Here is a 60948-nt window from a genome sequence, read left to right on the forward strand (position 1 = left end):
ACAGATTACAAAACATTTAGCTGATTTCAGGTCTCGATCACGCTAGCTATTTAGTGTTTCAGCCTCATTTTCATTGAATTTTATTTTATAACAAAATCTGTAAGAAAACTTTGAGTTATGATCTCTCTAACTATTACTAGGCGACGATAGAAATACAGCAAATAGGATCAGATATACGGCATTCATTCATGACGTATGTTCTTATCATAATATATATTATTAATGGCATAGTTTCTATTGCCATTAAAGTAGGTTATTGAAGAGTTTACATTTTGTACAAGAAAATTTTAACCGTGCACTTCGTATAAGCAATGTGTAACCGATTTATTTCTACAAGGGATGGTGTACAAGTGCTGCCAGTGCGCATATAATTGACCACAGGAAAGAAGATAAGCTGTTTAATTAAGCGAGTGCATAAACTAGTTCATGCCAGAATGATTTAGTGATATTTGGACCTGTTTTCATACACTGGGTACCTCATAAAGTAGTAGCGCATACAATTTTGACGGTACTACCTTTCTTTCCATCAATAACGGAGGAAAGCTCGGCATAGAGATTTGGTTAATACAGTGAAGAAGTCTGTATGCTGTAGAACATTGCTAAACAATTTAAGTTAGCTTATAGCTAAAGTATGATACGATTCGTAAAAAGAATGTAATTTAATTCTTATTACATTTGCTTATTACCTGAATAATCAGTCTAAAAACTAAAGATCTTTGAGTTAAGATAACTAGCACTAATACATATGCTTACAAAGGTTAAATTTGATTTCAAATTATGAATGTACGCATTATTGATTAAATAGTTCTATTGATTGAAAAAATCTTGTTTTGGTACACTCCAAGCCAGAGATAACTAAAAGAGAGAGAGACAATATTAACTGATTTCATGATATTATGAGAGCTCTACATCGATCGCTCTCTGAATAGTATACACACGGTCCTATGACTTATGAGCATGGCTCCTGAAAATTTTAGTTCATTTTCCTAGTATCGAATTAAAATGAATATGTATGTACATGATTTGACAGATATTAATATTGAAATTCTAGTGAATTATATGCTGTTAAAAACTATTTAGCACCAGGATTTTTGCTATGTATCCAACATCGATATGTAAGTGCTTTTAGCTGAGAGCTGGAAATGAGAATATGTTGCCACTGTTATCGCTGCTAATCTTGAATGAAAATCGAAAAAAATGGCTGTTTATAAGCTTTTTTCATATGTTTTTAATGCTATAGGAACGAGAGAAATCTATATTAGTTGATTTACAGCCAAGTTACAATGTACTCTGTACCTAAATTGGTTATCTAATGAATAAGAAAGCTATTTTTATCTATTAATAATCACGATAAACATATTTTTATTCTCGTTAAAAATTGTTGCGATATTATATTGCATGGTTAAATACCGTAATTGAATGTGTACTGGTACTTCTCTATTGCTTTATCATTATTATGTAATCAAATGGGAGAATTTCAAGATATTACAATGTAAAGATGAGGATAATGTTATCTTCTATCTTAGAAAGTAGTTATGAAATTGATTTAGGGCTAAGGTATGCACGCTGTACACACGTAATAGACATAGTTATGATTTCATATCAATCTAGATATCTACATTTAATCTGTGTTGTAGTGTAGTAGAATGTTTTCGTTTTAGTCTTCTCATTATATTAAGACTAGTTGCCATTCAGAAAACGTTAACTAATTAGTAATTAATGAAAATCTATAAATATGATAATGTATAGATGAGTAAAGCGTAGCTAATTAATAACGCTTGGGTGAGTGATGTATAATAAGAAGTACTGATCAAGTATTTGTCGAGGATAATTTATAAACATCGATGACCTTTGAACGAGAGAACACAAATCTAGTGGTTTCTATTTATGAAATAGAATCAGTAAAGCTTTCATTTTTAAATAATTTTAAGATGATCAGTATATAAGATAAGTATTAATTGCAACATGTAAAGTAACGATGATGATCTAATCGATATATCATTTATTCTGGTAAATTTTGATCAATATTACTAATAACAGCAGTGCGTATGATATGAAAAAAGACGCTATAAATACATGTTATGTTAGTGCTCGTATATCTTCACGATTGTAATGCCAATAAAATTATTCTTACGAAGCTGAATATTTTCTTAAGCATAATGTATATTCTTGTATTTTAAAGTTATCACAACGCGAATAGGACAGCAATTTCTCTCGGCTATTAGCTATTTCATCTGTTTTTACATCCAATTTAATTTATAGCTGGGTGTTGATAACAGGAATTGGAACAAGAATTTTATATTGCAAGCTATATTGAAGGAAGGATAACTAGATCATTGTAATGTGACTATTTTATCAATCTTCCTAACTCTTTGACATGCGATAAAATAATAATTACCATCTCTTGTTGGTATGGTTACTATCAAAGAAATTGATATTATTAATTAGTAATTGCCTATTTAGATAGTTTAAAGAAGTAATTATTAACAGTTATACATTAATATGAAATCAATTTAATATATTTTAAAACGAACTTCCGATCCTGATCATTGATAAAGTCAAGAGAAAAACATTCTATTCTTAGTCAAAGCCAGATATTAAAGTAAGCATTTGTTTAAACTGAACATTATAAGGAAATTAATTAATCATAAATATGCGAATATTGTTTGAATTGAATAGCTAGACAGAAAAATTGCAAATTGTAGAGAATATAAAATTGAGTAGAAAATGTTGACAATTGCAATTATGTGAATATCATCCTACTCGTTTTGTGCGATGAAATTAATTTTTTAAATTGATGCCAAGATTTAGTCATCATATTATATTATAGTAGGAGCACAAGTTAGGATGACGTCGGCAAAGTTTATAAAGTTGATAGATTCAAGAATTAGTTAAAATTGCAAAATAAGCAGTATATGAATATTTTCTCTGGCATATTATTTAATGAAGATATCCACGAGTATACAAGTAAACATAGAGTGAACATAGAATCAAGTATTCTTTAGTATATGACTTGTTAAAAGGCAGCGAGTTGAAATATGCATTTAAAGCTGAATTATGTTTAATCTAAATATTAACGTTTTATGTGTTAGTGTCAAAGTGAAATCTTAAATGCACATCACTGGATATTTATTGTACCAAACTATTTGGATATTGTCTACCAAAGGAGAAAAATAAAATTGATTCCTACTACCTCCTGATCGTGAATCAGTATTGAGTAGACCTTGCACGATGGTCAAATCTTTCCATTTTGCAGGATGAATCATTATTTTACTCCTATTTGATATTCTTTTAATTTGATTCTCATCTTTTACCTTTAATTTAATTTACTCTTCGTATCGCCTTATTTGATTTCAAATATGCAGTTAGTATTATATTATTATGGTCTGTAGTTATATATCGGAATATATAGTGGGATAATGTGCAGACACAGCAGTCGGCGGTATCCATTGCGCTCCTTGTTAGTCCGTGTGCACCAAACACTAGTAGCCCAATTTAGCAACAGTCCTAGCTTATCCGATCGTACAGTAATAGAACGATTGTCTGGCATTTTATTTTCGTCTTTTGAATGCTCCATTTAGTTTCAACTCTGATCAAGCCTTTGATAATAGGCAATCCCCTTCATCTCCACTTGAAAATTCTGTACTGATGGTTTGGTTGAGCAAACGTTTAGTATACGATTGTGTCGTAATTTGTAGAAATCGATATGCTATCCTTTCAGCTTGAGAGTTTTTATTGCAGTATAAAGCATGGCATACTAAAACTTCCGTATTATTAGTGTCGGTACTTTTATTACGGTCTGGCTGCCTTTGATTAGCTTGTCTTCTAACAGTAGGCGTTAAAGATTTCTTACAAATGAAGGCAAATACTTTGTTGTGCTTGCCACTAGCAGCTTTGTAATGTAATAGTGTGTTAACTGGTACAGTGATATTGCGGCTGCCTCGATCTAAAGACATGACAACCCTATTTGAATTAACAGTTAATCGGCAACGACTTAAATTACTAAAATCTGCTTTACTAAATGATGCCAATAATTCTTCAACGGTGCGATCAATATCAATACAATGATCACGTACCGAGTTTTGAACTTGGCAACAACCAATATAGCGTAGATTAAAATCGTTCGATGGTTCAGGTAAGTCTACTGATTTGGATTTGGATCGTGATAAATTGAAAGAGTAATTGCCGTTCATTGTTAGAATTTGAAAAAAAACTTTTACAAGAGATTATTTCACTTATCGAGGCGGAAAATTTATGGTTTAATTTGAGCAATAAGTTGGTAAGATCAATACCATATAACAAAGTATAATTATGCGGAGATAAGAAATCCACAAAGACGATAATGGCTTGTTGATCGAAAGCTTTTTATAACATTCCTATCTACTTGAGAAGTAGTTTACTTCTATAAGGCATAAAACGAGTTTACAGATCAGCCAATTTACTTTTTATTAATTGCTTCTTTGCTGGATAATTTTTCTTGCGAAGACTTTAAGTGTAGGCTTTAAAAGATACCTTTCCTCTCTTTGCCTTCAAATTTTTCTTGGTTGTACATAAAATAAAAACATGAATGTTTTAGGAAGATGTCGGAAAATACTAACCGAAGTGAAATTAATTCAATTCTATTTGAATTCGAGGTATTCACTAAAGCGGCGATCCCTTATATTATACCACGATCAGAAAGTCGAGGAAATAAGCTGAGAATTAATTATCGGTGATATGTTGATTGGAGTGTTAAACCTTAAAAGGGCTTGTCAAGATAAGAAGGCGACTGAAGAGTTGCGTTTAAGGAGAGCGACAATAAAGCGATTCTTGTATAATAGGTATAGAATAGGGTAAATAAAATGGACCCATCAATAGCTGTCGTCATCAGTTGATTGCAATTAGATCAATAATTCGATAATATTGATTTTGTTGGCAAGTCTCTTTTTCTGACTGGCTATCGAGTTCTTGATAGTGACAATAAATTTAGATGATGACAATAAATAATTGAACATATTCAGAAATTGATTGTTGTTCCTTTATTGAATGTGGAGATAATTCATTTAGTAATTAAATAGGAATTTCTCTCTACCTAGTTTACCTTTATTGTTAAAATTAAATAGTCTTATCTATCTAGTTTCTATTGGTTATGATAAATAAATAACCAAGGATGAAAAGGAACCAAGAATTGTAACTAAGAATATTCAATATCGATTTTAATTTTCAACGGCATTGGAATCAACCTAAACGAGTTGTATAAGATGGCGGAGGGTAAAACAACTGATTACCTGTAGATTATTTTAACGTTTATCCTATGTTACCCAAAAGTAATATTATAGGTCTTGAACGGAGAAATAGATTGAATGTTGCACTTGCACTAGAAACGATAAACAATAACATTACCAAAGAGAGGTAAGTCTATTTGGTATCCAATTGTAGCTGTCAATATTGATAGGCCAATTTTTTACGTAAATAATGTGTAATCAATCATGATCATAACATTAACTTTATGATAATTTTAACTGATATAGAGCACTGCTGATGATCAAGATAAAACTCGTCTATTCACTTACTGATGCCAATATTCATGGATAGGGAAATTTTACAATTGTACTGCTCTCGATGAAATAAAGCTGTTAAGCTAATTATCTGAAATCAACCATAGCCATAATGTTAACTTCATGATAAATTTGACTGGCATAAAATACTGCTGATAGTCATAATAAAATTTCGTTTAGAGACTGATATGATCAACCCATCGAAGACAGTAAGCGTAAAACAGGTGCGTCATTGTATCAGCTTTGATAGATGCTTAACGACTACGTTATATAGTAGTTTGAAACTGGTAATAAATTCATCCACCCTACACAGAAGATATTAATCAAGATTCAGTAACCCATTAGAATAAGGATCGCCTGCAAGAAAGTGATTCCTTGCCCAAATACTATTTTAACAAGAGATACGATTATATTACTATGCTTAAAATTATGATCCACTTCTATGTATTCGAATTTACTTTAAACTTGGACGCAACTGGCGAAACTTTATAAGCAATTTATCATTTCGATTAGCTTAGAACATGAAGTGTTACAATAATATACGAAAAAGTTTTGTAGGCTACGTATTATTCCTCTAAAGCGTGTAATCTTGATTAGTATAGATTCTTATTTTTTTGGGGGGGGGGAATTAGACAATAAAATCTTTTTGTATTTCATTACTACTGCGTGTCATGTGGCGGTTTCATGTCAATAATTTCTAATTTTAGAATATTTTAATTATTGGACCCAAATATACCCAAAACGATAGTCAAAAATATAACAAAATTGTTATAGCAATAGGTAACAACATATTAAATCCAATTTATTGGGAACGTAACCATGGTTATCTTTTTGTAGCCATTATAAGCGTATAGAATTATACCGCGATAAATATATAAAATTTATATTTACTGTTTGAATTATTATTGACATGATTAATTAAATGATTTCACCTTGTAGTTATTTTTCATCTTAATCAAGAGCAAATGTTGGCATAATTGAACCCAAATTTATTTGATATTAACAATAATTTGATAGGTATCGATCGATTCCAATATATTAGCATAAGATACCATAAAGAGTGGGGTATATTTATTTGCAGCAATGATTAAAAATGGAAGCAACAACTAAGAGCCCCCTAAGTAAATGTAAAAGTTTCCTCTAAAATAAGTTGCCGCTCGAAATGGACAATAATTCTATAAGTGTCGATATCTGCAAGTGAATAGGTTCTACATCATTCATTATGGGTAGTGTAATAAGTAATAACGATTTGTCAATCTCTTACTTTTACCACTTAGTATTATGGCTAGTGCAAGGTGAAAACAACTACGCATTGATCATGATGATATTTAAAATTACCGCTAAGACAACAAAAATTAAATTAAAATATGATTGTACGTAAATCAATAGAATCACTTAATATTCCTTGACGTTATGAATATTGACATCTGATACGTTGTTATTATTATCATGATTAAAATAGATTAATGACGACATCATTGATGTACTTTTGGACGTTAAAATTAGCCATCCTCTAGTTTACAATGCAGTCCTTGTAAACATATGGACGTTTATATACACCTTTTTGTGCACGCACAGAAGTATAAGTGATTATTACTTTATATATTATTAGCGGTTAATTAGTGCTATGAGGATAGATAAGTTTGTACTAGTTAGGATGATTTAAGTGCTGATTGAAAAAAATTAGTGATTACTGTATTCTATCTACTGATCCAAGGATGCGAGCGCATCATTTCTGTAAAATGAATCACGATTTTGTCATTGATAAATTTTATCGGGCTGCATGATGATAATGATTAAATAATGCTCAAAATTTATCCTATCAATGCAATCGGTAATTATATTGCAAAATTTGCAAGTTTGACCCAGATACTACTAACATTATTTACTAATTTTCCAAGTTGAGAAATTTTTCTATGGTACGTGTCTTTAAAAGAATAGAAAGTAAATAGCGGTGATCACTATAGTAATTAATTTTCCTAAACTGACAAATAAGGAGGCAATTCTCTTTACTGACCTCTAGCCATGACCATAACTATGGTTGTTTATAAAGGTAGTTTCTATTATTTCAATGTAACCACCAAGACTACTGTCTGCATATAGTAACAGCATTCGGTAGAAGAAAAATATAATAACAGAGGACTTGCTTATTTTTTATTCATTTATAGTCTAATGAGTTGATCTTTTAACAAATTAGACTTATTGAAGATATTGATTCACTAATGGCGGCAATAATGATAGGGATATAACATTTTATTCCTGACGACATTTTAAAGACGTCAAAGTTGACGATTACAATCTATCCAGTTACATTAGAATTGTTTTTAGCAGACTGATGACCGCAATTTCTTCTGTATAAGTAAATTGATTTTTAATTCGATCAATTTATAGAAAACAGTGCCAATAATGTGATTGAAATTTAGTAAATAACAATCCTATCAAATTATTTGCATCTATTAAAAGTAGCCATTGATGAAATCGTAAATTAAAATACTACTTCGATCTATCGGTTTAATAACTAATGTCTCTAATTCAAACTATTGACTCTATTTTACTTATATTATTCTACAAAGCGTAGCAACGGGTTTGGAACAGATAAAATGTAGTACACAATACGGACAATTATAGGAAATTTTAAATCATGTTAAAGAGTACCGTATCTATTGGCATCTGTTTCTTTTGCATGCATTAATCGAAATGATATATCAGTCGGCCATAATATGTTTCGAAAGCAGCTGTACACGTTAAAGTACTCTTTCTAATGCAAAAGTAATCCGGAATTAGTCGGCTATAATTTGTTTTGAAGGCGTCTTTCCACATTAAATTGCTCATTCTAACGCGGAAATGATTTCATTAACGATGAATGTACATAATGTTACACCGGAAAAACTACCCTACTAAGTTTATAGTTTGCTATAGTGGAAGATACTCAAAGCTCATGAATGAAACGCAGCTATTATATCCTTAAGTATTCTCTCGCCTAAGATTAATGATTTCTTGATTTCGTGCAAAATTTAGCATTCTTCTAGGTTACTAGTAAAGTTCCCGTTCAAATTATTTGAAGGGATATATATTCTACACAAAGCAAGACATTAAAAGGAAATTCACAGCCAGATTATCTTACTACTGTATATATATGCTTCCTCTAAGGGGTTACAAGGTCAAAAATATTCTTTATACTTAAATGATTACTATTTCGTTGATATCTCTAATTTCAGTTTTATTGCCACAATAGAATCTTGCTTTCTTATGTAATCTATTCCTATCTTACTACCAAGGATATGAGTGTAAGTCCTAGCATGATTTTATATCTAGATTGTAGCAGCTACAGGTTTTTGATTCTTTTTTAAATCCTACTTCAACCCAAAGTAGTTAATCTAGTGCTAGATTACCAAATTTAAGCTATTTGCGAATTTAATTACTTTATGATCATTACGTACTCCGTATTTATTAGACAAATTTAGATCTTTTAGACTTGACAAAGATGATTTTCTTACTTTGTTCAAGCAATTACCATTCATTGACTAGCGTTGCTTCGTAGTCCTAAGTTGAAAGAATTACTTACATTTCATAAATGATAATAACATGTGTAAAATGGCTGATTTAAGGTGGTGGCAATTTTCATCAACACCCTGCTCGAAGACATTTTAAGCAATTAAATTAATTTTGTTGGTTTAGTTGATGTTGCTGTTCTCGCTTAGGGCCCTCGATATGAAATGCTGTATATGCTTGCATCAAGAAGAGAAAGAGTATTTTATGAGTTGCAAAGTGACGGAAATTCCTCAATTTGTTTTACTAAATATATCCGTATATGGGTAAGATAGTATTTGTCTATGCCGCTCTCAATAGTTCTTTTCAGTTGCGAGAATGGACTTTCATTTATATTGACACCTTAAGATACACAGTGACATGGGAACAGACCTATATTACCATGTTGCATTCGAAAACCTGTATTTATTCCAATGCCTCAAAGTAAATTTAATCTCGAAAATAGAAAGGGAAATTCTGGTAGGCCTTCAAGATTTTAGGACATTCAGGTTGGTAATTTAGTAGAAAGAGAACTTGTAAGGGGTTATGTAATAGTAAATTATAAAACGGTTACGATATTTACTGGTCTCTTTGAAGATTCAAATCGTGATGCATTACCTTATTTATGATTGCAATGACTTTTAAATTGGCATTCTGATAACGGAAAATTTTGCGCAATCAGGCATAAATTCTCTAGGAGTTTTGCAAAATGGCTGACCCCTTAGTACGGGTGAATTAATTTTTTAAGTTATCCTAAATCTGAGATGTAAGAGTAGAACTGGATGTTCCTTGCTCAATACGCATTTCGATTTAGCATCCTACTGATTTGAGTTCACTCAAGAAATTAAAATTTTGTTTTCAGTTACACCCAATCTTTCAACAGCGTAGATACTCTCTATTCATGCCAGTCGTCTAAACAAATTATTGACTCCAGACATTTTATATTAAATGCAGATTTTATACAGTAAATGGATGAAATTCATAACATCCTGTACTCTTAACTTTTTCAACATACAACTGTCTAGTCTTAGATTATAATTATCAGAATTCGTTGACAGGAATCGTCGCATTGATTCTTTGGTAGAATGCTATGCAAATGAAGTATTATCGCTATTTTTGGCCATGAATAGTAATAGGTTGTATTAACAGTGACCAGATTGGCCAGTAGTACAGTAATAATGAAATAGAACAAATGTTGTAGCACAGTACATTGACTTTTAATGTGCAGTAATAGTTTAATTTGTATACGAGTATATATATATTGTTTATCATTCGGTATTGGAATAGTTATGGTCGAGTAAGTTTTGCTAGTATTTATTTGGATAAACGTATAAAATTAAATTGATTGCAAAAGGATATATCCAATAGATGGACAGTTTACTGTTGTGTTGATAGAAGTCTTTCGTCAAGGAAATTTGATTTGATCTGTATCGATGATACTGTGGTAGAGTATGGGGTTTAATAATAGTCCATAAGGGCTAACAGTCTGTATTATGCAAGATGGATATTTCAACATACTGATGGAATGCCAGGTTGGATGTTGTAGGTTCCATAGGTTGTATCCTATGATCGACATGGCAGGTTGATGTTGCTTTGTATCCAATACCCTAGGAAGTTGACCCACTCTAAATTTTATTTAAAATGTTAAATCCGAAATATTGACGTGATTGGGAGGATATTTAAGTAGTGAGCATAACTGCTTAAATCGACTTCTCAGCTTGGATAATTCTTCTGTTAAATGATGGATATGATTTTGTTGGAAGGTTTGATTATAATGTTGTAGCTGAGCTTGTAACGCTTGCAAGCATTTGGTTATTTTAATTTGTTTCGATTTTACACTATTGGAGTCTAGCGAATTATTCAACAGTACTGTCTTATCCGATTCAATCATTGCTAGCCAAGTAGATACAAAACCTGAATAGAATCCGATCTCAGCGGCTAACTGTGAGCCTTTCTGACGCCCAATCAACATGCCATTCTGATATCCAATCTCTCCACCTTTCTGGACACCAGCTAAATAAGCGTTCTCTTGTCTTTGATTTGCAGCTAGTATTATTTCATCAAATAGGTCATCATTTTGTTGACTATTAGCGTTAAAGGGGTCCATTGACGTTGATGCATGCAGGACGATCGCAAATGAATCCAGTAAAACTCGTTATTAAGCAATGATAGACAGGAGTGCCTTACCGAAAGGATATTTGTGGAGGTAAATTCTACTTTACAGATCGCGTTATTAGCAGTCGTCGACTTTGCTGCTATACCACCAACTAAAGTAATAGTTCAGCTAACATGGCTGCTTCTGTTTCCGTACAAGCGTGTCTCTACTGCGCTACAGTATGGCGGCGAGGCTTTTATGGGAGAGTTCTCTATCCAGTATTGACTATATGGTGTTCTATGCAGGTATCTGAGTCGAGTACTGGCACTGTTGAAATCGAGCAGCTGCTGCACTACATTCTGTACCAGTGCGTCATTCCAACTGTATGTCTGTAACCATCCACTCTTGTCTCGGAGTCATGGACAGATGGACTACTAGAAGAAGAGCAACTCGAGCAACTCCCTTCCTCAGACAGACGGACTTTTTTTTCTGATCAAATAAGGATGCCAATATGGAAAAATGCTTTTACTTAGCATGATCTTCCGTGTCTGTTTTCGACATCACTGGTACTAATTTAATTAACATTGACAATCTTATATAGCTGTTTCCAAGCAGAACTTAGCAAAAGATTGGACATACTATAGCTTTATGTAGAAAAAATTAGTCCATTTAAAACCGATCGTCTGCATACTGAAGTACTGTCCTAACGAGGCGTTTGGGTAAAATAGTTTGACCAGATGAGGCTGAAAGTGTCTGTCTGTCCAAGCGTGATCAGTCCAGGTCTTCTTCTCCGTAGTCCATCAAAGGTGCTGCCAGGTTGGTTTTGTAAAAAAGTGCCTTGGAAGGCTTTCGGTGGCAGAGTAGAGCAAGATGACCAGGAAAAGGACAAGCCGGATGCTTTTTTTTTATTGCACTGAATAGGTGTTTTAGAAATCCCTAGTACGAATAGAGGGGGATATCCTTTGCTATCGCAGTCTGTAATTGAAAAGGAATAGGATCCCAATGCAATCCATTCTACGTACCTATTTGACTACAGCAACAACCACCTCTGTTGCTGTCCTTTTCCCCTTCAAGTTTGATTATAATAGGAGCAACGATGAAAGTTTCCTACCATACAGTATTATTTGACGGAATCTAGAAAGACATCGACACCAAAGGATCGAGTCTATTTCTTTGAAACCTTCTATTTTACACTCTGCACTTCCAAACTGACTTCTAGTCTGTACAAGTCCCACGAAACGTACCGTACAAAGGGTGAAGATTGCAATTTGGAAAAAAGAAAGGAGTAACAACAAAAAGAAGAATGATAAAATATGGCACAGTGCATCAAAGCCATGGCACAATAATGTAGAATTTTTCATTCTTGTATCTGTCAAGCAATCATAAAATATGGCAGAGTGCATCAAAGCCATGATATAATTTTGTCGAATTTTTCATTCTTGTATCGGTAAAGTCATACTGTCTTGTGGTTGTTAGAGTACTGTATGGGTAGTAAATTCAACGATCGCCTTAACCCACTATGATGGCAAAAGAATAGAAAAAGCAAATTTCACCCCCCTCCCCTATGGGATAGAGACGCTAGAACTACTGTAGGCTACAGTACAGTACATTCTTTACAAACCCAATTGTCACCCCCTGAAAGTACAGAGCGTGATCTTTTTCGTTGCAGATTATTAATTAAGTACTGTAAATGCTTTAATATTGATCAAATCATGTAAAAAGTAATTTCAAACGATAGTGTATTAGTTGAAAATTTCGAATCCGTAGTTCAATTTCTGTTTTATATAGCACCTGCGGAATAATAACTAAATAAAGGCAAATTTTGCTACAGTACAAGGTAAAATCCCAATTTGGTTTTTTACAGTCCCCTTATTTTATTTCAGACCTACAGTACAGTACAGTACAGTACAGTACAAACCAAACTTGCTTCAGTACAGTACATACACTGTACAGTACATGTACTCTACTGTACCCAGGGGGTGACATTTGGTTTGTAAAGGGTCTACAGTACTGTACTGTAGACCAGGAAACGACTGTGGTGAAGCGACACAAACACGGTAGCGTGAGGTCCGTTCTGCTTGCGTCACGTGCTGTTGTTGATGTTAGAGTTGGTGCCTGAAGCAGGATGATTGACTTTTCTTTTTGAGCATGCGCACTGCCATTTTCCCACTGGGCAGTTTTTTTCTTCTTTTCAGCGAGTCATCTGTACAGTAGACTGACTCCAATCACAACTCCAACAAGATCCTAACGCCATTGCTTTTTTTTTTGGTCATCCATGATGGATTTTTCTCCATTTCGCTAATGGTATCCATGAGTAGTAGCTATCCTAGACGGACTCTATAATACTTTTGTATATCTCGACGGTTTCCTGGACAATCGATTACAAAGATAGAATCCATTTGATCGAGGTAACGTTGAAGAAAAAGCCATTATCCATAAAGGATTGTTATTTCAATTGACTGCATCATTAGTCTTGAAGTTGTCTTTTTATTTTTGGTTATTTTTGGATCGTCGTTTATTCAACTCTACGTTGGAGTAATGTTGTTCTGTTGACATGCTTGCCTTGATTCATTGAGTCCATGCTAGGAAAAGATATCCATTGCTAGGAGTAAATGTAGAGTAAATCCTGTAGTATCGTACAATCGATGAAAAGACGAGATTGTAAATAGGGAGAGAAGATCCAGTTCAATGGCCATTGACCATCGAGTAAAGTGCCATGTCGACTGTCAAGTCCAATCACTCTAGTGATCAGTGGACTTAGTACAGTGCAATAGATCGGTCGTCTAGTGTAAAAGTATCTTGAACTTTGATTGAAACCTTGTCTATTTTCAACCTTGTATCTTTTAGCCGTAGAAAGGAATAGTGCAGGTAATCACTCCAAAGCAGCCATCTTCAATATCCCAGGGTCATCAACCAGTTTGATCTATATCCAGTCATGGATACTCCTTGACGATTTTCTTACCTTGTCGAGTTGTAGGCATATAGGAAAGCATCATCGACGAGTATTGAAAGGGGGTGCAAGTGTTTCTCAATCTTGATCAACCACTTTGGACTATGAAATGGTCGATAGAATGTCAAGATTGTATAGTCGTTTACTCCTTACAACAAGGATAAAATTCGAGCTACATTACTTGATCATCTGCTTTAGCCTAGTTACGATAGTCTTCTTGATTCGTCATAGTCGTATCATTGCCAACTAATCTGCCAATAGTCAGTGGACGCCTGCCTTCTTTTTTTACCGATCTTTTACACCTTGATAATGAACATCAACAACTTTCATGGGCTACATGACCCTACTGCAAATAGCGTTACAAAGTCATGAATGAATAACTAGAATATATCTACACTTATCTAGTGTTGCAAGAAAAAAACTCAAGTTCATATCGTCACAAGTGTCGAGTCCCATCTTTGCTAGTTAAAAGGGCCCATTTATCTACAAAATGTCTTCATCATCGTATCAGATATGGTGTCGCCATATCCATCGCTAGACAGACAATAGTAAGCCATCAAGATACTGTGCTTGATACACTATTTCACTCGACATCAAGCGTTGTCCAAGTATTCCCTTTCCTAGGACAGTCATGATCAAACGTTTTCCTCTGGCAATAAATACCTATTCCACTTGTATAGAGACTAGGAAAAAAGAATACCCTTAGCTTTAGTTGAAAAACAACAATAATAGCCTGAAGATTTTGGAACAAGATAAAGTAATACAAAACATCATTTTAATAAAATGCTTGATGAAAAATTGGCCTTCTCCGTCTGCTGTTGTTATTGCCTTGTTGTTGTTGTTGTTGTTAGTAGTAATAGTGTCAATTGGCCTAGTTGTCTTTACAACACTCGATAGGTGATCCATTTTGCCAACTTTTCAATTCCAACCCTGTTCAATCTCATATTTCCTGTCGCTTGTTACGACTTGAAATCCCCTTTCTATCCTAAATAAAACTGTTGATGACTATCAGTAGCAAATAGAAAGCTGAAACTAGCTCCTCAAGTACAGTTCTAGCTGATCGATCATCCCTTTATCAGCGGTAAACTAGGATAACTATGGATGGATGAAGAGGAATCCATCGATCGATAGATAGTATACTGCTACAGGGGAATGCTGTAGTAGTAGAAGCGTATTCACTTTCCGATAATTCAGTTCATGTTGAGAGAGAAGAAAAAACAGTCTTCCATCCTACAACAATTTATCATTTCCTTCTTTCTATTCCATTGCATAGCAATGTCATAGGATCGCTATGGACTGAAGTAAAATTATAATTATTTTATCCTCAATTGAAATACCATACATAACCTATATCCGTCGTGTATTGTACTGGGTATAGCAGAATCGTATTCACTTTTTGGATAGTTGAAAGTGAATGTTTAGCGAAAAATAATTGAAGATCCTACAACAAATTTTTCATTTCCTTCTTTCTATTCGATTGTATAGCACTATGATCGGATCGCTATTTAACTGAGGTAGAATCATTATTATTATTATGATGATTATAATTTTATTCTCAATCGCAATGGAATAACACATCTGCATCCTGCCCAAGCTATAAACCAATCGACTCAGAATATTCCTTGCCCATCGTCATCCTTGATTGCTAAAGAATAAATAGTGCACTTTTTTTTTTACAATCAAGAATTAATATCAGTTACGGTATTGGATTTTTATTTATACCTTGTTTATAAACTTGAGAAAGAAAATGATATATTAATCGTTTTACAATCAAGTCTGATAATCATACACCTAGAAAGGCGATTGTCCTCTTCATGTTAACACAATGTTTTATCATCGATGGATAATAAAAGTGCTCCAAAAATGAAAATCATTAATGTAATGATTTTACATCTGTATGCACACTGTAGTGACTCGTTTGATAATTGAATATTTGCTGATGACTTATAAATGATTTACAAGTTATTTTATTTTAGTACATGCAATAAATTATAGTAGATTGATTACCATAAAATCACTCTACTGACCCAATCCTAATCAGTATGATCCTTCTAGTACAGATTGTCTGACATTTCGCCATATACATACAATCGATTATTTTTACAATTTCTTACAGCACAAATCGTAATGTTGTTATTCAATGTTGATAATGAATTCTAATCAATCCAATAGACTCTAATTACGAAGACAAATTCATTATTTGTAATAAGGTAATTAAAATGATTTGACGATTGAGCATATGGAAACGTATTCTAAATCAAGTGTTTTACATGATGGACGATTTGCGCTCGTTAAATGTGTACTGGATAAAGACGAGTGTTGGGTCAAAATTTGAGTAATGCAATACTCTTGACATGATCATATGAGTCTTGTGCATTATACAATTATTGATTTTTTTAATTTTTTTTTATTCTATCTACTCGATTGCACTCTGTATACTCAGTCAATGTGCACACTGTAGAGCTTGGAACATGGTTGGATATATGAGCGAAATATCCTTGCATACAGTAATAATGGCTTTGATTTTTAGGATAGAAAGTTTCAACTGTCTTTCGTGAATTCACTACGCTGAAGACAGATACAGATCCTGTATAGGATTCAAAATGACATTCAATGAACATGAGATAATACCAAGATTATATCGCCATTGGATATCTACTCTAATTTATCTTCCAAATTGAAATGGATAACGCAGTATTAGTATTGAAGTCAGCTCTTTTAATTTTTGACTATCGTAGTACTGTATTTGCATTTGCACCTCCCCCCTTGTTGTTGGATGGATTATTACGCATATGATTGATATTATTATTATCATAAATGATGGGCACAAAGTGTCCGCGAGATAATGTCAGCATTAAAATGATTAAAGGTAAACATAGCAAATTAAATGGACAACGGCAAGTCAAGTGATTAATATTTAATGTTGCCATTTTAGAAAGGATTAATATCTCTCTCGACAGATTTGTTGAGGGATATCGCTTTTATTGAATAATAATACTTCATTATAGTAGTAGAATTAACAAATGCGATTTACAATAGGCTTAAATTGAAAACTAACCTTGAACACATGGACTATCAAAACTTTTATTTATTGATCAGAGCAATATCGAACTCGAACTGAATCTGATCACATTCAGTATTAAATGGATATTGCAATACGTAACTCTTCCTTTCAAGATAAATCAAACTACATGCTGTTTTCTACCACATTAAATAATATCCAATCTCAATATTTCCAAACAAATAATGCTTCAAATCTTAATAACTAGATATATATTTTTGACTATCATAGCTCTGTGTCCTTAAACGTCCTTTTTTTAATTTTGGTGACTTTATTTTATTCTTGCTTCCATTTTAAAATAGGACGATAAGACTTACGTATAAGAATAATAACATCTTATAATTATCTTTGCATTTCTTACGATATCATTTTCAATTGACTCAGTCTATTTTTAATTTTAACAAGTATTATATCGAATTGTATGCTTTCTTTCTAGTAAATCTTTAATGGTGTCAAGCATGGTTCGAGCTAGGCAAGTTGACACTGTGGTACTACAACTGATTTTGGATGCTATTTCCAAGATTCGTGGTCAAAAACAGCGTCCATCGGATGAAAGAATTTGCAATATCCTACATACTCAAGGTTATGATAAACACGAAACGATAGAGTTATTAGAAAATTGTGTGCGCGAAGGTCATATTCTACAGGTCCATAATAAAGGTAAAGTCTCCTATCGTGATCCTAGTGCTGCTCCAAATCGATTTATTTCTACATCAACATCGTCGACACCTTCAACTACCACTACCAATACTGTAGTCCCTGTAATACCTCCTGATTTGCAGCAATTTATTGTGGCCGCCCTAAGGCAATTGAAAGAAAATGATGGATCAACCTTGCAAGAGATTGGACGATTTTTGATTGATCGACAGCTGGTTAAAACTGATATCAATCAACTCTTATCCCAGTTGCGGTTTGATATGAAACGATGCCTAAAGTCAGGAACCATAGTAAAAAATGGCAAATTTTATCGATTAGTTTCTCGATCTATTAAACGCAAAGTAAGAATATTATCGTGTTGTGGGCAAACATCATTATTATGACAGTAAATAATGTATAAACTATTTTAGTTATGCCTTACTGTACAGTATGAGATTCTAGATAATAGATATCAGGGTATAAGATGCATAATAAACTAAATTATGAATTTACACTTGATTGTTTTTAACAGAAAAAGATTGAACCTAGTCCTATTTGTAGCTTTTGCTTGCAACCAGCTAAAAAGAATAGAAGTAACGAATATGAGGAATTGCTATCTTGTGTTGATTGTGGCAATAGTGGTACGTATGAAGCAAATATTAAAAGTGTTTTTGGTTTCTTATTATTATATTGTATACTTCAGAAAATGGAAAAGAGTAATGTTACATTTGTAGCATTATGTTGTAGCTAAATATATAAATAAACCTCTAATTTTAGTACCAATTCTGACACAAATCATTTGTGAAAAGGACTTTGCCTTACGTCAATATTTATTATAGTATTAGAAAGTAGTATATATATATTAATATTTTTCTTATCTAATTTTGTTTACAGGACATCCATCATGTCTAAAGTACTCTCCAGAGTTAACTTCCAGAGTAAAGACAGAACCATGGCAATGTATAGAATGTAAAACTTGCTCTTATTGCCAAAACGCTGGAAATCCCGTATGATATACTTAAATTAGTATAATGGCTAGTTGCTAAGGAAAAGTTTTAAGCTGACTTATGTAATTATCTTTCAAAATAGGACAATTTACTATTTTGCGATGCTTGTGATAAAGGATTTCATATGGAATGCCTTTCACCACCACTGACAGGGATGCCATCAGGTTACTAACTTGCGTATTCATGTAATAAAAGGATTAGGAAAAAACGGTTAAAATTTTCAGTTGCCTAATTCGATCTATATTGTATTTGTAATTAATATGATACAGCTTGATATGAGGTCACTATAATCACCACTAATACCCATTATCTTGAAATAAATTTAAATTGTTAGGACGTTGGGTTTGTGATTTATGCCAGGGCAAACGTGCAAATAAGTCCCTGAAGAAAAGAGGAAGACCAACAGGCGAAAGGTAAAATATACAAATAATTTTTTTTATGCAATATTTTAATGAGGTATTAAGCTTTCCATGTAAACAAAATATAGCCCTACGAATCACAAGAAGAGACGACAATCACTGACCACATTAGAAAATTCTAATTCACGAAAGGATCTGGATACAGGAGGTAAATCGTAATATCCCTTAACATAATTTCATAAGAGTCCCACGTAATCGCTTATTTTCCTTAGAGATATAAAGAGTTGTAAACATTAACAAATTTGAAGACAATATTAAACCTTTAATACATGGTAACTTATCAAATTTTAATTTTTTTTAATAGATCTGCCTTGTGGTAAGAAATGCCTGATTTTTAAACTTTGTAAGCATAATATCGATTCTAATTCTTTATCAAACGAAGATGTTACAGAAACGGATTATACGCTATTCCGAAAAGCAAGAGATAAAACTGCTGAAAAAGCGGTAAGTTTGGATTCATGTGGTTTACTAATGTAGCGTATTGCATTATACTTTGTTCTAATAGTAGTGACCATGTATGATTATTCTAGGCTGCTCTGTCGTCAAATTTACAACCGACTAGATCGCCAGATGTGATTGAATTTGGAAAATTTAAAATAAGTACATGGTTTTCGGCACCTTATCCCCAAGAATATGCTAGGTTAATATTATAGTATAAGACATTAATAATAGATAACAGAATTTATCTTGAAGCTCTAACATTGGTTTTATTCTTCATCAAATACACCAAAGAAATCTATGACTTTTCTATGTACTAAATGTGAATCTACCATAATTTTATTCTTTTCATGCTTAGCTTACCGGAATTGTATCTTTGTGAATTTTGCCTAAAATATTTAAAAAGCAGAAGTATTCTTGAGAGGCATATGGTTAGTCTAATTTGATCGAAGTAGTGATGTGTTAAAAAACTTTTGTGATTCTTTGCTTAAAATCCAACAATTAGAGCAAATGTTCGTGGCTACATCCGCCTGCTAATGAAATCTACAGAAAGCATGAATTATCAGTATTTGAAGTAGATGGTATGACAAACAAGGTGCCTATTACTTACTTTTTATTATTACTTGTTTATTTTCTGTCTCGTGAATTTTTCTCTTGAATATGACAATTTTATTTATACGTTATTTAGATTTATTGTCAGAATTTATGCCTATTAGCAAAATTATTTCTTGATCACAAGACGTTGTATTATGATGTGGAACCGTTTTTATTTTATGTCCTAACTAAAAATGATGAATATGGCTGCCATCTCGTAGGCTATTTCTCTAAAGTATGCTAGATTTTGTAATTTCTAGTTCTTTTCCTACCTACCGTGCAGTTATCTATTCTATCACAGTTCAAATACATACTGTACTGACTTGAGTCAAATTCTTGTTCCTATAATTGATTATGCTTATTTGAATGATCTTAGGAGAAAAGTTGTCAACAGCGATACAACGTGTCATGCATAATGACTCTACCGCCTTATCAAAAGCAAGGTTTTGGTAGATTCCTCATAGACTTCAGTAAGAATATTAAAAGATAATGATCATTATCTGATGCATTATATATTGCTGTTTAACTGATTAGAACAGATCATCCTTAGCATTTTTCTTGAACTGCTGCATGTTTAGGTTATCTACTATCTCGTGTTGAGGGTCAACCGGGTACACCGGAGAAGCCTTTATCACCTCTAGGAATGATCAGTTATCATCGTTACTGGCAGTCAGCTATCTTAGAATACTTCCATTACCACAGTAACGATGAGCATGTAACTATAAAGGGTTGGTATTAGTATTAAAAATTTATCTTTTTTTTATTCTACCAATATTATCACTACTATTCCTCTTTTCCTTTTCAATCGTAGAAAAGCATTACCTTTATTAGTATTGGATAGTGTTTGAGTTGTGAAACTAAGATTAGCATTTTATAATAGACATTAGTAGAGCATCTGGCATCGATCCACATGATATTGCCGCAATGTTAGAATATATGAATATGATCCAGAGATCTGATGAAGGGTTAGTATTTATATTTGGAATAGAGTAAGGGATAAAATACATCATGATGAGTTACGTTTCGTTTTGTAAAAATATTCTGTAGTTTCACACCCTTAGAATTGAAAAAATATTTACGATACGTGAATATTATGTTTAAAACATGGTAGTATATTGTTTAAAACTCGTTGTTATACTGCGACGCAATCTAGGTTCGTTATTATCGTCGACAATGATCGTGTAAAAAAACATATGGAAAAACTAGCTAATAGGAAACGTATTGAGACTGATCCGGAATGCCTTCAGTGGACACCATTGGTAAGTGGCAATGTTTTCTTCAGTGACTATGAAGCGGAGGAAAAATTCGATAAATTAGACAATTGCAATAGCTCTGATATTGAAGACGCCATAGTTGACGTTGGTGATGTTAAGGATGACGTATACATCAGCTGTAATGGCGATAGTAATGGTGAAGACTCTAAAACTACTGCGATAGTTAAAGATGAAGAATTAACACTGGCAGAATTAAATAATGACAACTCACAAGGTACAGATGGAAGTAGCCAACAAAATATACCATCTAAACGCCGTCGTGGACGCCCTAGAAAATATCCTGTAGCACAATTATCAGACCTTACTGATGAAACTAATGGTGACTTAGATGATCGAATAGAGGATAATGCATTATCTGACCGGAATTGTTTGCCTTCAACGGTAGATGACTCGAATGATATTGATCATACTATCGATAATTGCCTTAGTCTTAACGGACTAAGTAACGACTTAGAGAACGGTAGTAATAATGATTATTCGAATGAAAATTCTGACAATAATGAACGTGATCATACAGCTACGCTCGTGGAAAGTGCAACTGATGATGTGGAAAGTATCAGTAGTAATGGTGGAGTTGTTGGTAACGGAGATAGTTATGCCGGTGGCACGGATTCAGAAACCGATCATCGTTGATGAGCGAATATGCCTCCTAACCACTTACTAAATTGGATATATAGTTACTTATATTTTCTGTATTCTTTTAGACTGTAAGAAAAAGTAATATAGTCATGTTAGCTGCTTATGATTGAGCAATTGCGCTAAATAAAGTATGGGATTAGGAAAATTAAATAATTATTCTAATCACTAGTCAGTATATTATTGATTTTCCGGTTTAAACGACTAGTTTGGATTTTTTTGCATTGGTGATGGCTAATGGCTCAAATAAATTAGCATTATTTAATCTGTTTAATGATAACGTCACCATCTATCAAATTTCAAGTACACGTATGTGTTGTATTAGTGAAATTTGGTATAGGACGAGCCAATCAAAATAACAGACCACTTTCGGTTGTTCCATATGACTGTTATTTTGTTTAATAAGGTTGATGTGATAACTTTTCAATGTAGTTATCGTTGTATTGATTGCTATAGATGTAATTGCTTTGAAATATTGTATATTGCATAGCAATTTCATAACTGCAAAGAAAATTAACCATCTTTATAGCCTAAGAACTACTTAATATTTTTATTTGTTATTATATATATATATATATATATATGTAATTATACTATTAGCTAATGTATATTTATATCTTAAAATAATAAGAAATGCCTACGAAATGTAGGAAATGAAAAAAGTTATCGATCTCAGATAAAAAAAATCTCTTAATTATGTTATTTCATCGTTTTACCGTTTGTTAACGTTAACTTTCATTGCAGTTAGACTATGAAATAACCTGTAACAAGCCATACTACAACCAGGCTTTGTATAATACACACTTCATCTTAAATGTCAATGTAAAATATGATATACGTACATAAACAGAAAGAATTGTCAATAAAAGGATTAAAAATAACAGACTAAGAGCGTTGATCGATTGTTGGATGTTTTCTGAAATTGATAGATTCTTAGACATTTAGCAAACTGCTATTATATTCGGTATGCTTATACGATTGAGTACACTAACGCTTTGTTATCATTGCTATAGAGCGTACAACTTTACACGTATACTGTACTAATAATAGCGACGGTGAAATAAATTTCTATCAAGTTTCATTTGTCTTATAAATCGTATTGCTATAGAGTCTATTTAAGGTTCATACTTCATGATATCCACACATTCCTACAAGATCACTACTTTTTATTTCAATCATAGATTTTATTCAATCTAGCTCAAGCTCGTATTGAGTAATGGATAGTCCATACGTATTTACATTTAATCATGATGAATATACTATAGTTGTTCATGAAGAATAAACATTTATCTACACTCAGTAAGGGAAGAAAATTTTTATCAATTTAATTTATGCAATTTCAATTTTTTTGTCTCGTTGAAAAATTAAGTAAGACGTCAACATCGCCAGTTGGTAAATATAAATAGTATGCATCTGAAATAATCGTCAAGACTCAACAATGATTCACGTCGCTATGGTTGTCTGTATTTAACTTCTTGGAGGTGTTATTCAAATACGCTGTTACAGTTAATGAGCTTCATCTTCTAATAAATGTTTAATTATTACGATCATAGTATACTGGTACAGTATATCCTGGAATAGATCCACTCTACTACTAAAGGTTAAATTAAAATAAAATAATAGGAAATCTAATATATCATTTCGTTAACTAAAACATGATTGTTGATCAGTGAAGTTATTATTACGTCAGTAAACTATTAAATATACTTGTTGGCGCTCCTGACAACACAGACATAGTAGTAAACAATAAAAAAATTATTGATTTCTTTCTATTCCCTCATCTACTTAAAAAAATTAAAATTAACATCAGTTTATGCTATCATTTAATCTTTTATATGTTCATTTACAAGCTGATAAAATGCAATTATAGTTTCATTTATAATTAAATGAGAAAGTAGATATGATAGAATGGATAAAATTTTTTTATTTCATTAATAGATCCAAAAATAATATGAAATTCAATTAATAAATTATTTCAAGTTCTTACCGCTAATAGAATATAATACTTCTATTGTAAGTTGTTTATATTCAATAATTAGATAATTACCGTACCTTAATCGTAGTCATGAATGAGGAAGAGAAAATTATTCAAAGACTCAGCAGTAATGTCGTGATAATTTCAATTGTCTATGTCAACGCCAGTATGTAATTTAATTAGGGTCATAAAATTGGTCGTGTGATCCAGCTATTAATGGAATTAATTAAATTTCACTAATGATGTTAATTTAGGGTCACCTTCTATCCTATTATAATTTCAACAATTCATCGGATTATAATCCATTAATTGATAACCAAGCTACTATTATTATGGGTTATTTCTAGTCATAAAATTAAAACAATTAAAAATCATAGCTTGATTATTCGCTTAACGTATTGAGACTTGTATGCAAGACAACAACGTTAATAATAATTAACTGTGAAACCCAAAGATGAATTGATTAATAATCTTAACGTAGAAATTAGTCAGTGACTATATCTATTTTATGAATTATTAATTGTATATCGATGTAGAGTTACTAGAGTACATGAAGTATGTAGTAATAAACAGGAAGGATTGCATTGTGCAATATAAAGCGACTCTGTTCTATGTTACTACCACATTCAAATAGAAAATAGAGTTAATTATAGTATGGAAGAAAAATTTATTTTCCCTTCCAGGTTAAACATAGGTTAAATTATGTAATTTGTAAAATGACTATTCTTGTAATCTTTGCTTAGATACTACAGTGCCAGCTAAACTACGCGTATGCATAAGCAAACGTTAGTATTACATTGTCTTTACAGAATCATTGCTATACGGAATAGTTCACGTTATTCGCCAACTGTAAATTATAACAGCTATGTAAAATATATTATTTGATTAACAGATTGAAAATTAACTCTAGCTAAATGAAAAATGACTAGTGCAATTGAATCTATTACTCAATTATATGTCCTATTCTCGTTATTGATACAAAAGGATGTTTACTAACTATTTTGTCATTACATACTGAAAGAATCTAACGAGAAAATTGATCAAGTTGTTGTTGTCAGGTAATTGATTGCAATCGAACAAAAAAACTTAATGTCCATGAAGGATAATTTGCATCTTTTGTTATTTGATTTCATCGTGACCTACATGAAGGCGATTAATAAGTAATGAATAAATAGTATAGTTGTCGGTTCGTCTAAATAATTCGTCCACCCGTATGTCGTTATTATATTTTTCCAAGTTAATTAGAAATTTTTTGGATATTAAATAACTTTTATATGGCATAAATGAGTGAGATAATTTAGTTTAGCAAGTTTAGTTTGACCTCATTTTGAATATACTGAAATAACGCATGAAACCGCCGATGTTGACATTGTCATATTATCGCAGTCCTGCAAATTATGCGCGGCTAAGTGCCAAATAATTACTTACTAATTTTGATAAGAGGTTATTTTTAACACCTCTCTTGATCGACTCCCATTTGGAAATTTTATCAAAATGATTTCTTTAAAATAAGACCGATTTGATATGTATATATATACTGATCGAATAATTTTGACATTTAAAAGCATTTAACCGTAATGAAAAAATTAGATTAACAAAACTATCAACATAATTATTATTATCCATCATCCTGTTTATACAATTTATTCCTATATTGTTATTATGCCAAGGCTTAATTTGGAATTTAGAAAATTAAAGCAACCGACTTAGTTATCCGTGAATGAGTCATTGTTGGTCGTTAATTAAATTTAAATTGGCCTTGAGGATAGAGGCATATTTTTTTCTCCTTTTTTTATTTCTATGACATCCAATTTTTTTAATCAATTTATCAAATTAGTCTTGGCTATTATCTATAGCTGATAAGCTTTCCGATCATAAACAAACACATAATATGTTCATTTGTAATCTTGATCCTGTCGACAAGAATAGCTAAAAATTGGTAGGAATATTAATTTGTTGTTTAACTTAATGTTGTTTAGCATGATTAATTAATTACTGATCGCGATTGAGTATACAAAGATAGACCCTATAAAGGTATACATGACGCTAATTATCTTTGTTGAATTAATCGCTTTATCTTATCCTTTACCGGCTAACATTGTCTATTCACACTGAAATGTAGACCGTTACTAACAAAATAATTACTAGCATATTAGTAAGATAATATAATATTATTAATGACATTTTATTTTGCATTTGCCAGCAGTATTTTCGTATATCTAGATGTCTTCACTTAGCTAGCATTATAAATATGGGTAGACGAAAAAAAGTCTTATGAATAGAATCAATCATATACGCTGATTCAGTATTTATTAAAGCAATATTAATAAATTAGTTATCTTAAGCTTTAACTTTTTTCCTAGTCTAACTTATGCTACATTTTTGTGAGTCTTACCTTTTATAGAATATGCTCTTTGTATTGTTATCCAAATTCTATAGATTGGATATCAAAACAAACTTCTGCGTCCTGTTACTGCGCTAATGTATCTTTGCAGTATTGGCTGATCTCTATATTAGTGACATTAACATATAAGAAATATTGATGATAGCATATATAGCAGTAGCGGTACTGAAAGTATTAGTTTATTTAATTTTGATCCTATTAACAGATTACTTAGTTGACTTTTTGGCTGCTTTCTCGTATTCTACTTCATTAAAATTTTATCAATCGCACTTTCGTGACTTGTTCATTGCTGATCCAATTAGTTTATTATCATTTATATTTTATGCATACTTGTAGGTTCGTCTTTCAACGCCTTATTTTAACTGTCGTATCTATTACAATGGTTAATTATCGACTAATTAAAAGTAAGAATCAACTACGTGGTTATTGTAATGCTAGCCATGTTATACAAAAGGCTCGCTGTAGATTGTATCAACAAATAAATAAATATAATAGTTGTATTCACCATAATTAAATTGATTCAGTTATTATTTGTAAACTGTATTAATTTGTTTTAAATGTCACAGTTATTTTTTAATTAAATTTCAACAATAAGCATATGAATTTTATTTTTATCCTGCAGATGTTGCTTGATTAATGATCATGGAATAGCTTATACAAGTTGCAATGAATTCATTGACTGTCGTCGACCTTTTACAATCATTGCTATCATCTTTACTCGTGTTAATTTACAAAGAGAGTGTATTTATATGACATTGATTTTTTTTTAGTACCTAGATGAAAGATGAAGATCATATTGATAGCTGTAGCAATAGCGTAGTTATCTATTTAGAAAACTAGTATATATGTTATATGTAGTATCAATAATATAAGCAATGATCACACAAAATCCCTTATATTTGGATATTCATTTATCCATTGGATAAAATAGCAGTCAAAGAATTCATTATATCTTCAGAATAAAAAATTAAAGGAACGTTTATCGTGTATTATTTTGGTTATGGTGGGCCTATATATATTTTGATATCTTAAAGATAAGTTAATTAAATTGAAATAAGAATCGATCGATAGTAATCGATTACCAGTATTCGATAGAATACGATAGTAAGGATAATTAATGACTATCATTCATTAATAATGTTCGCATATTCCATTGATTATTAATTCAATATGTATTATATAGTTATTTTCAATCTAACGAGCGGATTAATTAGAATGTTACAACAAGATGATACGGATCAAAAAAGAATTCCGTCAATAGATATAACATAAAATATCAACTAGAATAATAATTAAATAATAACTGCTTTATTAAATGTGAAGAATTGAATAAGAAGAGTAATTAGATTGTGAAATAGAAATAGATATAGGAAGAAAGCCATAAGTGTAAACTAGGTCAAAGTATTGTGTATCATGGAAAGCATCGGAGAAGATGTGCAAAGATAGCAATAGAAATAGTGACCTTTTCAATTCAATTGTCATTTTTGAGGCTTTTTATAGTGCCTCGTATTTAACGGGTCACGAAATAAAATGAACTAAATATTTCTCTATTTATATACTGCACAAGAAAGGTTATGGAAATATGACTGTGAGCTTATGTTATAAAACGAATATAAAAAACTTGATAAGACTCGGACAAATCATTTCAATTTCGTATTATTCGATAATGGGTAATTTACTACTTTCTCATTAGATTGTCTCGAATTGATTGATACTGATGACTGAATAGCGTGAGTTAAAGTCCCAACTTGAATGGAGTGCTCTCTGTAGTAGTTGGCATTAAAATATTCCACGCAAGTAGTTGTATCAACACAATACAATTCTGTCAATTAATTTATTTTAAGAATCAAATGGCAGCTGCAAACAGTAGAGTAATATAAATGCTAGACATATTGAGTTACTTGATGTATTGAATTGCAATTTTATGTCGTCTGGCAGGATAAAAGCACTATGATCTCGTTAATATCGACTATATCCGTATTGCTTGTTTTATTTTTGACGCAGTCTTCGACTTGCTATTACTTTTAGCCCTAAAGAATACTCTTCCTTTTATGTTCTTATTTTCAATTTTTTTTACCCCTCCTTATGAAGATTTTGATTATTCTAATCACCGTTATCATAATTATTATAAAAAGATAATAATACCTATGAGGTTTTCCTATTTATACATCTATCCTCGGTGTAGATACAATCTATAATAGTTGAGTATTTGACCACTATAGACTGCTGCTCTAACCATCAATGATCTACTCTTTCTCCTCAAGAGGGAAATGAAAATTATCATTATCATCTTATTTTATTATTGCCCAGATTAAAGAAGACTATTAATTTTTATTTTTTTTTTTAATTAATAAGCGTCATTTTATTTTATCTAAATGTTGTTGTTGTCGTTGAATATAACAGACGATTTAAAAAAGGATGAAAAGTTTAATAGACAAGGGCGACGAGCACGACATCTCTAGTAAATGTTGGAAAAAATGATTACAATAATATTCCTGTAAAATGATTAAATAGAGGAGTAGAAGAGAAAATGATGAGTAAGGATTGGTAGGACGACATAGTAACATGTCAGGTAACAGGAAAGGGAGTGGAGGTGAAATGGCGACAATGACTGGACATAGTCACGACAATAACATAGTCGGGCAAGAATCTTAACGAATTAGAAATAATAATTATTAATATGTCAACAATGATGGCGCCAATACGTATTGCTAATAGAGCTGTTTAATTGCAGTTAAGTAATGTTTATTATTCATGAAGACAATATCATTCTAATGTTGAACTTTTGCTTAACAATCAACTCTTTTTAATTGCTAATGCAATTTGTTAGACGCCTAATTGCTTAATATTATAGCAGGTTATTTTATTACTTCCTATACAAACAATCCAATCAAACGCGTAGTTGGCTATTGGTACAACAGGGTGCCTTCATTCTATACTTACGAGTCTGCATACTTGTATGTATACGGCATCTATCTAAAAATGCCTTATTTGTATAGGTAGATCTCATCTGCTAATTAAAAAGTGCACAAGATCAGCCAACTCAATTAGTCGCATTTATTTAATGACTTCAACTTAATTAACTGCTTTAATCTTTTGATAGCTATTCAGTTGAATTTACAACTAACTAACTAACATTATTTCAGTAATATCAATCCAATTAGTTGATCAAATTGGATTATAGTAATCATCTTTGATTCTGAATATACTGAGTTAAACTTTTTTTAAGGAAATTCATTTAATTTAATCTTCACCGCCCTTCCTAATCGATGTATCTTTAAAGTTTTTATCAAATAATTCAGTTTTAATGTTACTTCATTATTAATAACTCATTGTTTAATTGGAATTTATTACTTTTTTTGGAAAACGTCTTCAAATTCAATGACTATAAAAAAGTATCTTCGAGATTGATTGTAAGCCACTTTTAAGAATTGGATTTATTCATTAGAATTCTCCTTGAAGATCACGAGTGAAAGAGAGAGAAGGAGTAAAAGAGAGAGAAAGAGGCAGAACGAACGACAGAGTGATTGAAAGAGAGAGACACGAGATTGGAACAGATAGAGAAAATATCCATCATTGAATTGAAATACGAGTATATCCAGTATTCCGAGATTGGAGTTAGAATAATTTAAGATAAACAGCTAATTCTTGATAAAATCGATTCAATCAAGGACCAAAGTTGTGTTAATCAGAGCTAAGGTTCATCAAGTCAATAGCATCCTATTATCGAGATAACAGATTTTCAAACTTCAAGCTGGCATTGGTAAATTGTTGAAATTATTAAACTCGTTAATCTATTAGTTGATGCAAATTAAGCATTATATTGGTGTTACTCTTGTGAATCTACGATCAACTTTATTTGAAAAAAGATTGACTTGCTGAAGACTGGTAACTTCCACCTAGTGTTTACCCTAATTATAGTCAATAAATTAGCTTGCTATCCGCAATCCAGAAGTGTTGAATCCAGGCTATAGTAGTCGCTTTTTGTTGACCAAATTGTCCTACTTATTGGCTAAAGAAATTGAAGTCTAACGATCGTGCAAATTGAATTGCAACTCTTTGGCTTGGATCGTATCTAAAGTCTACAAGTTGAATTTAATTTTTTATTCAAAAGGTAGAAGACAAGATCTTGTCATTGATCTGCTATTACATATTGACTATGACCGCTAATGAAAGTGGTAAGTCGTGTTGGAAATGTTTGCAGAATGCTTTTAGCCGTGTTGAATTTCATATCTTTAATACCCCTCAATAGGCCTGGTGGTTTAAGATTTTTCCTTTTTTATAACCTTTTTTTTTTATTATTTAATTTCTTGCATTCTCCAATTTTGTTAACTTAACTCAATAAGAATACGCTGCTATTGCTAGTTGATCGTGACTTTGGGGTTAGCTGATGACGAGCATTATTTAACACCATCAACTAAATACTAGCAGACGCTACTCTCTCTAGCGGCTAAAATGATGTCATGGTAGTATAATAACATTGATTATTGTATACCGATGGGGATGATCCTTTGATCAATATATTATATTATTCTATTCATATCCACGTTCGCAACGTAAACTATTTTGAAAAAGGTACAATAATCATCATTTACAATATCCAAATACACATAATATGATTCATTTTCTGATGGGTTGTACGTATATTGTTGATGAAGCCATGATATTGCATGGTTGATAGTGATACTTTTTACTCCATCAACACCATTGGCTTCTTGGTGAATTACTTTCCAAAATAGCCCTAGTCACATGTTGGATAGTAATACAGTATTGGAAGAGGATTAAGAGCGTACAACATTCCTATCCTACATGGATCTATTTGAATTTGTTATTGCCCAAGATATCCTATCATACTTGTAAAGTTATGCATGGTTTTGTCCATTCTTTTCTTTCCGTTGCTAGTGAAGTTTTCCTTTTGACCCTTTTGAAATGAATGGGGGTGAAAATTGGCTGAGTGGGGGGGGGGGGGGGAAGACATTATAAATTGAAAATATCCCTAAGAAAGAATGAAATTAGTCTGATATGTTGTTAGGTGATAAAATACGTAGAACGTAATAAGGTTGGATTTGCTTTCTTGATCATGAGATGGATACGTTAGGGGCAGCCAGCCATTCATTCTTAAAGGCAATTATTTCAAAGTCATACTACAACTTGGAAATTTTGAACTTCCATTCATATTAACACATCGACATGATTTCCGTTGGTAGGCAATAACTTCCTCAGAATCATTCCTACTTACTATCCTCGACCATTTTGCTAGCCGGCATTTGGACGCGCTTTACTCACCACAAAGAGATTGAGGAAGAGTAGTCAGACTACAATACAGTCAAGGCGTGTGACATCTGTGACATCACAGTAACAAGTGTAGAATGACGATGGTTGACTTTCACGCGATTCAATCAGATGACAGTCATACAGTCTCCTTCCCTTTGATGCCTGTTGTTGTTATTTTCCTACAGCATTATTTCCCTTCACGCATATTTCACTCACTTGATGGTCCGGAACATGGGACCATGGCAATGGCCAGACAGCAGCCCGCTCGACGGTCTTAACAATCAAAGCCTAACATGGACGCAATCGTCGATGTTAGGCTGATAGTAATTTGACGAGAATGGCCAATCGGCTCGATTGCAATTTGTAGTCGGGCAAGATAGATTAAAGTCAATGGATTCTAGCATCTAAGAGAAGATGATATCATTTCTTTCGCAATCGTCGATGCTAGGCCGATAGTAATTTGACCAGAATGGCCAATCGACTCGATAGCAATCGGAGACGATTGCAATTTATAGTCGGGCAAGATAGATTAAAGTCAATGGATTCTAGCATCTAGGAGAAGATGATATCATTTCTTGTTCAGTATCCGTTCAATTTATCTTCATTTGATACGTTTCACGGGGGGGGGGGGGAAATTGAAATTGCCATGGCAGACAGCCTCCAACAATGCTCTACTTTGCGTTATGAGTACAATTATGAACCGTCCAAGAAAAGAGGATATAGGGACTAGATAGCGATTGCAGCTAATGAAAGTTTTTTACTGTTGGCAGACTCGCATGGCGTTCTATTCTGCGGTAGTATGGATAAAAGTTAAGGGTTAAGGTCGTCTACAATGAGACGATAGCATTTTTCCTTCACCATCAGTTCAATTTGTATCGATTACATCGCCATCCAAGCGAATTCAATGAAGACTTCAGTACCACAGCAGGATCCCCCTCGTCAATAGACCCCATCATTTTAAATGCATCCTTTCCTTTCACGAAATGAATACAAATTAATTGATTGCATTGATTGCAATCATGGTAGATTTAATCCATTTCTACCGGCAGGAACAGTTCACTAGCCACGCTAGATTTGGAATAGGGAGGGTACTTTTTTTTGTCTGTGCAAGAGCTCAAATACCCGTTCATAGCGATCAAATAGATTGATTTTCTCTGATCGAATTAGATTAATCCGTAGGAAATTTGTATTGAAAAAATAAATGTAATTTTTGAGTTGAAGAAAAAAAAATAAACTGTCTTGTTTTTTTTAAAGAAAGAGTTACTTCAATTTAACTCCGTAAAATGGATACGGTAGCGCAATCATTTATATACCCTATTCTACGGTAGATACTGGTAGAGAAAGATTCCATGAGACATCATCTAGTTAAAATAGCAATGGCTCAAGAATAAACAAATAGTAGATAAAAACGATACTTTTACACTGTAGCGTCGTCAAGAAAGAAAGAGAGATAAAATCATGAATCGTTTTTTTTAAACTTCTTTTCATCCACCTTGCATTCACTCTGTATTACGTAGTGCTTGTGACCAATGTAGACATAAATATTAAACACCATAGCTAATTATTGACTCAACGCCTAGTCAGTGTTGCTTACGCCAACATTGGCCAGTTTTAATATTATGCAAGAATATTAAAATTCTCTCCGACAAAGTCATCGCTCGATTGGACCAACACCCGCCGCCGTTAGTTTACACAATACACCAACCACTTAACATAGTTACAATAGTCAGACAGTATTAGGATAAGATATTAGTGTAAGCTTACATTCAACGACAACAACAGAAAAAATGGATAAAAAAGAAGACTTCAGCTTAGATTTCTTGACTGTCTGGACCGCAGTTAAAACAACAGCACATTAATCAAAAGGTCATTTTTTATGTGAATCGTGGTCAGATAATATTGGCAAAAGGGTATACGGACTATCTTTTACCCTGATCGTTTAGTAGAATTTCATTTGCATAATCATATATTATTTTTAATAAGCTACTTAGTAACGCGTAGTCAATTAATTAATATTGTAGTAGTGTAATTACCTTAATTGTTCGTTTTGTCATCGTTTTATACACTACTTTATGAATCCTTTTCTAATTCTTTACTCAGGTAGGGGTACAGTCATTCAGTTGTTCTCTTCCTTTTTTTTTGCCGTGACACGGTTTTTGCTATAGTCACGGCCGACTAGTTCAACCTAATTTCAGCGTAAACTGTTTTGAAATGTTCGATGATGGAATTATCTTACAACGACTTATTTTAATTAATGAATAGAACGACGGCCTAAGCTAGTTGTATAGATGATACGTACTGTATAAGATCTGAAAATCATTCAAATCATTAGTGTAAAAGAGCTCATCTAAAAATAATCATATCGGAATAGTAAAATAGGTGAGATAAATCAACCCATTTACTTGAAGTATGCTATTCACTTATTTTCAAGTCCAGTTTTTCTCATTTTGATCACGTCTAGAAGTCAGCAGGGTTAAAAATCAATTTTACAGTAAAATGTACGGGTAATGTCACGGCCGAATTATCGTACGTATACCATGATCTAAAATGAAAACTGCCATAGCAAAGTTATACGTATAACAGAACATTAATAACCAATACACACAGTCAATTTTAACTTCGATTAAATAAAATAATGACATACTTTTTCTAAATGACCGAGTTTTCGCGCAGTTTACGCTTTCTATTCATTGTGTCATTTTAAAAATTAATGACTATATCTGTTGGTGCATGATGATAGAGGATACCGTAGTCTATTTAGTAAGAAAAGATTTCCACCTAAATCGCTCAGATATTTCCTGAAGTTGTGGAGACGACAATCAACCTTTCGTTTTTAACTATATATTCTACAAATTGTATTAGACCGATACTGCACTCAGGTAAAACTCCCTCAAGAGTAATATTTTCGATCAAGCCCCCTATATCGTGTACCTTTTTTTCTGGTAATCATGGGCAAACTACCGTATAAGTAACCATATGAATATTGTATACAAGTAGATCTAAGATGGAGATGCAGTTTTTTAAATACTGTATCAACCCGGTATATTTCGATCGCTAACAACTACATCCCAAGTTTCGCAACGTAACTTAACGATAGCAATTTAATTATATTATTTTAATTATTGCTTATTGATTCATTATCATCTATTTTAATTTTGTTTCATCTGAATAGTTTAATCTGTGATATTAGCTGAATGCCACGGTAGATTGAATATAGATTGTTTAGATTAAATAGTAACTGTAAAAATGATCATCAACCTAATTTTACTACTCTACTGTACAACATTCATGATACATTCGGTAAACACTCTTAAAAAAACTACAGTAAATTCTCTTTACACAAAAATTAGCAAATAGCCTATTTGCTTATTTAGGGTAACGATAGAATACAGACATTGATAGAAAATTGAAGGAATTGGCATATCGACGGCATGTTGTTTTTCCTTTTAATTTATGATTGACTATGAAAACAAGATTGATTAATAGTTTATCTAATCGACATTAATCTGCTTACAGTTGTTTTCATCATCTATATAGATAAAAATAATCCATTATTTGACATATTAATAGCCAATTTTCATTACTTTAGGATGATATTACCTATCGTTTAAATGGTTTTACTTTATGTTCTCTATTGTCTATTAATATTATTGGGTAAAAGATAATAACAACAATAATAAGAAGAATAATAACCGAATTGACGTACTTACAGCTACGGAAGAAAAAAAAGAGATTGAACAGTTTTAATATAAATCCATTGACAAATAAGACAATAGTCGATTTTATTCAAGCATAAATTGTTAATTTATTTGGATTACAACAGTTTCTAAATTTGTGTTAATTGACGTTGTTGTGTAAATTTGAAAACAATTAAACGAACGATGTTATCTCAATTGACGTTAGATAATATCGTGGCAATTAGGGAGATTCAAGGTTTTTAATTAGGAATTATGCCGGTTAATTCTATCCTTATAGCTCCTCTCATATATAAGCGATTGACACTTAATTTCTCTTAGTAATTATGATAGTTAGTCATCCTCTGAAACTTTTCTGATCAGCCCCTTACCTGCAATATAGCACGATACGGTAACTTTTTCCCCTACAGAAAGATTCAATCTGGTTAGCATAATTAAATTCATTTGATAAAAGATTTTCCTGAGAAGTTAGGAATGCAATTTTAGTCATAGGGACTGCACGTATTAAATTATAGTAATTTTCAGGTTGCTTTGTACTTAAATCATAATTAATAATTATAATCCTGCGATTAAATTGAATAATTTTTTACTGTAATCATTTATGTCTGGATCTGTTTGCTTTCATCTATTAGATCGAACAACTATGGTAGAATCTTCCTACGATAACGAATCTATCCTGAGTAGATTACACGACACAGCTTCCATTAATAATAGGAAACGCCTAGAAAGAGAAGATTCCGATTCTGAAAAGCAAAAGCAGAAACGATTTCGTACTACATTTACTAATGGACAGTTAGAAGAACTAGAGAAAGCTTTTGCAATTACTCATTATCCGGATGTATTTACTCGAGAAGAAATTGCTAGTCGAGTTGATTTGACTGAAGCAAAAGTACAGGTTAGCAAGTAAAATAAATAATCTCTGTTAATAACCCGTTAATCAGTATGGTAATTATTTCTTTATTGCCTGTCAGCCATTAATTTGAATAGAGATTAGTATGGATTAAAAATATTAAATTGTTTTTTTACAAAAACACTTATAAATAGATTCGTAAATATCAAGGTTGATATCGTTGATAGTATTTGCTGATTATACAGTATTAAAATATAGTCGTTATTGCTTTGAAGCAATAACAAGAAAATAACTGACTGCACTAATTTGAAACCAAAAAACAATTATCACAAACTATTTTTATGGTGTACTCAAGTATTGAATTTGAAAGTTTTGTATGCTGTATACTAGAATATTTACATTTAACGATTTATTAACTTCGGTTAAATTACTGTAAATCAGTACCGGGCAATAAGCAATACCTAACGGAAAAGCCTCAATTTAAAATATTAGTAATACTTCGGGTTTATAACTTCAAAATGAAATGAAAATCTTCAAGTAGAAATAGAATAAAGCATACGCATAGACTTACAAATTCTATGATCGTAACCAGTGATTCGTCATTCGACGCGAACTACTGTACAATTTTATAAAATCTGAGAACGTTTACAATAATCAGTTATCAATAGTCTAAACACTTAATTGGTAAAGTGTTGACCCATGTAAAATCATTCAATATCGATCTGATTGCAGTACACGTATTTCAGGGTGATCAGATAGCATTGTGCTCTAGTCAGCAACTTCTAAATATTTAACGTACCACTACTGTTCCAATTTTCTTATTATTAGCCTATATTAATACCTAAACGCGCAATAATAGAAATGCAGGTAAAATCTGTAGGTTGACTTAATAATAAAACTTCTTACTACCCGTATATCGATTGATAAGGGAAAAATAGTATACACCTATATTCAAAATCTTTCCTTAAGTCGTAATACATTGCTACCAATCGTGAATTTAGTTGCTACCGTTGATTCCATATCACGACACTGTATATTCATTATCCGATGCTTTGACAAAGAACACTAATTCAATATTAATACAGACCAAAATTGATTTGCCTATACGTATGAGTAAAATTCCAATGGAAACATCATCGATATCGATTTATGTTACGCGTATGCACAAAGAGTTGTTTATTTGATAATTTTCACATCGGATAATTGGATAAGCAAGCTGTGTATTTTAGTACAGCATTGATAGCAAAATATACTGGATAGGACTACTAAATGAATAAATTATTTTTAGTCAATGATTAATCATTACTCTTTTTCGCCGTTCTTATTTCTAAAGCACGAAAAATTTCACTATCATAATTGCCAGAATTCGTTTATTGTTCAGTTGGACTTCATTTCGTGATTATCTATATTTCGTTCAATGTTCTAAGTCAAGATTATTATACAATAATATAATTAGTTATTCTTGTCAGTCTGCAGTATAGAGCTGAATATTTCTTCGATGTATAAATGAATGTATTGCATGGTAGTTCTAACAATGTCTTCTCCTTTTTCCCTAAATTCATCGGAGATCAATTTGTAAGATACAGCCTGTAATTATGATGTAGTAATTAGCTATTAGTTTGGGGAATCTTGCCTAATTAACTATGTGTTATTTATTTCCTTAATTGAGGGATAGACCAAGAAATTACTTTGATTATTGGAGATTACAAAATTTAAAATTTTGAATAGAATTGATTAGTAATAACGCTGATAATAGTTATTCTGCATGAGAAGCCTACAAACACTCCATTTGTGCTACGTAGAAGAATTTCTCAAGTAGTAATGTTAGCAAGTTTCTAAAAAATACAAGTTTACAGAAGTATTCAAATAAGCGATTTATAGATCGTTATTCATACTAATGATTCAGCTATTTGCCTAACAATGTTTTTACGGTATGAAGCACTCGCTTTAGTAGTTAGTGATAGTGGAGCATATTAATTTTTAGTTACAGCTATTGACGTCGGTTGCTTCTCCTGTTCTGATAATTAATTATTGTAATCTACTTACATGTAATTAACTTACTGTATAGCATTATGTCTCGGATTAGCTTAAGTTATCTAATAGTTATAATCGAGAGACATAGATGCTGTAAATAAGGCTTTCCCAATAAACAAGATTGTAAATCATTTTATGGATTCGAGATTTAAATTCAAAAATTCGCAATAATATTAGTCTATTTTAGAATTATGATGTTGACGTAAATTTTATAAAACTTTCTAATCATGTTTAGACAATATTGATTATAGTTATTATTTATACTAGCGGCACATAGTAATGGTCAATCACTTGATAGTGATCCTGTTCTATATTTGTTAATTTAAAGTTATTACCTTACAAAGGCAATCGTATTTAATGATACATTTCACTTTATAGGTATGGTTTCAAAATCGGCGTGCAAAGTGGAGAAAGCGACAGAAATCGACAGGTCCAACACGTTCCAGTAGCACACTAGAGAGTACTGCTAGCAGTATTTATAACCACAACAACGATTCGCCATCTTTTGCGGATCCAATACGAGTTCGACATCATCCAACAATGAGTTTAGAGGCATATAATAATTATTTCGTTTGGCCGAAACAACAGCAAGTCAGCCATACAAACGGTAGTAATAGTTCTAGTTATTATCATTACAATGTACCATCATTTGGCAAACGGAATTTGATGCAATATGGACATCCGACAGCTTTTAGCGGCAGTTCAGCAAGTACTCCTTTCGCCTTCAATCCCATGATGCAGTCAGCAATCAATTCAGGATTTTTTAATACCTATCAACGTGATAGCTATCCTTACGGCTATTCTTTATGTTAAAAGCATATATGTGTGTGTACATCGAGCATTAGTATCAATATTGATGATATCCCAATAGATTAGAAAATATTATGCGTTGTTAACGAAATACTGAGTGTGCAATACTCTTCGATCTCGTTTTCTCTTTTTTTTTCATCTTACTGCCAATATTGTAATATGCTGTCTTATAAATATGCTAGCCATTTATTAGTAAATTCGACGAACTTTTTGAAATTTTAATATTATACTTATTCTTAGTATGAAAGTTTGGCTACAATATCGTGTTGGTGATAAAACTTTAGCTATTATTAATGATTCAAATAAGATCATGGCTAAATAGAGATGACTCTATTACCAGATTCAGTTGGCTGACCTGGCTGTTTTTATTCTGTTCCATTTTATTGATCGGATTTATCAAACTGTACAGTCATATAATATGTTGTATATGTTACAATTCCCTCCATTCAATTTACGTAGTGCATACGATGCATTTTTTTGCAATTTTAACTTGATAATCCAATTAAGGAAGATTTCTTCTCCTATTAAGAATTCGTTGTCAATCTTTGACGCAAGCTGCATGACTCGGTAGAGTATTGTAAATTCCGTTGTACTGATTTGCAATACTGCGATGCAAATATGAGTTTTTGTTTTTATAAACTGCTTTAAATTTTTTTCCTTTCCAGTTCGATTTAACTACAGTATCTATTATTATATTATTTTACTCAACACCTGGCCTGGTCAAGAAAAGATTTCTTGTATTTATCCTTAGTGATGTGTTATTACCAACAGCTATTATACACAGTGTTATATCGTATTTTATTTCATATATCTTGAATTTCATTGCTCAGTCCGCATATGATTTGTAGTTAATTACTGCGGACTCTGTTATGACCAGGATTTGCTACGGGAAACTATTTTAGCATATTACTCAAGCAGTTGTATGCAGTATCCTTGCTATGCTATCCTACCTCGTCGTGTGTAATGACACCCATGCTAAGGAGCCTACATAATAGGAACATCTATATATTACAGAATTAATAAAAACGTTTTCCTTCCTGATACGAGAATAAGGGTACGATGTACTCGTATATGTATAATTTAATCTTGCATTCTTCTTACAGTATACTTGCGATATACCAATATTAACCATAAAGAGAAAATAAGACTATTGTCTGTTACAAGGAGTAAAATGTTGTCAATAATTTTAGCTTATATCACACATATATAAAAATTCCTTAAAAATTTGATGGAAATATGAAACAATTAATTAATAATAATCCGATGATATAAGAGTTTAATGTAGCAAAATAACATGATAGTATTTTATGCATTGGGAACGTTAAGTAATACATTGCTACACAGTACATCAAAAATTGAGATAAATTGATAGGAAATTGTTTGTCAATCTGATATAGCCGTAGCTATATCAAAATGACGAAACAGGATAAGGCTGTAAAGTCACGTATTTATGAACAATAATCAAGACTTTGCAGTACGTATAATAGCAAGGTGCGTTTTTATATGAGCTTATTCATTACTACATCAGTACGGTAGTGGTTTTCTGTATGCTATTTTGTAATACTGACGCTTTAATTCGTTGTATTAGTATATATATACATATTACCGAGTGACATGGGAAATAAACGTAATAAGTTATGGTAATATGATAAAAGGCAGTGATTGCCATACTAAAGAGAGATCAGTCTAATATAAGTTTTACGTAACAAACATGTTTTGCAGTATTTAGCATTGTCAATAACGATAACAAATCTTATATCACATTATCATTAACATGATGATACTCAATGAGCATGTTTTATAAGTAAGAGAAGACAATAATATCACGTAATCCGTAGCATATTACTTTTACTCTCTAAAAGATACTTAAGACTTTCATCATTGTTATGTTTGATAAAGATCTTCAGTTACGCGGTTCATGACTGAGGGTTATTACCAATTGAAGATCGCTGAAGGAAAGTTGGATGTCATTGCAGCATTTACTTGCTTTTGCTCTTAGCATGGACTAACTGCCTGAAACCTTTCAGTATATCGTTCTCTCGCTTAGAACGTTCTTCGTAATTAAAAGAAGCCAATGCCATTCTAAGGTAATTTAAAGCATATTTATAAGTATTTTTATCCATCATTACTTAATAAATTTGTTCTATAAAAGATTGACGTTATTGCTATGAATTGAGCTAATGCTGTACTACTATAGAATGAAAGGTCAGTTTAGTTTACTAATGCAGAGTTCCATATTGAAAATGTAGTCAGAATGTCGCACTAAAGATTGGGTTGATGTAGTCATTGTCTTTCAGTACTCACTTTTCATCAGCACTATAAATTTGGTTTTCTTTACGTAAACGAACAGCTTCCATTCTCCTATGACGGCTACCACTCATCACATAGCCAGAAGTTTCATAGTTTGCAATTTCGTTACTAGTTAATCCAATTTCACCACGACGTGGGATACGCTTACCGGCAGCAACAAATTGTGCCATAGCTTCACCTTCTCCGGGTAACAAAGCGCCACCATAATTGACAGGGCCCGAACTCGGTGCAACTTGAACCAACGGTGTTGGCCCAATGAAAGCGTTCTTACTGTCAGTATCTAATATTATAAGATACATTTTGTTATCACAGATTTGATGGCAGCAATTATAACCATAATTATAAATAACAACGTTAATTTCAAATGATATTGGATAAAGGGGAAGAGTGTTGGCTAAAAGAGACAACATTTTGAAGATATCAAGGTAAAATGTACTCACTGTCTTTCTCGATCCATAATTCTTCATCACTTTCTCCATCGCTAGGGCTACCATCAGGTTCAGTCGCATCACTACCAGAATGTTTCTTACGCCTTTCTCTACTTTGATTATTTTAGAAATAAAGTCCATTGATGAGTATCGTGTAGCATGGTTAGGTCGCATTATACTACAGTATACTAGCAATTTATCGCCTTAACAGCTGGTTAAAATGATATGTCTAGTTCAACTTATCCCAAGTTTTTTAATTACAATGAGAGGTTGGATAGTGACAACAACAGTGATCATGATGTACTAGAAGATTTTTAAATTTAGATTACTGCCATATCAAGTGCATTGATTATCCACTTCTTTCATTGCAAAATCAATTAGAACTGCCATAATTTAACAAATCATTTTTTCGGTTTAAAATTAGGGTAGTCATGGTATGATTTGCTCGATTCTACCTTTTCTTATGCTTTTTAGATTTCTTTTTGGATTTATGGTGACCCTTGTGATTTTTTCTCTTGCCATTAGTAAAAGATTCGTTTGTCTTGGCAGCTTGCATCTCGTCATCTTCATCTTCTGAACTATTTGAACATAAAATATAGAGGATATTTCTTAATCTCGTTTATTATTTGACTTATTGATTGTACACAGGCGTAAATTATAGTAGGACACAACCACTTTATGATGGTTTCAACTTGACGCAAGCACTTTATCGAAGGTAGACAAAACGACTAGGCATATCTACAGTACTGCATAAGAAGGTAGAAAACAAACTGCAAACATTGTTGTACTAGTCAATTTAGAATACGCATGTAAAATCAATCGGCTATCTCTCTCTTTACTTGTTTATTGGTTCTTTAGGAGAATTTCCCCAGACTCCAGTGACTCCCATTTCACTAATTCTGCATCTTTCTTCTCTTCTTGTTTGTAGAAACATATCGTCTAAGCCATGTTTTCTAGAACGACCATCATTATCATTACGATCGTACCGGTCACGATCACCAGGGCTACGGCTGCGGCGATGTGTCGCCATGGGTCACTATTTGCAATGATATCGAGTACAGAGAGAGAGGGAGAGAGATCGATCCAAGGCAATTATAAATGACGTTGCCAATATGCAAAGATTTCTACCCCGATGCAATCAGAGTAGATCGTGGAGGATTCAAAAGTCACAAGGTAAGCGATAGGACGTGGAAAAAAAAAAAAATGGAGATTAATACCTTTTCGACGTTTCTACCAACCACCAATTCGATCTGTGTCTTCTTTAGTCACACACACACACAGCACTATACGATCAGGAAGAGAGTCTGGTATAAAGCTCAAGAAGGTTGTTACCATATAAGTATTAGTATAGTCGTGATCGACTCTTTCCAGTACCGTAGTAGCCAGTGTCAATCTAGGACGACCAGTGAGTTTGCGCGGTCGACTACTCTACGTTAAAGCCATACTGTACAGTACACTGAGTGGACAGTACTGTACACTGAGTGGATAGTACTGTACAGTACCATGGCGCTAAGGCCGCTGGCACTACAGTCAATATTGACAAACGTTGTGGCCAAGATAACCGGCAGACGTCAGACGACATGCGAGATCATCGTGCATGCATGGTTGACGTCTTTTCATACACACACTAGTAGTGGGTGACACTACAACTGGATTGGACGTGTCTTGTTCAGTACGGTACACTGACACGACTGACGTCATCTTGGTAGAGTACACTGTACTGTAGTCGTCATTGACTTGACCGACTCACTTCATCCACCGTGGTACGCCCCCGATGGAAGACCGTATGGGTGGGTACAGTGCATTGTACAGGATACTGTCCTACGCTTTACTATGGAATGCAAGTGTACACTGTAAAAGTGTACTGTAGTATACGGCAGACGACTCACCCTGCGACAGTCATCAAGTAGACGCTTCACCTGTGTGGATGCTTCAATGACAACCACTACCACAGCTATAGTAGAACCTTGACACAACCTTTCCACTGGCATTTATTATTATTCCCACAGACTAAGCACTGACGATCATTGAACATTTTTCACTGATGGCCATCTTTGAATGGTAGATCGTCTTTGAAGTAGCAAGAATAATCCATTGCTTGCAGTCCACATGGCCAAGTAATATCGTAGTTGTATAGCCGTTACGGAATTATCGATGACTATTGAGTCCTACTTATTATCATCGAGTACTGCGGTTAACTTCCGTTGAAGAATGAGAAAATAATTCAATAAAACCACTGTATATCATTTTCATTTCAGGTGTTAAGAAGCAAAGGCGACATATTGCTTTCTGGACTTCCGTTGCATTGGATAGCCGTGTTGACGATATAAAATTGAAGATACAGAAAGACATTTTCAGACGTTTTCAATTTTATCCATCTATCCTATAGGATTATTGCATATACTTAGACTTATTGCAGTAGGATTATCTCCAAGTGTGCGTATCGATTGCTTTCCATTTTGGACACTGCGTTCACCAAAGTGGTCGAATACTGTCTGTAATCGACCGACCGACCGTTCAACAAGCTTGATGCTTTTAGTGGCCAATTTTTTTTTCTCTCCCCCCAATCCTTTCCCTGTGTTGGTTAACCTAAACGCGTCTTGGCTTCCACCTGGCTGCTGATCTTAACCTTCTTATCTGGATAGAACATGACAGCCGGCTAATCAACCCAAATAAAATCGAATAATGTAAGTACCAAAAATGGGCCAATTCCTCCCATTATATCATACGATTGATATACTGTACAATAGTATTAAACAGATTTCCACTATCTTGCATTATTAATTGATTTTATTATAATGTACTACCATAACTCGTGCAAGCCTCATAAAGTATCAATCGGCTTTGATCCTTCTTTATTATTACTACGATTATGGTTGGAATACTGTATTGAATCTTGTCTCAGCAAGGAATGAGATTAATGAAAATTTGATTGGCTACTCACTTCTTGGAATAAATTACTGTATTAGCTGATAGGACTACTACGTACAGTTTACCAATTTCGCATTCTGAAGCCGTTCCTCTGATTTTTACATTTTTATTATCTAACAATGTCCAAAAGGGACTTTCTTGCACGCACAGATTTCCTTTATAATTAATCATAATAATGTTGAAAATCACATAACCACGTCAGTTTAGGCGCTTTGCTACCACTACTGGATATTATTGGAATTTGAAAGAGTCAACTGGTCATGGAAACGCAAGATTTCGCTATCCCTGTTTCCCTACCATCAGGCATGCTTACTACCGATGGCACTAATATCAAATTGTTGATGGACCAAAATGACAACGATAATGTAGCTCTAGAAAACATCAGTTTAGAAGAGGATGTTGTCAAGCTAGCTAAAGGTTTGCCCTTATGACATAACCTGTAATTATATGTTGTCAAACGTGAAATTTTTTTTATTGCTATTAACAATTGTCACGTAGTGGTGTCGACGTGAATAAAGCCACAGCGTTTGTTGAGCTGGCGTCGACATTTGCAAATGACCAAATTTATCAATTTTCTTGCTCCTCGACACTGCTTTGCAATGATATTTAGAACGCTATTATGGGCCACACTATTTTCACGCAGAAGCAGTATTCATTTCTTCATTGGTAATAATAACTTACATCAAATAGGCTTTTTTAACCAATGAACTACACTACATATAAGTATATTTTAACTGAAATAGACCTATAAAGTCATATTTTGATCATTTAAATTAAAATACCTATAGACAAGTGATTGCGATTAATGGGGTATTGTCGAGCATACTATTTGTCCACCTTATTTTGTCCAAGCAGTACAAGCCATAAATTTTTAAATTATGAGCATTCAATTTCATCATAGTTTGGTCAGCAGATGAAAGTATTATAATGCTTTTATGATTATTATTATTTACAGCATGGCTTTCGACTGTAATTCTGAGTTAGTCGATAGAAGTGAATTAATGAATTACCGTCATTATCATTTTCATTGTCGTCAAGCCAGAGTAATAGAACCTACAGTCTAATAATCGATTGTTATTTCCCAATATTGTTATTAAATATTGTAAGAAATTCTTCGCGTCACAAAGACTTTTACATACGCTGTAGTCATAAATGCGTGTTTAGACTGTTGCTATTGAACATTAAGCTGACGCACTTGTACCCCTTTTTTTATTTCTACAGTACGACAAAGGAAGTTAGATGAAGTTTTAGATTGTAATTGTCGCAAAGCTGTCAGGGTTGCGACATATCAAAATTAGTCTGGTTAATATACAATATGCTCGCATATTTCTTAAAATGGAAGAGTTTTTATTTACATTTCCGTGGTCAGATGCTATACAGTGCGGCATTTATTGCACAGTTTCACGAATTAGGATATAGTACTACCGTCTAATAACCCTAGAATACGAGTACGTTATCATCTAGGAAATAATCAACCCACTACAATTGACACAGAGGTACTTGTAAAAGCTATTAGTTCATAAGTGTCGCCGTTCTGTTCGATGTTTAATACCCTTGTTACCTATTACAATTATAATCTCGCGGCCGCAGTATTAAATTATTAACTATCTCATTTTATGCTTGCCAATGATTTACTGTGATGAAACGCTGATCGTTTAATACGTACAGTATAAGTAAGCTTAACAAGAGTTTTTTGTGCAGTATTGATAGTGGACAATCAAATACTTTGAATATAGAAATGCTTTTCGATTTCCCTATACAATTTGCAACCTACGTGAATATTTCTTTATTTTATTCCTAAGGATAGACGTCTGTCGTATTTTATTATTATTTACGAATTATTAATTGTCTAGAAAAATCATGAAAAATATTCGTACTACATTAATGCAACATACAGTCTACTGGAAATTTCTACCGGTTGAATTTTTAGTAGTCTGTGACTGCACGGTATCTGCATATGATAGGTTTTCTTTCCGCTTGGATTTCACTATTTACTGAGCACAGTGAGCAGTTTACAGCTAAGACTTTAATATCAAGACTGATTCAATTTTGCACGCGCCTTGCTACAGAATTTGATTTCAGATATTGCGGGACCCATCTCATGAATCATATGATCCCGAAGTTGGGAAACTATTTCAAGTATAGTACGATACCGCGCGTCGAGGGACTCCAAAAATGGAGTCTCTGGTACATTCGTGTACGATACTATGACATTGAATTTTGCATGTTTTCTCATCAGTTTTTGCAACTGTACCAGTATTTACGATATATTTCTGTTCCTACAGATAAAAGTTAAAATTATCTTATATTAAAAATATTAACCTGTTAACCGTTATTTCGCAAAAATGTAATAACACATGAGAATATTTGAATTAAATAATTACCATGCGTAAAAATTTTCGCTTGCTTCGATTGAAATTCGATACCACATACTGTACGGGATCAACTTTTATAGATAAATAATGTCCTTCTTACACGAATATTCTTATAAAATGAATTAATCAGGTAATGTGAATTCTTTGTTTAATATAGCTCGTCGAGAAATTCGGAATAACATTTCTAAACAAAGTGTAATCAATTTTCACCTTAAGCAACATATCAGCAACTACGATACTTATATTGGTTTACTTGTCAGGCATAATCTTTGCTTAAAGGTAACTATTTTTGTATTACCTTACACATATAATTTATGATATTATTATTACACCGTACAACGCTGTACGCATACATGTCTAGAATAGAATTATTTACGGCTTATTTCTGAAACTTGTGCCAATAATATTACAAGCAGAATAGGATTCTTAAAATTGACGGAAATGCCAATTGTTGAGAATATTAATCTACTGTATATACCATTCGATATTCTTTCAACGTAGTGACATTATATCTATTTAATCTTACAAGCCTTCATTTATAGTAATGCACACTTTCAAGTACTTTAGATCGAGACTCCATCCGTTTATAATATTATTACCAAAAGATCGTTGACTTCTAGCATACGTATGTCGCTATCGAAATTCATCCCAAGCATAAATGATATGAATTTTTGCACAGATCCTTAGTTTAAAATACGACAACACTGATTACCTTATCCATTATTAATTATATTACCGGTGTCGTATAGAATTTTTTGTATTCTCGAAAGTAAAAATAATTCATTGTATTCTTATTAAAAAGAATTATTAATTAATTAAATGATGTATTTGAATGGTAGAAGATGCTTTTATGATAACGTTAACTTAATGTATCAACATAGAATATTATATTATCGTGCTCAATATTTAATAACACCTTGAATGCAGGATACCGTACTTAACGAGAGTGTATAATAATTGAATCACTTTTACGAAAATCCGGCAATATCTACAAGGAAAATATAGTACCGTCTATGGAACGATATACAGTACTTTTATCTTATTCTTGTATAGACACGGATACGAGATCAAGGAGGCCATTGTAATTGTTACTTTCTAAATTTTTTGTACAAGCGATACTACAAGTACACTATTGCAGACGTGCACAGTACTGTGACTACTGTCCGTGGACTATAATTAATTCATCGTAATTCATTACTGAATTAGTGATACACTAGATCCACACTGGACTTAGCCTATGATTAACACCTACGTGCTTATACTCGTACTATACTTTGTAGCATATTGGTTACAATTGCAATTATATCCGTAATATTTTAATGTAGTACATTAAAGTAAAATACGGTGTTTTAAATTCTTGTGAAGATATTGTGCATTTTAAAGTAACTTACTGCTCAGTACTGTACAATATTGCTTCGAAAACGACATAGTGACATATGAAGGGCGTACATACATTTTACTAAATATTTTACTCCTTTATAATTAGATAGATATACGAGTACACTATTATAAAAATTGAAATTGTTATTGTAGTTAAGATTTAATTAAATAATATCATTATATGATCAAATTTAAAAAAGTAATCTTAAAATGAGAACTCTTCCTTGCATATCGTGAGGGATTACAGGTCAATAGAAATATGAACTTCTACTTGTGTTAAGATCGAATAAATTATAGCATATTAATGTAAATACTACGTCAATGGTACAGTACAGTATACGTAATTAATAATACCGCAAGGAGATAGCGCACCGCATAAGAAATATAGAATGTAATTATCATTCTAGCTGTGTTTATTCTGAATTGGTGCTGTTTAATTCTGTCATCAAATGTTGTGATTAATTATTTTATTGGTAACTATTATGGATTTTTGATAATGCATCATCTCAGGATGCCGCCGACCGATTGGACCGTCTTGACGCAGTAGAGCCACGATATCTAGGTAAAAACGTTGAATGTGCTGATAGTTGCACTGTAATTTTTAATGAAGTCATAATTGGTACTACAGCATTGTAGCGTTTACGTTATACAGTAGGTGTCGATAATTGTGGTTATGATCAGTACAAATAATGAACTAATATATCGACCTACTATTGCGTTAATTGTATTGTCGAGGCTACCACATAAAACTAGATAGGTCAGCTAGTTGTTCTACTCATTGTAATGTATATATTTTCGTAATAGACATGCCCCTATACCCCTAGTTTACATTTTTTTATTGGCCTAAAAATACGCAATTGTGATACGAGTTATATATTTTAGAACTGCATATTATCTGAATGTAATTGAGATCGATTTGGATCAAAGCAGGGCTCCAGCTAGCTCGTATTTTTATTTCTTGTGAAAGAATACCTGCTTGAAGATACAATACATTATAATGCGTTTCTAAAAACATAGTGCTAGTGATTTGTCGTACGTCATAAAATATGAATACATTATTCAGATACAAGGAGGTATTTTAATTTACTATGCTATTTCGACACTTTGTATACTTAGAAACGTGTTTCCAGAGCTGATACCGTACTCAACGTAATTTACATCGCATGCTTATTTTTTAATTAGTATCAGAAACTGTATCCTGTATTGGCTAAAATGTGAACTGTATTTCTTGTCTTAGATAGAACGTTATGTACATATTCAAACTTTTTACTATTTACTGTAAACTGACCCATTTTTGTCATGTAATTTTAAATAATAATCTTTGAAATTTTACTCTGAATTTTTATTCGACTTCCTTTACTTTAACCTATAGCGGTCCAAAAATGGCTGTTTTGATTAAACTCTTTGTCTTTATACTGTAAAATTATTTGCTAACATTTTACAATATCTTTTAGCAATAGAACCCTGTAGTTTTCAAAGAATATATCTTCTCGGTTACACCTGGTAACCTCTTACGAGTTTTTCATTTAATCAATAACTTCATTACTAACAGACCGCGACAGCAATAGAAGGGGGGCTAGTGCATTTACGTAGTGTTCTGACGTTTTATTTGATATGATATTCCATTGTTTTAATGATCGATTGCTCCTGTTTTAGGGCCTCTGATAAATGATATCAAAGAAAAGGTTAGTAAATAGTATTGAATAATTTGTTTCTCTTCATTTTATTATTGGATTCTGATAATGGATTTCCGATAATTCTTTGGCGCCCTCAGTGCAATAGCGTTGTTGTTTACATTACCATTAATATTATTTTAGCATATGCTTTGATCTAGGTGTTATACAATCATAGTTAAGATGCATAGTGTGTTTAAAAAGTTGTCATTTACATATTACTTTATACGTATGCATACTGTATCACTATGTACATTACATTGTTTTGGTATTTCTTCCTTTTTTAGTACCATACTGTAGTTATGATTGTACTTGAAAGCAAAATTTTGTATATAGCAGTTTAGAGTTATATTTGTCAATTGCTAAATAGTTTACGGGTAAGTTACTGGAATACTCATCGATATCTAAACTTATAATGAATGTAAATCAATATTTTTTTAATAGCATTTCAGTAACTTACTTCATTTACTGCAAACTACACCATTTTATATTGCCTGTCTAACACGCTTGGTATCACTAATGGAGATTGACAGTAAGTAGCTGCCTAATTTTGGGTGATTTTTGCCGGTTGTACAGTACAAGCTACTAGATAAATATTTTACAGATCGGGATTTAATAGGTTGATTAACCTGTACCTTATAATTTATTTTATATTTGTAGATTTACTTCACTTTGTCATGTTTACATTATTCGGAAATCAAAACAACTCTAGAGAGGAGCATCTTCTCTTATTAGTGTTTGAGGTAATATTAAAGAAACAAGCTTACATTTTCGACATAGTTAAATCGTATTGTTTTGATGTACGTAATGCAGGATAAAAAAGTTTTAAATCTCCTACTTATGCTTATGCCGGTTTACAACTTACAGAAAGCTTTCAAATTGGAATTTGAAGAAGCTGAAGAATGGGGAAGTCTGTTACGAGCAAACAATGCCTTATCACGTATGATGACAACATACACAAAGTAAGGAGAAGCAGCCATTTTTGTATTATTTGTAGTAAGGCGTCAAATATTCCGTTAAGTGTATAAGGTGCAGGCACAAAAAGAGTAATAGATCCTAACCAGTGCTCTAACTGTTTTGTTCTATTCTAATTTGCATATGTGTATAAACATTCCAGACGAAAATTAGGCAAAGATTATCTAATAAGTACTCTCGCGCAAGTTATGAACGATGTTATTTCAGATCCGGATTTGGACTTAGAGATTGATCCTCTAAAGGTAAGTTTGACTTTTTAACTTTTGATTGCATTTTATGTATGAAATTTAATGCTTGTTAATTAAAAAGTGTATCGTACGAAATTTAATCATCAGATTTATAAAACACTGGAAATAGCAGAGAACTTGGTTTCAACGGAAGAGGTGTGCATTCTATTGCTTACATGATTTTTCCCTTTGATTATTTAGTGCCGAAAGAGCGCACAAAATGGAATATTTGATGTATTTTACTTTGTCATGATAGGCTTTATCATCTGAGGAAGTAGCGTCTCGTGCTCGAAAAAATATCTTTGGTTATTATTATTGAAGCATATTGCTTAACTGATTTGCTTTTACCTTGTTCATTGTCGTATATTATATTCCTTAAACGTGTATACATATATCAAAATTGGAAGATATTTCTCTGCGATTTATGAACTGTATAATAGCGTCTATTGATAGAATACCATACGGTATAAGGTGGCTATGCAAATCTATAAAATACTCCATTAAAGTAAGATAATAAAGTTTGATCTTTGATAAAATTATACCTTAATACATTTTTTATAGTAGTCAGCACTTATTACATTGAAAGTAATTATTATATAGGAGAATTTTCCAAGTGCCTCTCCTCAAATCATAACATCGTTAATTGGGAGCTTCTTCTTTTTAAGATTTGTTAATCCTGCCGTCGTTACTCCTAAAGGTTTGCTATTTTAATCTTCTTTATCAAAAATTTATTTATATATAATCATTTTGTTCCTTTTAGCTTATGGAATAACTACGGAACCGATATCTCCGAAAACCACTCGAAATTTAACTCTGGTACGAACATTACTTCGCCTTTAACTAGTAACTGAAATTGTTACAATTATTTATCATTTCGATATCGTATTCTAGATCGCCAAAATTTTGAAATGCTTAGTTCACGCTACCACAGTTAAAGAGTCGTGTATGTATCCCTTACAATCTTTTATTGATCAGCACCATGATCCTCTAAAGGTACGGTATATTTTTACCTTACATCTTTCGATTCATTATTAACTTCCTTTTGGAAGTGGTTTTAAGGTAAAATCTAAATTTGATAGGTATTCCTGGATCAGTTATGCGACGTTCGAAATTTTCATGACAACATTGAAGTACGCTTCGATAATAGATATAAGCACCTTTCAATTTAATGTATTTACGTCTTCTCAAGTTATTGATTCTGATCTTCAAATTAGATGGAACAATATCTATCTCTTTCTCAAGATATTATTGTAAATATAAGACTGAGCGAATTGTACGACTTACATAACTTACTGATATCTTATCGATCAAATCTGGTAATTGCCTCATGCATGTTAATTATTTAAATCTAAATAATTATATTATATTGATTTTAAATTATCTACAACACATATCATTACCACAACATGTTTAGTTGTATGAAAATTATTTAATTTACTTCAGATGGATGGAGCAAATGATCGGTTAGATTGTATATTGACTGATCTCGGGTCGGCCTCAAAATTAGATCCGACTAATGACGAAATTATTTCCATAAAATTAAGTAGCCGTTGGGAACCTTTTACAGGTATTGCGTATTCGGGTATGCCAACAATAAACGGCAGTTTTATAATGCTATGATATAAATTGCTAGCCGTAACTAAATAGCTGTTGATATAATCTCAATTCATAACAGATATAAAGAGAATTACGAAAATGTATTCAGAAAATGATATTAAAAATTTTGGGATTGCAAAAGAGAAGTTAAAGGATGTCCTATTGAAATTTTTTACAGAGGTGCGCTACAACGCATGCACGATTCCTAACTTTCATTGAAGCAATTAAAAGCTTCATTGTGCTACGTAATTCATGCTCAAGTTGTTTAACGTAATTACCGTAATTAATCGATTAACTATACGCCTATAATGCAACAACTAAATGTGTAATTAACATGTTAACTATGGTATTATTTATACGTCTTGTGTCAAGGTTCCTGAAAGTTTTAACAAATCTACTTTAGAAGATGCTATCTATACAGTTATAAATAGCAAAATTCCGGATATGGCTCAATTAGCAAGCCCTTTGCTTGAAGACATTCATAGATCACGCCAAGAACATATTGAACATCCGTTATATTCTAACCAGTATTTTCATCAAATTAAGGAGGTATAATTCATTTGCTAGATTAAATACCTGCTATTTGTTGATCTGTACCGTCTGTATCTCGACTTAATCAAGAAGGCTTATTTAAACGCTGTAATTATTTTCTGGTCGTACTAGGAATTAAAGGTAATGCTATTGCAAGAACAATGCGTAGATTTTGAAGTAACAATTTTGAGAGATGTTTATCAGGTTTGACTCTAGCCTTAATTGCTTAGATGTTCGATTACAATTGATTCTATTATGTCGTCTAGACCTTTATAATATTAAAATAACATTTAGTGTATTAATAGAGTAATTATTGATTTAATTCCATATGTAGTCGTTATGTGAGCACGGAAGCTTTCTGAAGGAACAGCTCAATAGTTACAAAGGTATATTTATAAACAATTATTAATCATTGTTGAAATATAAAAATTTTTCTATTGATCACAGAGAACAATTTGCATAGATGTGATAATATAGATCTATGTTATTATATATTTATTATTATAGAGTATTTACAAAATACAAGAAAAGCTGTTGTGAGCAAGGTTTCTGAATGGTTCTTACAATGACGATTTTCGTATTGAGTTATATGCTAACTGTAATATTCCTCGGTAAATATTTAGTTTAATCCGTATGGAAAAGATGAAAATTATCAAAATGAAAATTATATCAGTCCTTATCGCTGTTCGCATTTGCAATTGTTAAAATACAGAATTATTGTCGACATTGCACATGAAGATATGTACGTATTTTCTACATTGGACGTGATTTTAAGTAATTTACGTTGTTAGCTTATTTTCATATGAACTGTTACATTTTAACAGAAAAAATAATGGCTCTGACCTCTGGTATCTATTTTCTTCGCCAAGTCCTGGCCATTTTATAATTACTTTATTAGACGAAGGTAATAACAATATTCTAATTTATATTGTAAATTTGTATTTATCATCAGCTAGTTGTGTGTTGACCAAGTGTCTTATTTGGAAAAATATTAAAGTACATTTCAGTTTATTAGCATTTAAAGACGCTTTAATGTATGATTTCAGTAGATTTATGAGAGCAATTTTCTGTTACAATCTAGCCCAATCTAAAAATCTCATTCAGATTAGCGTTACTCTAGAAGAATTACTGGAACTGCTTTATATAAGAAATTCGGTAGGTTGCATTACCTTCTACCTTGCATTTTTTAACTTTATAACGTCATACATTTGCAGTCAATATTATTTGCATGGGGTCAGATAAATACTGTTTGTTATTCGTATGCGTATATTTTAATTCTGTTATTTTAATTATCCATATATTTGTTTCATTGTAGTCATGTATAAGAAATGAGTTTTCATGAGGCTCTCATTTAGCTATGAATGACATTCGAGATCGCCAAAAATTATTTATAATTTGTAATTATCTTTTGCAATCGATATGAGATAACACCAATAATTATACAATAACTAATGTATATCACTCCGTGAGCTGACTGTGTGTGATGCAGACGCCTGAGATCGCTACGTCTTATAATTAATTGAAAACGGGGTAGTAAATAAGATGGGATGTTGATTATCATTATAGACTTTTATAGAAGTCTATACGAGTTTACAGGATTTTTATCACGTCATAGGCATACTGTGCCTTATATCAGTATTGATAGCATACATTTATATCATTTTTCATAACATTTCTATAGGGTACGGCTGATATCTTAGTAATTCGAATACAAATTTAATGATCTTGGTTAACACTTAAGTGTAATAGTTCACTCTTACATGACTTAGTGAAAGTAGCAAATAGGTGGCATATTATCATCGACGAAAAATTATGCTACATATTAGAAGGAAGCTGATGTTAGTTTGTCAGGGTTGTAACTAACTGTAAATATAGCCATTTCTAAAAAATCCATGCGAACAAATTAGTATTTTCAATCGTTTTATGAAAGTCATTATAGTACTAACCTTCAATGTATTTGAATACTAATAATTATTTATCACTTTTTTAATGAACAACCTCCTATGAATTATTACTGTCTATCGCTTTTTATAGGATAGTTTTATTAATTATGAAAATTGTTTTTTAAGTAATAGCATTGAATAGTAGCCTTTGCAATCTGCCAGGGAGTAATAGAGCAGCGATAATAACATACAAAAATTGAGCGATTATTAATAATGAATAGTGGTAATGAACTTTATTATCTTTAATCTTTTATACCCTGGCCCTTCCAATATACGCTTTGTTTACATGAAAACATGCAAAATCCAAGCTATTAAAAATACTGTTACGAGAAACAATTGAGCTACAAAAATACTGTAATTTTAATGAATGAATCTTTCGAACTGTCTGAGATATTTCGTTTGCTTAGTGTACTAATGATAGCTATGATTTTCATTACGGGTTGTCTTAAAGCAATTTTGATTACTATGTAAACCGTTAAATTATCTAAGCTACTGTCTATCAGCTTGGGGTAAATTATGGCTATCTAGAGACATTGAAAAAAAAAAAGTCCTTTTACTCTATTGTTAATACTTGCATTAAAAATGTCAAGTCCACCGAGATTGCCTGTGCAAAATGCTATTGTGATACATTATATTTGCACACAAAAATAGTTACAATACCTTATTTTAAAGAAATAATGGAGAGGAAGGAAAGGAAATGTGTTGCTACTGTTTGAATGTAAGCAAGAATGAAATACGACAAAGGAAATAGGACAGACAATTTTGTTTAGGTTATTAAAGTAATAAAAAGACATTTCTTGGGGATAGGTAAAGTATTTTCAAGTAGGCAGAATTTGTTTTATAAATATAGGGAATTATATTGAATTCCGATAATAGACTTTTATTTCTAGCATAAAAGAAATGTATATGCTTCTCATGCATTTTGTCACACAACAATAACAGTATAATCGTACGATAATCATGTCAATGCAAGGCTCTCGACGTAAAAGAAAACCTGCATAAAGCGCCCATTAAATATATTCAATTTTGAACTATCGTTCTACATCAGTCTAGTTGTTCATGGCTGTGATGACGATGTGACGATGTTGTGTTTATTCTTCGGATAGTGAAAAAATTGATGGCTTGTACTTACCACGAATCGGATTTTTGTTTCTTAACATATCGACTTAAGATGGACAGTATTTTGATAGCGTTATAAGTTTTGTGCTAGGCTTAGTTGGTTGAGATTTCGATTACAGTATTGGAGGAAGTTAAATGGTGTAAAAAGAGGAACATTGCAGGTTTAAGGTACTTAATGCATATAATGTATACGGATTTTATATCTAAACAAGAGTTATGAGGTACGGCGTAAGTGATTTAAAATGTTGTCTTTGACGTTTTTCAAAGTCTCATCAAGTTAATTTTTTTTGCTTTAGACGTATGAGTATTAGCTACACACAATATGTGCGTATGTATCCACAACAGAACTGCTAATTTGTGACTGCCTCATTTCAACTGTTTTTACGCCACAAATTACAGTATATGGATTTTTAATGATGTATTCTAGTAGTTTAAAAGTTGCAAATTATTACTGACAGAGTTCTAATTTCACAAACAATTGATAAATTTATCAATCTTCGTGCTGTGCTACTTGGGTATGCAGTAATATCATTTGGTTATGTGTTTTTCGTTATCAATTTTACGTAAAGTGGATCCATTAAATTACTATTAAATTCTCTATCCTTTAAATTCGTATCACGTCACGCAAAGTTAAACTGTATAGGTCGTATTAATTTACCAGTAGGGGAAGTTTTTACTCATCACAATTAGCGCGAGCAATTTTCGTTGCTTCTGTTCGATTTTACTGTGACTGTAATTACGTTCGCACTGTATACTTGGGAATGATACTTTCATTTGATTCTCTCGTATTAATGCCATAGTTGTACCAGACTTGTGATTTTATGCGTATATCGATTGACCGTTTTATTCATTAACAATCCGAAATATTACTAGCTTCATAATCTATTGGCGATGATGCAAAAACTGCGGATACAGTAGTGTAATTGCTCTATTGCATGCAGTACAATGATTTCCCTTTAATTAAAGGGCGTTAGTGCGTTTTTAGCAAGCTTACGGTACCGATCTGCAATATTAGTACATCTACTACTGTATACTATAATATTATAATGTATTCCCTGTACAGGACAGCAGAGACCTCTTACTCGTATGCCAGAATATTTTGAACAGTACTGTACGTGTAAGTCTGTGAGCTAAACATTACAGTACACTAAGGTATGTAGTTCAATTACTATAGTACTGCACTGTATGGACAGTATGCTGCAAAACCAGGATATAATATAATAGTACAGCAATTATGCTACTGATTGTTTTCTTTCAAGGTAAAAAGCTAGCAGACATCATACTGCACTCAAGTCGGCGGACTGCTGGCGATACATCATGAATCCATGATTCATGATTAAATAATGTAATAATAATTATTAATGATAATACGGTACTGTTGCAGTGTTTTCTGAATAGCATATACATACAGTACACTAAGTTCGGCTGGTATACTGTACAGTACTCAGTAGAGTAAAGTAATTAGTAAATACTCTGTATAATTGTACGTATACATATACTGTATAGTGTACTTTATGCTATACTCTATACCAGAGTCACGGAATTGGGTATTTAGTATTACTTACAACTCTTTGACAATTGTAACAGCAAAAATTATTAAAAAAACCGATACTTTTCATTCCATCGGTACAGTGGTCAACGACGTTGTATTGTAGTAAAACACTGACTTGGCTTCGACTCATGATAGCAGTAGCAAGCGATGTGAGCTGACGAGCAGAGGCTAAATCCACAGCTGATACTGATACAGCAGTTGCACAGTGTAAAATGCACACCTGACGCTCCTCGTACTACAGTACAACGCAGTACTGTATTTATTATAATATTATTTGGGTTATTTCATCTCTATTGCACATACAGTACAGTAATAGTGATTTGGCTAGTTCGAACTTCTGCAGTTTTTATGCAGTAGTAATTCATAACTTTGGGGAAAAAATAATATTACTAGCGTATATGTATATTCTATATGAATGGCGAATATTTAATGAATCATTACTGCTTTACAAGATACAATGCTGTACTAGTATTCATGGGAGCTGATTGATACGTTTTGAATGCTCGCGATCTCGAGTCCGGATGATGCAATATAACCTACCATAACATTTTATTTTGATGTTTTTTTTGTACAGTATATGCGCGCTTTTGTTCTTGTTTACCTATTGTGAACTGCTAAAAGAGTCCATCGATGAAAGAGTCTGGTCAATTTCATTGTAATATCATTACTGTATGATTTTAATAATAGCGGGTAAACTCTACTGTACAGTACTTGTACAGTATGGTGTATAGTGTACGGTACTAGTCATAAAGGATATCTTGCAAGGTAAATGTATAGTAAGCACGTAGACTGCATTCTTTACTCGGGCAATCATCTTTATAATGGAAATATAACGTCATTTAATTTTAACCTTAGCATTTAGCGTTTAGTATTTACCGCAACGGTGAGAACTGCAGGGACCCTACTGTACTACTGTACTGTTTATTAGCCTGGTAGTCTCCTGACCGTTTCAAATATGAAACTGAAATTATCCGAATTTAAAATTAAAATTAAGGCTGCAATACAGTACTGGGTAACTTTATAGTGCAGTTTTGGTGTGAATTCAACGATATGCATACATGGACAAGTAGTTTGGTCATTGATGGAGAGTGCTAATGTAAAAAACGCATTTGCTGTAAGTCTAAAATCCAACGACCTGACATGATGACACCATTCGCTGTTTTCGGCAGCCATTGTCCTAGAATTGCCATGGAGATTTAGGAAGCCGAGCCCAGTGGGAGGAGACTATAGACAAAGCGGCAGTCGTAGGAAAGGCCTGCCCCGCCTTTTTTTAATTAATGAATTTGAAAAACTTTTTCCTTTATTGTTATTTGCATCACAGTTCATCGTTGCTCAGTGAATTAATTCACACCGGATGTAGAGGAACAAAGAGAAATAGCGGTGCTATTGCAGTGCTACTGTACCAGTGTAGTACAGTGCTAACTAAAAACTTTTTACTGTACGATATTTGAAGTTTTGCTTTAGCGTCGTATGGACTGTGGACGTATGGATGCCTATTTTATGACAGTCTTCATCATTCTTGTTCTCAATTCTATAAGGTTCCGCGATATGCTGTACGGTACTGTAGAATGAAGATGAAAATGTACAGTACTCTGCAGTAATTTAGTAATGCACAGATCTGTATCGTTTTGAGGCAAGTTACTTAGTGTTATTGTCTGCTACACTACCGCAACGCGCGGCGATATGTACGACTTACGTATCTGGAAAATGGTTGATTAAAATATGCTATTTCTCTAAATTGCGAGCTCAATTCTTCATGCTTTCTTAACGACCATAATTTACTTTTATGCCAGCCCTATTAGAAATAGAAATATTTATAGCAGTCTAGTGTGCAAATTTTATGTGATACTGTCATGGGCTACTAGATGTACTTCATTTGATTGTCTATGATGCTGTAAATATTAACGTTAAGGCCTGGAGTTAGATGTCATAGCTGCATACACTGGTAGTGTCTCCAAAGCTTAATTTATCGATTTATGGACATATTGTATGACTTGGAGTACTGAATGAATGATAACGAATAGGTTTGGGAACTATCATTATTGTGGGGCTCCTAAAAACTGATAAAGTAATATAATGACTGACCATTGTCATGCCACGATTGGAGTCAGTTTGCGCTATCTGATTGATTTAATTAAATTTCTGACATAAGTATGTGGTAAACTGTATGGCAAATCATATTATTAGGGATTTGTGATCTAGCAATGGTTACTATGATGATATTTTCTTTTTTAATCGACTTATGTGTTCATGCTCTTTGATATCTGCTAGTTAAGATGTTGTAGCATAAGCAAGGTTTTAATCGACAGCAATGCCTGAGTTTAGTCATGATCTCCCGTCAAGTAGTTTTACAAACAACATTACAATGATCAGTTAGCTTTGGTTGGTGTAATGTAGGTTACAAGGTGACGAGCTCGTAAATTTGATATGTAGCTTATAAGTAATTTGAAGCGATACTATAATAAGGAATACGAAAAGGCGATCAATCAACAACGCGTAGAGAGTTAAAACAATTATTATTATAACATTTCTGTCATTTTCACCCTTATATTTTAGTGAAGAAAATTGAGTAACAATTTTATCCTGAAATAAGCAAAGAAATATGGGTTAATTTAATTTACTGCATTTATTGAACTCCATTCTATTCCTTATCATCTGTTTTACAGGTGCTGGATTTGAATGGATTGGTAA

At 32.5% G+C, this 60948-nt stretch overlaps 5 protein-coding genes across 5 annotated transcripts; 3 read left to right on the forward strand and 2 right to left on the reverse strand.

Moving 5' to 3' along the window:
- Positions 1–10701: 10701 nt before the first annotated feature.
- Positions 10702–11172, reverse strand: TRIADDRAFT_55229 (uncharacterized protein; the record flags this gene model as incomplete). The annotated part of the gene is made up of 1 exon (XM_002111781.1): positions 10702–11172. One exon carries the CDS (start codon positions 11170–11172, stop codon positions 10702–10704), a length of 471 nt encoding a protein of 156 aa, XP_002111817.1.
- Positions 11173–17629: 6457 nt separating this feature from the next.
- Positions 17630–22172, forward strand: TRIADDRAFT_55230 (uncharacterized protein; the record flags this gene model as incomplete). Its single annotated transcript, XM_002111305.1, has 15 exons — positions 17630–18169; positions 18340–18448; positions 18702–18814; positions 18897–18978; positions 19149–19227; positions 19302–19381; positions 19538–19677; positions 19764–19873; positions 20030–20102; positions 20177–20266; positions 20360–20500; positions 20642–20735; positions 20844–20993; positions 21146–21230; positions 21419–22172. The coding sequence occupies 15 exons, from the start codon at positions 17630–17632 to the stop codon at positions 22170–22172; spliced, it is 2640 nt and encodes an 879-aa protein (XP_002111341.1).
- A 14108-nt stretch (positions 22173–36280) lies between these two features.
- Positions 36281–38827, forward strand: TRIADDRAFT_9389 (uncharacterized protein; the record flags this gene model as incomplete). Its single annotated transcript, XM_002111306.1, has 2 exons — positions 36281–36418; positions 38786–38827. Coding segments are annotated over 2 exons (180 nt in total), but the record flags the coding sequence as incomplete, so codon positions are not given.
- A 770-nt stretch (positions 38828–39597) lies between these two features.
- On the reverse strand, positions 39598–42985 carry TRIADDRAFT_63822 (uncharacterized protein; the record flags this gene model as incomplete). The annotated part of the gene is made up of 7 exons (XM_002111782.1): positions 39598–39618; positions 40168–40201; positions 41201–41299; positions 41522–41807; positions 41968–42065; positions 42411–42533; positions 42795–42985. The coding sequence occupies 7 exons, from the start codon at positions 42983–42985 to the stop codon at positions 39598–39600; spliced, it is 852 nt and encodes a 283-aa protein (XP_002111818.1).
- A 2161-nt stretch (positions 42986–45146) lies between these two features.
- Positions 45147–55363, forward strand: TRIADDRAFT_55233 (uncharacterized protein; the record flags this gene model as incomplete). The annotated part of the gene is made up of 23 exons (XM_002111307.1): positions 45147–45303; positions 47419–47540; positions 49152–49203; positions 50298–50326; positions 50759–50846; positions 50975–51057; positions 51128–51276; positions 51432–51531; positions 51625–51672; positions 52117–52213; positions 52277–52332; positions 52408–52509; positions 52596–52646; positions 52960–53083; positions 53192–53292; positions 53485–53661; positions 53776–53847; positions 53978–54029; positions 54151–54188; positions 54267–54385; positions 54468–54547; positions 54725–54798; positions 55325–55363. 23 exons carry the CDS (start codon positions 45147–45149, stop codon positions 55361–55363), a joined length of 2010 nt encoding a protein of 669 aa, XP_002111343.1.
- Between the last annotated feature and the right edge of the window lie 5585 nt (positions 55364–60948).

This window comes from Trichoplax adhaerens, genomic scaffold (assembly GCF_000150275.1).
Source record: "Trichoplax adhaerens TRIADscaffold_4 genomic scaffold, whole genome shotgun sequence".
Classification (NCBI taxonomy): Eukaryota; Metazoa; Placozoa; class Uniplacotomia; order Trichoplacea; family Trichoplacidae; genus Trichoplax; species Trichoplax adhaerens.